Source organism: Ixodes scapularis, unplaced genomic scaffold (assembly GCF_016920785.2).
Source record: "Ixodes scapularis isolate PalLabHiFi unplaced genomic scaffold, ASM1692078v2 PGA_scaffold3__209_contigs__length_174095766, whole genome shotgun sequence".
NCBI classification, from domain to species: Eukaryota; Metazoa; Arthropoda; class Arachnida; order Ixodida; family Ixodidae; genus Ixodes; species Ixodes scapularis.
The window spans coordinates 13582892-13654980 of record NW_024609868.1 but is presented as its reverse complement, the minus strand read 5'-3'; the positions used below and the strand labels follow the sequence as shown (position 1 = coordinate 13654980).

Genomic DNA, 72089 nt, shown 5'->3' with positions numbered 1-72089 from the left:
GTGCCAGTAAAAGTTGTATTAGTTACGGGCATAATGAAGGCTAGGCACAAGAACGCTAGTTACGCGGGAAGCAAACTTGAAAAAGGACGGAATAAAAGTCAAAGTTAAAACACAAGACCTCACAAAATTATTTGTTAAATGAAAAATAAAATTAATAAAATTAAGAAAGGGGCCTTTCGAGTAGCGTTTGTAACGGGAAATTCAAAATCGATGGTTCAAGTAGCAATATTAGAAATATACTACATGTATCATTCATAAAAAAAAAAAAAACTGATCTTTATTTTGAACTTTAGGAGTGCTTTATTTCTCAATCAAAGTTAAAAGGTATTCCGGTACATTCTTTTGAGGATGAGGCAGAAATTTAGCATTAAAAGAAGCGTTCAAATCACCCCAGCCGTCAAACTGACACCACGTCCCAAACTGCTCATGCTCGCGGCACTGGTGTCTACAACTACGATGTGCATGTTCCCGAACCGGACACGCCTAACCTTGCAGGCTTGGAGAGCGGGTGAAGCGGTCACAACAACCCACGAATGCTGGTGAAGCTTTAGACCCGTTGAATTCTATTCCCACAAAACACAACAGCCTGTGGACCGGATGGGAACGTCACGACGCGCCGCCCTATACATTTGTTTTGCATTCGCATCCAGTGCCATTCTTGGTGCAACGAACTGTCAAAGTCACGTGTCCTTTTTTTTAAAAGAATATCACACGGCATAGAGTAAGCACAGGCTTTTAAAGCAAACTCTCCAGCTTTATTTGAAACCGATTCAATTTAGATCGTTACAAAATCTACGCTATGGTGATCTAGAACAGAGAGGCGCTGTGGGTCACGACCCGCCGGGAGGTGGCGCGACAACGTCTGGGGGTCGCTGGAACCTCAGAAATCATGGGTGCTGTTAGCGCCTTGATGCTACTATAAATGCTTAACTATCGACTTCGACATGCAACCCTTCTTAGTTCCACTTCATTTCGGACTAACACTAATATTCAGTTGCAATTTATAAGAACGCAGAGGCACAAACAATTAAGTGGGCGTGATGACGTCCATAGCATTACTAATTAGAGCAAACAAGGAGCCCCACCATTTGGTCAAAGATTAAATGAACTAACTTGCTACAAAATCAATAAAAACAAAAAAAACGCCACAGAATTTGCGTCATGTAACTCGCCACCCCCTCTTAGCTTTCACTGCAAATGCCTCCAGCCAAGGCCATTTGTCGATAGAAGATTTAGACCTGCTTTCCATCACTCGTTTTCTTTCCTCAGTCCCCTTTTTCTGCACCGGCGATGACGCGCCGGGAAACGATTTGTTGAGTGAACATTCAAAACAAAGTGTACTCTCTTGCTTGCTGTTTTGGAGCTTTTCGCGAATTCCGGACTTCTTTCGGTCAAACTTTCATTTTCACATAATGTGCGTGTGAAAATAACATTTCTGTTATTTATACATTTACCAAATGTTTTCTATAAAAACGGCAGATTCGGATAACGTTTATGATTGTAGCGTTGTTTGATAAAAATTACCAGCTGCTGGAAGTTTCAGTGAGCAGTAAGTTGCCATCACTGTAAAAAAAAGATTAAATAGACAGCTCCATTTCCTCGAAAAAATCAGCAAGAGAGCCCTTCCAACACAGTTTCAGTAACAGACAAGAAGCTATGACTCCTCGCAGATTCACCTATATTGGTTGTGCTGATTGTACACGATGTTTGATTTGCACAAATAGAAAAATGGAGCTCTAACTTAACAAAACAGTCACGACTCCATAATGGTTCTAGCTGACAAAACTAATAGCATCGCTTCCTTGTTGGAAGTCATCAAGAACTCTCAACTCTACCCTGTTGGAAATATTAAATTCGTAGGGTACGTTGTTGGGCTAGTTGGTTCATCTTAGTAAAACATATAAAATAGCGCAAAAAAGACAAGGACAAGAAGTATACAGGACAGGCACTAACTTTCAACTAGTTTTATTCAGGAAAAGTAAGCATAAATATACACACGACAGGCAAAGCAGCACCTCGTAAAAGTTGATTAATTTTTTACCCGATCACTCAAAAACTGCAATTCATTACAATGAAGTACAATAAACGTGTCGCTGACATATGCCGTCCCACTTTTTTTTGAAGCTTTTAGAAGCTTTCTTTATCAAAAAAGTAAGTGGGACGGCATGTGTCAGCGACAGGTCTATTGTAGTTCATTGTAATGAATTTCAGTTTTTGAGTGATCGGGTAAAAAATTAATCACCTTTTACGTGGTGCTGCTTTGTGCTGTCGTGTGTATAATAGAACTGGTTGAAAGTTAGCGCCTGTCCTGTATACTTCTTGTCCTTGTCTTTTTTGCTCTATTTTATATGTTTTACTAGGAATTATTTAACTTTTCGCATAATTTATCTAACAGCACTTGTACACCCATGACATTTTCGTATCACGATACGAGAAACCAATAGTACCGATTTTTTAAAGGTTACTATCGAACGCGCATCCCGACGTACGACTGAGCCGCGTACTTTCGCCGCAATTCCTGTACCAGGAAAATCGTTGCGCCCACTAAAAGTCCAGAGTTTGAACGCTTCCAACTCGGGCTAAGTTTCTTTTATATTGTGTGGAAAGGGGGCTTTTTGGCGAGGACCGCGCAAATGGATATCCCGCTCACGACCATCGATCGGATGCGGTTTCGTCGTTTCGCGTATCGATTCCTTTTACTCTGAACAGCATGGCCGGGGTCCAGGACGGCTCATTTCAAGACCTTTCAGGGAAGTTCGACCCAGAAGGTCAGCTGAAGCAGGGCACTTTCACTCTGTATTGTACCTTCTTGTCGTTTTCTCTTTCTATTTCTTTTGTGAATAGTAGGCGTCCACTCGGCTTCGAACAAAGCCGTCAGATAGAAAGATTAAAGATTATGATAAAATGCGAACGTAGCCGCGATCAATTCGAGCCAATCCCTGGGCGCATTCATTATAAGTCGATATAAAAGAAGAGGAAGAGCCATTCGCGAAACGAGGTTCCGAGTTATTTGTGGCCAAAATTTTAAATATCGCATACCAGGTACAAAAAGCAAGGAGCACCAATGGCGATGTTCATGCTCGTTTTCTTTTTTTTTTCTTCTTTACTATATAACAATTTATAAAACTATGGACATATATTACTGTCTAGCTACTCTGTGGCGATTCTTCAGCACATCATGAATCGTTAGCTCGCAAACCTTTGCTTTACTTTAAGAATAAAAATATTTTTTAGTTTCGTTTGCTTATATGTAAAAATACGAAGGCAAAGCAATAATCAATTTTAGTCGCAGCTTGACGAGGTTCATTCTCCCTCACAAACGCTATGGCAAAAAAAAAAAAATGGCGGAATCATTTTTAAAACACAAATATGAGCAATACAAATTTCCCCCAAAGAATTATAGAAAAACCAATAAAATGCAAATCAATAGCTTATTCATTCAGTAGAAGCATGTTCATATCACTTAGTTTCAAATATCCACGTTAATTCAGCTCATAGGTACGACCTGAATACTTAAACCCTTTCAATATTGTAGGTGCATCTATATCTTTATTTTATCATTGGTCCAAACCAACATATCAACGCGAACAGTTAGGTGACGTATTGTACGCCATTGAGAAGGAGCGGTGAAAACCTCCAAGTAGGAGCCAGTGTTTTTTTAGCAGCTTCTGCAAGGCGCTTAGGATCGTCTCCCGAAAAGTTGAATGCTGGTTCGTACCCTGGCGACTGCTTATGACCAAGTGCATTAAAATCTCTTGGGATCTCTAACGACGAAAGCGACCACAGTAGCGCCATCTATCAGGGAGCCGTGGAACACTTGGGAATTCTGGATATTTTCTGTAGTTTTTTCGCGGATCATAATATTTCTTTTCTGGCATCAGCTTTTTTTTTTTTTTTTTACAATGTTAAGAACGACATTTCTTATAGGCAGTACGTACATTTGGTCTAAAAATATTGCAAAACCTGCGTTTTATAGTCAAACGTAGTTCCAGGATACCCCTCATACTGGCGTCAGCGTGCCAATGTGTTCCCTCGCTGCAAGAGATCACATTAACTTGGTCAAAACGACGATGTGTGAACGGGCCTTGAAGCTCCCAATGGATTGATTTTAAAGTTCTTTCAAGCATTTTCGGCTACCCCTGAGAATCGTTCGGACTGTACGCTTATGTGCACCCAATCGTTGAAGGTGAGTAGTTACCATTCTCGGTAGTTTGCTTCCAAATTGTCCGGTAGAAACTTGGCCCTATCGCTTTTGATAACGTATAAAAAGGCGAACTGCCTATTACTACGTGTTCCTTCATCAGCCATATACGCGCCTTAACACAATATTTCATGCCATAAGCTTAATATTGCTTGACCGGAGCCTCAGGGTAATTATAATCAACGCTAGAGGTTCAGCTGGCGCTAGTGTGCAGTTGCAAATTGAAGCAGGCACCAACCAGCCGAAAATTCACTTCCGGTAACGCATTCTTATGGAGAAAAGTGGATGATTGTTTTCGTTGCGCTTGATCATAAGAGAAAATATTGCGAATAATTATAAAGTAGTGAATAGGTTGGAACATTTCTAAATCACTTATAGGAAAATATTGGTCAGTTACAGTGTTTTTCTTTCAATTCAATGTCATTAAACACAGTCCTAAAACAGCTTCATACACGCATCTATGTGCATTGTTGGACACTGTTAGCGCAAACACGGCGTCGCCTTTTTCAGGCAGGGGGATTTTTGTGCCAAACGAACAAAAAACCCCTAAAAAAACGAAGGGAGACCGCAAAAACTGCGCAGTAAGACTGGATTAGTAACTCTCTGTGCATAAAGACAATCAAAATCCAGTGAAAGCCAAGTAAATATGGTCAGATTTGTAATAAATAAGTACTGTTTTACTATTTCTGCTCATGCATAAGTGCCAAGATGTTGGTTCTGCATTCAAAACATAACCCGCACTCTCAAAATCTTTGAAAATAGGGAGAAACCAGAAAACAAGTGCCCGATAAAAGCTGCCCGGTATAGACAATACTAGGAGGAGACCTTTCATAGCCCGTGTAATTCATTCTTTACGTTTTGAATGTTTTTTTTACCACTGCAAAGATGCACGACGGGGTAATTCTCATATAGTGACAGGATTGGCATATTAGCAATATAAAAGCGTTACCGGAATGCTTGCGAGCCTTGAGTACACTCCACATATCTTTCGATTGTACTTTTGCGAATCGTCGATTCTTTTAACACACCTGATGTGCAACAGAGGTTCGAGCCTTAAACATAGCGAAGCTTAACATCGTTAAATGATAAAAAAAGACTAACTAATGCAATTAAAATTTAAAGTGATAATAAATGTGCATACTATTCGTTACGACCCAAATAACAAAGGTGGTCTATGTTGTGTTCCGGCGAAGAGAGAAAATGCACGCGCGTTTTCCCATAAGAATTTCCAAAAGCACCGCAAACGAAGACTGGTTGCTGTCTGATACACTACAGCCAGATGAACCTCTAGCGTACATTATAATATCTCAATGACCGGAGTCACGCTTTGGAGCTTTGGTCCCCTACATTGGAGCGCCTTGTGAGGGCGACGGTCCGCGGAATTCATAAAGTAAGACTATAAAGGTTTCAAAGTTTACGTCCTTCGTAAACTTAGGATGATAATCCACAGCATAGAAAAGGGAACCTTAATTACGCTCGTCAAACCAGCGTTTACTGCAGCACTCACTCACAATTATTTCTAGTAAGAAACTGTTTACAGTCATATGTCTCGTTAATATGAACCCAGTTAATAAAGACACCGCTCAATATACTACATAAAATTTTCCGGACCAATTGAGTAAACGCGTGGATTTTTGCGCCGTTAGTATGGACGGCTAACATTATGGACAATTTTGGGGGGCGGAGGGGTCCATATTGACGAACCATGATTGAATATCTCGATTAAATTTGAACTTTTTTTATTTACTCTTTTTTTTTTGTAACTCAAACCTAAGGATTCTAGTTTTTAAGATTAACTACAATTGACAACTTGTAAAAATTGACGAATACTATTTCTTTACAGAGTTTGTAAACACTGGTATGCCTATTCGCCAAGAGGAGATTCTTTATGCGACTTAAACATCGCCACCTATGTTGCAAGCTAGGGTACCTTATAAATATAACAATAAAGGTCTAGAGTTCATAAAACCGCCGATGTCATTGAGTACGCAGTTACATTTATATGCCACTCTACTATCTTCTCTCGGTTATTAGGTTAGTAAAGCACACCGAGTTCACAAAAACAAGCACGGAGAAAATTTGACGACTCACTGTTGTAATACGCTCAATCACCGAAAACAAAATTGTTGTGCTTTTTTCTCGCTATTCTTAAGCGCTTTAGTGTTCGGAACGGTTTGCCGATAGAGCTTCACCTTGTTATTTATTAAGTCATAATTGTTTTAGGTCGCCATTATTACCGTAAGGAATCATGAGAGTTTTTTTTTTCCTTTTACATTACACAATGATTCAGGCTGAAAGCCGTGCTTGCGGTCATTCTATTGACAACCACGGTTAGAACGCTTGGTGGTTTGGGCTCAAATGAGTCCAATTGCAAGAGTGCCTGTGAGGAAGGGCAATTCTCGATAAGAACGTGCTCGTGTGTCGGAGCTTCACGTCTACGTCGATAAAACTTCCTGGCTAATGTGCGTGTGCTAATTGTCGTGGAATGAACCCCGTTGGAAGATGTTGATATATAACTACATAATGCTTTCGCGATATACTGTCGAGTTTCAGAATTCCGCTTAAAAAAAGCGGGTGGGAAACAGGCGATCTAATGCTCTTGTTAAATATAATAAAGTTATACAAATTACAAAACACACACACACATCATTTTTTTAAAAGAAGGTTTGAGCTTGTTTACTGAAAAAGTAAGTTAAGTTCAGGGCCACTAAAAAACAAAAAAAGGCACGTTAGCGTAGCTCTGCTTAAGGCTCTGTTTTCACGAAAACGGGAGGGGAAAAAAGGCACTACCCGAGGCAAATCCCTCACGCCTATTCTCTCTGTAACGCTGCGCGAACATCTTGAGGTGAATTGTAATTAATCGGGTTTATACATAGAACAACATATACGTTGACATATGTATTGAGTGATTACTCTCATTCCTGTGCACAGGTTCCCGTCCCACTTCTCACATTTACTAATTTTTCACGATCTACCGCAGCCTTTAAGATGTAAGAAACGAGAGAACTAAGCTAAACTTTTTCTATCCCGTAAATACTATCGAAGACGCGACATCATTTTGTTCAAACCTTTCTTTTGTACGTCTTTTTTTTTTATGCTGAAGACAACTTGTGGAAAGACTGAGTTTTCGTGCGCTGAATACATGTACAACTTTGAAGTGTGGTTTGATACAAGAGAAAAATAGCCTGGGGGCTTACGCCCCAAACAAACGAAGAAGATCTGGGACGCTTCGACGAAATCTACATACGAGAAAGAGAGAGAGGGAGAAAGAGAGGGTGCGGAAGAGCGTGTTAAGATACGCGTATGTAAATCACCTTGGCACACTACAATTCATCGCGCTACTCACCAAAGTCTTGGCGAATCCGGAAGCTTGGTGCCACGCTCAGAGCGAAAGGAAGGCGACTCTAATCTCCGTGAAATTGACTTCTTCCCTCCAATTCCGCTTAGAAAACTTTTTCCATACTCTGACTTGAAAGACGGTGTTGCTAGAAACAGAGGCGTCGCGACGTTGTCGTTAAAAAAGGAAACAAAGCAAAAACAAGAAAACAACGGAAATAAGCTAGAAACTCTTTGTTCCTTTTGTTTTCGTTTTTATAAGATAACCCAGAGGCAATGAACCGATACGTTATTTCGATACAGTATGTGGCTCTCAGAATGTTTAAAGGGAATACATCTTCGACAAAATATACTCGTGTCGCGTGCTACATAAGGAAGTTTGAACATTGCTTGTTATGTTTAACGGTCTTATATATTTCACGCGTTCATCAGAAAAGAAAAACAAAAATCTAGTCTAGTCTCTGACAGCCTAAGAAACTCAGGGGCTCATTATGTTGCCATTTCTAGCTCCGTGATTGGCTCGTTAACGTTTTTATCGGATAATTCCTCAATATCATTGGCTGAGGACAAGTAATCAGACGCTCGCGAGACCCGTCATGCTCTGCGTTGCTTGAGTTGGCAATGAAAATAAAGTGATTCATACACTCTAAAGAAAACGTCTTTAAGTAGTCTTTCTTGCATAGTCAAGAGAGCGAATCACTGCGAACGATGGAATACTCCCAGCAAATAACTAAAATCAAAATAAAATTAGACTTAAAAAAAAATTACGAGCACGCTTAAGCTTCGCCTTTAAGAGTGAAACGCGATAGCGTTATCGGGGTCCCGTTCGCATCGCCTTCTCATATAAACCCGCGCTCGTTCCCAAGTCGCGCAAGCTTGTGTGCGTAGTCTAGTCGGGAGCGAAAATTGTCACGTGACGTCACATAACGTCACGTGAGACGTCATGTCACGTGACGTAACAAGCGGCCGTAACGCCATGACCCGATCGACGCGCTAAGTTTGGCGAGAAAAGTCTCCGCTAAATTTGGCGGGAAAATATTCCGCAAGATTTAGCGGAAAGTTTTGCCGCCAAAATTAGCGGGTCGATAAGGTCATGATGAAAGAGCCACGTGTGGCGTCACACGTAACGTCACACGTGACTGTGCGCGTTGCACTATGGGATTTCTTTCTTACCACCAACGCACACGTCGACTTCGAAGTTGACGCCGAATTCTCGGAGACCCGAGCTTCTAAACTCTATAGCGTTAGAAATTCCTCGTGCGCACAGGACATTGAGAGCGATGTTTCGTTTTCTCAGTGTCCCTGCGTCAACTGATCTTATTGCGAGCTTCGTATATTCGCTGCTAATAAACGAAACAAGACATATGCGCTTCTGCTACCGCGCGAATACCTGCTAACTCACGCTGCGTTAAAATATTGCAACGGAAACATTTTCTACGTAGTCTGTGCACTGCACCAGTTTATTTCGCATGTTATTCTTGTAGTATGTTATAAACAAATAAATTACTTTTAAACTATTTGGGTTTTCCGCGACATTGCGGAATCATGTTGAGATCAGAAACGACTTGCGACAGATTACGCGGCTCTACACCTTCGCAGTATTTCTGAGGACAGTAAATGGAAGAGACAACACATGCGGCAGAACTTGAAGCAGTAAATTTCGATTAAACGTTACATAGAAATATAACATTTCTTTTTTGTTCCGGGCATAATGCGCCGGAGATTATTCTGTTAATACAGTATTTGTGGTTAGAACATAAATAAGAGTGGATCAAATAGAATTCCTGGTTTGTGAACTCTGAAGTAATTGAACTTCTTCGGCTTATTTTGGATAGCTGATACCGCAGTAAACACGTTTAGTAGGTGCATCCAAAAGTTTGCATGGCGGTCGGACTTGCTAAACAGGGCTGTAAAGTACCCGCCGTCAGATCATACAACGTAAGAAAGAGAGTGCGAGGGGGAAATGGGTGCGCATGATTAAAGCCGCTGTGGAAACGAAGTTGGTCCTCTCCACTTTAGGGAAGGGAAGGCTGAGAATGAAGAAGCAGGCGGAATGATGGAGAGAGGGGGCTGTTTTCTCCTCTCCTCTCCAGCAATCAATCTGCTTCCCCGTCCTTAGCCATCCTTTCCCTCGCCCAAACCTCCTAACCTATCACCGACAACAGTTTTCGTGTTAAAACTTGGGTCTGGGATAGTCGTTCCCTTTCTAAATAAAAGGTTAAAAAGCGCGAACAAACGGGAACAATGATGAAACACGGACGACAGGACAAGCACTTCACACTCAGGTGTTTCTTTATTATCACCATCGTCACGTATATATACATACACATATTGCCCAAAACCACATTGCACTCAATCGCCACAATCAAAGGCAGCCATCCAAAAACACCATTCCACCCTGAAGCAGATCTACTTCAGAGTGAAACGGTGTCTCTGTGATTTACTCGAAAAGCTTCAGTCTGTCAACGGTAAAATGTTTTCTTGTGTTGTTTCTCCGGACGATTAAAATCAAATATGGCGCATCGCTTTGCTTTGTGCGCGCGCTGGTTTCTTTTATTGCGCTATTCTTGGTTTCTATCCAAGTCGTCTAGCGTGCACGCCGCGATAATTCTTGCACGTCCAATGAGCGTTTCACCGAGCTTGACCTCTCTTGTGGCTGTGGTGTACTTGAGGGTCGTGCACGAGCGCGGAGTGCGAGAAGGCATCTCCAAACGCTCCTCCACCAGCCCAGAACTTCGTCTCTTCTACGCCGAAGTCTTCCCCAGCAGGTCCATGCCTGTGTCACTGTCATGTTTTGAGTTAGTAAAGTTAGCGGAGCTTCGCGCGAAGCCTATTACGGTGTTGAGTCTCGCTCCGTACGTGACAATGGCGTGTACGATCTTTTATCGCGGTGGTAAACGTCGACTTCTCTCTTTGACCACGGCGCTATGCGATGTTGGAGTTTCGCGGCACTGTGCTGTGGCGAGCGGGTTCGGTCCGTCCTCGCTGGCGTCTGCTTGTCGTCTCCCTCGCGTGGATGCGCTTGGGAGACGGACGAACCGCGGACATGTTTATCACGTGATCGATCCGTCCGCGGATCAGTCCGTCGTGTGAATCTGCCATAAGCTGCAATCGAAAATCTCAGACAAACACTTCGAGGAGGTATTGGTTCGAAGGCGAATAGAGCAGCAAAATTAGAAAAGATAGTGTGCTGCCAAAGTTCAATGAGTGACGGCGGTTTCCTTTATTTCTGGCGCTGACGCAATAATAAAGCAGTTGTTTCAAACTTATGCTTGTGTATCCCATTAGTAAAAAAAGAGGCCTTATTCGGAATATTTTCTTATAATTTGGGACGATACATTTGAACATGAAAAAGGTATATTTTATGATTTTTAACAGTCTGTCTAAATGTGAGATGGCATACATCGACGTTGCTTGGCACGTCGATTGGTGATTTTTCCTCAAGACGCCATTCTTTCTGCTTTGCTCATTTTTGTTCAACCGTGGTACGTTCAGCGAATTTGGCTTTTAGATGTATATTCACCCGGCAGACATGTCCCTGGACAAGTTCCCACGAAATCGGTGACGTCACCTTTATTGCGGTTCAAAATACGCCATGTTTCAGGCAAAAAAAAAAAAAAAAAAAGCATGTAAAACTCAAGAACTGATCCGCGGACCGCAGGAACGCATCCGGGGACGAGTCCGCGGACCTGTTAAAGTTTGTGTATCACGTGGGCAAACTTCATAAAATAGGTTTGCGGACCTGTCGTACCTCCGTTATTGAGTTTTGAAACCTGTTGAATTGAAGCTTTCTCCTGGTCCGGCGAGGTACGTGCCCGGCCTGTGGACTCAACTAACTCGGAGGGAACCAATCTCGCTAAACTTCTCGAGCGACAACCGGATGCACAAGTCGTTTTCTTTTTACTTTTTTTTTTAACGAATTCCTTTTAGCGTCTGTCTATACGAAGCGAGCATGCCGGCCGCATCGAGGCGGTCGTCTTTTGTTCAACGCCACCCAGCGGTAACCGGCGCAGAATCACCGGGGAGCAATGGAGACGAAGAGCGCAGCGGACAGCGTCCCCGCCGTGATTACGACGGAATTTAAGGTAGTTATGAATTTGGAAAGTTTCATCGGTAGCCAGTGCCGCCGGCGCAGAATCACCGGAAAGTATGGCGACAAACATCACAGCGGACAGTGTCTCCGACACGAATCCGGAATACGTCTTCGGTAGCCGGTGCAGAATCATGGGGGGGGGAAGCAATGGTGACGAGCAGCACAACAGACAGTGTTCCCGTGGTGATTACGACGGGGTTTACGGCGATTACGAATCCAGAAAGCTTCTTCCGTGGTGCCAGTATTACGAAAGGAAAACTCCTTCGTGAATCTGGCCGGGTGTATGACGTGAAGGAGGTCCGTTTCGACGGACAAGTGGATGTCACGGCGCACCGTACTCCGCAGACGAAATCGAGCGCGCCCGCAAAAAAACTTCCGAGCCTCGCGCAATCAGGTGAGAGAGCTACCTTGGTTGGCGTTGAGTGAACTGCGCTAATTATGTATGTTTATTACTTTCTAAATCAGCTTGACAATAACTGGGCGATCTTTTTCTCGCCGTTCCACGATTCCAACTACTATCTTCCTGTAGGCTGATGGAAACATCTAAGGGTGCGCGACCGCATTCCGCTTCTCGATTCCGCTGAAGTATTTGCTGCATATTTTAGAGTTTGCCGTAGGTGTCCATGCTGTTCCATCGTCGCAAGAATAGAAAACAAGTTAATTGTATAATTCGTCAGCAGTTTAAAGCAAAACGCGTACTGCAAGGCAAGAAATGCCACTTCCCTGCATCGACGCACAAGTCGCACCCAGGTCGCGCGGCACTCCGCCTCGTACGGCTTCGAGAGGAAGCCGTAGACCTTCGTGCCGTGCGCGCCCTTGTACGTACTGTTGCAGCCGACCACGATTCAGTTGTTGTGGCTTTCTTGGTGCGGAATAGAGATCTCGTAAATTACATCGCTAACCCGCTTGAACGCACAACCAACGCAGCGACTGGCAGAAGATCCCCGGTGCAAAGGATCCGTTTGCACCGGGGATCTCGACTTCCCTCTTCTCGCGGGAAGAGGGGAGAGAAGAAAAGTTTTTCCAGTCTTCGTGCGGGCGATGACGACAAGCGACGAGGACGAAATCTCTGCAAAGCGTCGCCCATCAAGCTGTTGCTTAAAAAACGGGCAACATTAGAGAAAATCTCAAGAACAGCTGAGTTAATCCGACCGCACCAAAACCAGAAAAGATAAAAATAAAAACAGAACGTGACGTCGCAAAGATTTGACCAGACATGGCTTGACAGGCTAAATCCATACTATACTAGACACGCTTCTGACAACGAGCATTCACCGCCAAGCACCCGCAATGATAATTTCTGTCAAGACTGCGAGAACCGACCAACCTCCTAATCCCAGGGTGTTAGAATGTGATGTTCCCTAACAAGCTCGTTTGCGTGCATTCACTTCTCAGAAAGTCATACTGTCCCAACCCTCGTTTTATCTTTCTGTTTCCTTGTGTTGACTCCTAAGCCTTTATTTCCTAAGGTGTTTTTGTGGACGCCACTGTTGCCGGCAGTTGCTAACCGTATGAATGGTAGATTGCCTGAAAATCAAGCACACACACAAGAAAGGTCAGTCACCGCATAAAGAAAGCGAGGCAAGTAGTATCTGGTCGCTATCTTGGTGTTCGAAATTTCGAGGTGGAAAACAAGCAAGATCAGCTTACCATTTCAAAGTATCGACGTGTAATTTAACGTACAAGGAATACAGAAAAAAGCTGGTAACCTCATGGAAGTTTTCTTGCTGTTTTAATTTCATCACGTTAACCAAAAATTTGAAGTCTGGAGAGAGGCATTAAGAAACTCTCATATTAGCATTTGGAGAGTACATGTAAAAGAAGACTTCCCTAGCTTTGTTTACGCAGTGACTGACCCTCCTTGTTTGTGCGCTTTAGTTTCAAGGCAATCTTCCATTCATACTCTTTGCAACTACCGGCAGCAGTGGCGTCCGCCCACACTCCTTCGGAAGGAAGGGGAGGGTAGGGGGCTTAGAGGGCAACATAAAAAAAAAACAGAAAGATAATACAAAGCCTGAGACAGTATGACATTATAAGAAGTGAATGCGCGCAAACGAGGTTGTTAGGAAGCATCATAATCTAACAACCTGAGATTACGAAGTTGTTCGGTTCTCGTAGTCTTGACGGAGATTATCTTTGCGGATGCTCGTTGTCGGAAGCGTGCTTAGTGTTGTAGGGATTTGGCCTGTCAAACCACGTCTGGTCAAACCTTCGAGATGTCATGTTCTTTTTTCTTGATCTCGTGTTGTTGTTTTTTTTCTTTTTGGTGTGGTCGAATAAACTCAGCTGTTCTTGAACCTTTATGTTCTGTTGTCCGTTCTTTTTTCTTCTTCCTAGTACCATGGTTTTAAGTTATGGCGAATCTCTACGCTCTGCAATAGAGGAGCACCGGTGAACATACTTTGCTGATTCTAGAGAATACAGCTTTGAACCGACGTCGTGCGTCAAAACCCCTATAACGAAGACAAGCCAGCTGAATTTGTGTGAAAATTTGTTGTCACCTTTCTCAATCGTAGTTCATATGCTACTCAATATTTTTTGTCATCACAAGTTAGTTCAAGTTACTGCAATGAGTTAACGAGAGTTTTAAACTAAAGAAAGTTGGAGTTTTCTTTTTTAATATGTACTAACTGGCAATTTTGCTACTTCTAGAGAAATCACTTACATTCCTGCGTGCATTAATATCAAAACAACAATAATGGCTAAGCGAATATTTTATATATATTCCTAAGCTGCATTTCAAACGCACATTTTGATATACCTTCCGACATTTTACATAACGTTGTTTGTTGGTAAATAATTCGTGAATGTGTTTCTAAAACGTGCAAAAAAATATATAATTGTATTTTTTTTCATATTTGGTGTGCATACTGTAAATTGTCTTAAAATCAATGAAAAAATAACTACGTGCCTGATTTGTTGAGACATTGGTGGCTGTGCAAGTTACCATGGTGAGATTTTGGCAATGTACATGCCTAGAGCTTCTCAATTTTATACCTCTGAGACAATTCTAACTACGGCGTTCACGTATAGCTGGACGTTCCTCCGAGGTGCATGGCTTTCACATATATCTCTTACAGAAATATAAAAATATGACCCGGACAGTTATTGTAAGATGTGACCCTACTGCGACGCGTTTGCATTTTTAAGAAAGGTCTTTAAAAGAAGAAAAAAAATTGTCTTTAGCTACTACTTTTACTTTATTAAGGCACCCTGGAAAGAAGCCAAAACGCAAACTGTTCCCAACTCAACAGACATAGGAAGGCCGACATCCTAATCCTATTAAGGAGTTTCTAAATAAAGGTCTACGTAGAAGCTTTATTTATTTTTATTTTTTTTTACTGCATCTCGATTTTGTGCTTTGCGTTCAAGAGAGGCATCTTAAGCGCGTGCCGCGTTTTAAGCCCTAAATCCCGGATTTTCCATCAGTACCCGACTTAAGCTCCGGGGAAACTTTAGAAGGGACGAGGTCTTCGCTTTACAACGCGGACCGCCGACTACAAAATGGAGCCATTTTACCCTGGCGTACTCCAAGTTTCACCTTTCGTAGTACCATGTGTTAATGCATCCTTTAAGGCTTAAAAATTACCCTAGTTCAAACTTTCATAAAAATTATACTTCACTTTTCGAATAATGCGCAGGTTTTAGAGCGGGGAAATAAACGCGCGTTTGGTTACCCGTGAACTACGGACATATTTTAACGTCAACCTAAGTGTGACCACGCCCAGTTTACAGTTCTCTTGAACACCTGACCGTTGCAAGTTCACCAGCTACCCCACAATGACAAAAATAAAGAGAGAAAAAAAAAACCAGCGAATTTACGGACGAGCGAGCCCAGACAGCCGCCCATTCACACTCAGCGTGAATATTTGATGTCCGAGTAGTTCCGAGTCTGCCACGGGGCTTGGCAAGTCGGCTTCGCGCGGCTTAACGCGGACCTATGACCGCGCTAGAGAGCCTGGATTCAACAAAGGGAGCAACTCAAACCACAAGGAGCATTTGCAATTCAAAATGGCAGACGCCTCCGGGGAAGTCGTCGCAAGTTCGCCTGCATAGCGTTGCCTCCCGCCGTCATACTGTGGAAGCCATGAAACTCGAATTACTTCCATCTCGTCATGACACGTAGTGGTAGCACACATATCTAGCGGAGCTCGATGCCTTTATTGGTTCATTAGGTTTCCAAAGCGCTAAACTTTTCTAAGCTTTCCAGAAAAATATGAAAAGGGTTCAAGTTCGTGCAACCGGCAGTCTCGAAATTCGGCGAGTGTTGTTAGATTTTATCGGATTTATCCAAAAAACGCAGAATTCACATTTGCAATATTTATCTGGGGCCATTGTTTTCTAGTTTGTCCTTGAGACCATTGGTTTCGGGACCATTTATCTGGGGACCATTTATTCCGGGACCATTTGTTCCGGGACCATTCGTTCCGTTTCCCAGCGTTGTCGCGAAGCGAGGATGAAAGCTGGCAGGCAGTCATGGGCAGGTTACTGCTAAAATGTGAGTGTTACAGTTACGGTTACTCAGGTGGAAAAATGTAACCCTGCTACAGTTACAGCACAAAAATTTAAAGAATAACTTGTAACAGTTACAGTTACTTCACTAGAGTGACGCCGTTACTTCGTCGTTACTTCACAAAAAAAAAATATTAGAAAAAATTAAAAAGAAACCTACCTTAAAAGGCCTTTAAATTAACATAGATTTTTTACATCCTGTGGTTCACGGTAGCGAACCTGATTTTTTTTAGTTTTTAGAAACTAAGCTTTTCTCAATAATCAATATTAATATGTTTGATTCTTTGTATTCTAATTTTTACCATGAATAGCTCCCTGAACAAGATCACAATTTAAGACAGTATTGTGGTAAATCTACTTTATGATAAACCATTTATTATAGTTTTTTCTTTTCGAAATTACAGGCGACTTCTGTTTTTCAAACTTTTAAGCTAGCAGATACCTGCTGATGATTCATGAAGAGCTTTCAAATAAGCGCGACCATTATAAGATATACACGAACACAACAGCACGCGTCTAGATCGCGGGTATATCCAACTGTGGTGGCGAGTTTACAATTGGTCAATTTTAGTTTCGGATTTGTTTGGTGGGGCAAAATGGGACGGAAGCAATAAAAATTGTGCAAATGTGAAGTCAATCCTAATACAAGTCATACCTTGCAATCCACTTTGTAGATGTTTTCTTATGCCACTCATATTCAATCGTCAGTCGAATCGTTTTCTACTGCGTGCGCGCAATTTTTTTATATAAAAAAAGAAGGTTCCCCTGAAAATTTGGGGAGCAGTGTCACGGCAACAGTCCTTTGTCAAACCCGTTGAACACGGCATTGGTGCAAAAGAAGCACTGATCGAGCTACAAACGAGCAACCACTGAGTGTAGAATTCCAAACGGGTGAAAGAACGGTTGAAGTGCAGGCGAGCTGGTGTTATACATGATGATTGAAACCAGAGGCTGTGGTCTGAGACGTTTGTCACTTTTTCTTTCTCCTTCACGAGTTTCGTTTTTCAAACCACAGTCTCAGGTTTCAATTATGACCTATAGACCTTTTCTTTAACGGCGGCGCCGACGACGCCGTCTAGCGGATTAGAAAAAAAAAAATACCGGCTAGTTCTGGCAGCACAACTATCTGGGTAGGCAACGGTGTGGGTATGGGGGGAACTTGGCTAGACTTGGCTATGGTGGGCTGCAATAACTTGGTTGGAGCTTGTCCGGTTGAATCCAGCTGGCTACTTCCAGACCTTGCCTCCTCGAGAGAACGAGGACGAAGACGGTGGGGTGTTTTGATTGAGTTTCCACAGCGAAGTATAGACGCTTTGCACACGCGCCAAATTACAGCCGCCATTGGTGACCTTCTCTTGTCTTACCGAGATGCCGAGCAACTGAAACGGTGCTTGACGATCCTCTACAAAGGCCGATGCTTTAGAAAAGGACACAGTTGAATCTAATGTGGCAATAACCTGGCCTTCTATGGTAATGATGTGAAATAAACGGAATAGGAGGAAACAAAAACTGAAGGTCAGTTATGGCGGTGTCCATGCACAGCTGCTGCAAAGCGTCTATATATGAGCAGTTTAATGTAGTCTATGCAGGTAAGCTCTCGACATTTGATAAGTGCTGGCATGTAAACTTTTTCATACCTTTCACATACCATGGGGCTTGCAGCGATAACCTAATTGGACCAACTGCACCGGGAATTAAAATCGGTCCTCTTGTCGTAGACGAAGTGGTCGTGAGCATAAATGTGACGTTGATTCTGATACGAATCTCTCGCGATTCAAGCTCGCAATCGACTGACTTCATAAATAAGGATTCTTGGTGAAAATGCGGAGCTCGATAACATTGCAGCCACACTCGCGCTGCAGCTTCTTGTGCTCATGGCACACTTGCTGCTATTGTTGTTATGCTTTTTTAAATTACTTTTCCATCGACCACGCGGTGGTAGCCAGACAACCGTAGATTTTCGGAAATTGCAGCACGGTAAAGAGGAGCACTCGGACCTAACTCATGCACGACGTCCGTTTTTAAGCCATTTCGCCCATACCCTTGGCGGTTGCATACCCCGTGTCAGCGGGCAATCCAAAAGTGCACCAGGTCGAGGGTACGTCAGTTACTGGCTGGTTTGAAGTTATGCGAAAAAGGTCTATATTCAAACGGATGTTGCGATCTCTTCTCCGCCACTTCCCAACCAGATCGGACACGTTTGCGCTCCTCTATCTCACCACCCCAAGTATAAGAGACCACCCGGTAAGCACACGACGTGAATATTTCTAAATCAACCGATGCGAAGTGCCCCTGGTCCCGGCTAAGGGCGGTCTTTCAATTAAAAAAAAAAAAAGAAACACACAGACACAAACAATAAGCAGAACGACAAAGACGTTTCGAGCGAATACTCTTTCTCAAGTGATGGGACCCCAGAAGCAAAGCAATGGGAGACGAAAAACAAAGCCGGTAATTGGGTTGCAAAAAAAAGAAAAAAAAGGAAGGGAGAGGGAAGGGGTCTCAAGTCGAGACCCCACAAATGTGCATCTGGGAGTTGGACGATTCAGATTAGAGGGGAAGGAAACCTATGCTTGGCGGCAAAAAAGACGAGGTTCGGAAAATCAGTCGTGACGTACGCCTGCGCCCTGCGGGCGTTTTGGAGGACAATTACCAAAAAGCAGCAATCACTGCCTCCGAAAAACGAAGAGAAACGCTTTTGAGATGCCGCGCTTTGTTACATCTGCGTGCGCTGCGGGCGATGTACCCTACATGGCTCGTACGGACACAAATATCCCCATCCTCCCAGTTGGTGGGACCAGCTTGGCCAAGCAAGGTCGCCCTAACTTTAGTTTATTTTTATTTTCCTTTTTTTTTTTTCTCGTGCTCCGGACGGTTTCTCTCACGAGTTGCGAGACGATCTGGTAGTCGTGTTTGCAATATTTGGAACATAAATCTAATAAGTAACTGTAGACACGTTACTCTTTGCAGTTATTTTCGACAAATAGTAACCCTGTTGCAGTTACATGTTATTTTCACAAGCAGTAACGAGTTACAGTCAGAAGTTACTGAAAAAAGTAACTAGGCACCGCTAACGCGTTACTAGTAGATAGTTACTGCCCAAATCTGCTGGCGGGTAGGCACAGACGCTGGCAGGCTATCGAGTATCGACGCGCTTCTGTCCACCTCCTTGCAGCTCGTAATGCAAACGCGGACCGTATACCACGTGACCCCAATCAAGCAGCTGGGAACACTCTGAAATCCGGGCACACCGAAGCCCGCGCAAGCGGCAGCGGACGACCTCCTGGAGTCTTCGTGACCCCGTTTCGGAACACGAAACGTTTTCGCGACGATGTGTATAAAGGCTCGTTTGCGCACCGAATCTCGTTCTAAGGGGCACTGCGTATTATATAGCGTGTGGTGTACACGCGCGGGGGCGCTTGTATGAGGCGAAGCACATACACAAACAACGCTCTGCTTTCTGCGTAAACAGGCAGGCACACATTCCCGGGGCAGTTGGAAAAGTAGCAACGGGCGAGCGCCCGGGGCGACGGCGGCGCAGGGAACACTGCGGAACGGGCAGAAGGGGAGAAAAAAAAAAAAAAAAAAGCCGAAACGATAACATAAATGCTACATCAAAACCGAGTATCCGGGACAACCATTCTCGAGCGTAAGAAAAAAAGTAAAAACAAGAGTTGAGCCGACGTCGTCTGAAAATAGCCGCCGACTTCCGCGCCGTGCCTGGGTGTGTGGACGAAGTGAGCAAGCAGCCGCGCACTCCTCGTGAGGGCCACTCTGTATACACGGACCAAAGAATAAATAAAAAGGGACGGAGCAAAAGGAATCCACTGCCGCTGCAGCACTAAAGGATGAAGAATGGCAGACGCGGTTTCACTTGAACGGCTGTTCGCCACTAGTTCTTTCTTTACTTTTTTTTTTTTAAACGTTGTATTTCCTTTTGGTGTACCCGAGGGAGACCGCAGAGCGGACATGTCAAAAGTTGGGACGACTCAAAAGTTAAAAAGGGCGGCAGCAAACGCGCATACAGCTCACTTATGGGGATGGTTTTGTTTGTTAACTTGTTCTCGTATACACCATGTAGAACGTATTCAGAACAACTTTCTCTACGTCCTACGTCTCCCGAGGGAGATGGCGGGATGTTTACCGCGTCTAGTGCACGTTCGTTGGGCTGCGCTAGAAAAAAAAAAAAAAAAAAAATGACGCTTAGAACTTTTTGTAGTGCCGAATTAGAGCGCAGCTCTTGAGGAGGGGAAGGTACGGAGGGGAGAGTATGCCCCTCCGTACCCTCCTGCTAAATTTTCGCTACATTTTCAGCTAAAATCACCGGAAAAGAATACCTGCTAAATTTAGCGGGAAACTTTTCCCGCTAAACTTAGAGGGGAATTTTTCCCTCTAAATTTAGGGGTGAAATCTCTCCGCTATATTTAGCAGGGAATAATTTCCCTGCTAAACCTATAGAGGAGAAAAAGTTCCGCTAAATTTAGCGGAAAACTTTTTCCTCTAGGTTTTAGCGGGGAAATTATTCCCTGCTAAATTTAGCGGGGAGATTTATCTTCTTAAATTAGCCGGTAAATTTCTCTGCTAAATTAAGCGGGAAATAATTTCCGTTGAATTTAGCGGGGAATTTTTTTCGCTAAATTTAGTGGGGGAATGTTTCCGCTAAATTTAGCGGGGGAGTTCTTAGGCTAAATTTATCGGTGAAATTCTCGTGCTGAATTTATCGAGGATCTTCTTCCGCTAAATTTAGCGGGGAATTTTTCCTCCTCCCCTCCTCCTCCTTCTCACTCATGTCCCTTGTGACGCACACTCGTTACCCTCGTGGCGTCACACGTGACGTCACGTGTGATGTCATTGTGGGAGCCGTCCCATAATGCACCGCGCGGTTACGCCGACGCCGACGCCGACGGTTACGCCGCTCAAGCCGGAAACGGGCGCCTAAGAGCTGCGCTCTAAAAAGTTTGTAATCCGTCGTAGTTTGATTCATGGGGGTATTTTTTAATCGTGGCATTTTCGTGTTTTAGAGCCAGCTGACCATGACGTAGCGTATACCAACGCACATAAAGGATATAGCGCTCGTCAGAGTTGATATTGTTGAAACTAGTTATTAATGAGTTCTCCGTAGATCTATTATCAGCTCTTGGAATGTTTAAGGTAAAGAACGGTGCAACGTTTACGTGTGATAATTCTGGCGTTTAATTGGTGCGCGTTGAAAACTGTACAAGTGAATTCGTATGTGTAATGCAGTGGTAAAAAGTAACGCTTTTAAACGTCTTAATAGTACCCTTGCAATTAGACAAGCATCTTTCAACCAAAGGTAGCATTTTACATTACTTATAGCATCTGCATATGCTCGATATACAGGCTGTTTTAGCTTTTCAAGAGTGTAAAAAAAAAAAAAAAATACCGGGCCGAGAGTAAGACCGAGTGCCGTCTTCAATACCTATATATATGGATCGGCAGAAATTAGATGAGGGTGTGGCGATAGCCACTGAGAAAAGAAGAAGAAGGTCACGTACGGGTCACCAGCTTAGAGAGACAGACGAAAAGCGACTACGTTGATGAATTCCGAGATCGAACTGATCTGGCTGAACGGATCTGCCGCACCACATTTAGTTTACGGCACATCGGTGCGCCTCCCATCTGAATCGGTCAGCCCTACCACCCCCACTCATGGCGGCCCCACGATGACTGCAAGATGGCCTTATGTGGAGAACTTAGCTCGTCTGGTTCGGTGACGTTCGCGCTACGCCGACGCGGACACGCCAGAGCAAGCCTCCTTTCTTCCCTCGCGAGCTGCACAACAATGGCTACGTGTTTTTGCGCGTCTACAGCGTCCGCAGTTCGCTCCAGCCGCCCAACACTGGTCCCGACCTCGTCGTGGCACGCGGCGATAAAACATTCACGCTGTTGCGGGTTAATGGCCGCGACACGGTCGTGTCCGTTGACCGCCTCAAGCCGGCATTTGTTGAGAGCGATACGACCGCTCAGCCGGCTGCTCTTCCTAGCGTGCAAGCTACCTCGAGCTCCACAGTAGCACCCGCGAACCGCATCAAACACTTCAGGACAGTTCACAAAGACAATGGCGTCTACAAAAAAAAAAAAAAAAAGGGGGGGGGGGGGGCTATGTGGCGGTAGTTACTGGGAAAAGAAGATCACGTGGAATTAGAGAGCCAGATCAGTTCGATCCTCGAATTCATCAATGTAGTCGCTTTTCGTCTATCTCTCTACAAGGGGATAATTGCCAATGGAAGTTGGCTAATTAACCATGTACGTTAATTAATTTTGAAAACAATGGTTTTAGGGGTCATGTTGAAATTCTGTATTAACGACAATTACGATTAGAGGTCGGAACAATTAAAACATGTTGCGAGAAGCCAATTCATTTTGGACATCGATCGATTAATTTTTTTTTTATCATGCCCGGTTAAAAAAAAAAAAGAAGCGCTCCAAAAGAGCGTCAGAAACCCATCCCACAATGCCGCTTGGGAGAGTGACGAAGTCATTTCAACCATGTCGTCACTAGCGAGTTTAAGTATTGCGTACACGAGCGAACGCAAACACTATGCGTTGGCGTTAGCGTTAACTGGGTTCCACACTGCGCGTGCGCGGAGTCAAAACTGCGGTCTTGGACTGGCGCATGGCGACGACGCGCATCCGTATACCATGGAGCACGCAACGCTGACGGAAACGCACAGCATTTGCGTTTGCTACTATACGCAATACTCTCTACTAAAACTCTCTACTCTCTCGGCAGCTTGTCACGGCATGATTGAAACAACTCCGTTACTTTTCGATTTTCAATTTTCGATTTTAAAATCGGCCAAAAAAAAAAGGCGAAAGTGGATCGATGAATGTCTAAAAAACTATTATATTTTCGCATTTAAATTATTTTTTTTACATTCGTTTGACTTGTAGTAGTAATTTCCGCTAAAACCAGTAATGAATAAGTTCATGCAAAAAATTCAGTTAACTAGACGCCTTACTATGACAATTGACATCTCATCTAATGTCTGCCGAGCCTCAAAAATACAGGGTGAGGACGGCACTTGTCCAACTACCACCCCCTTTAAATTAAATATCCGTTCGAATGAAAAACGAACGTCTCGTATATTAAACGAGGCTAGGTTTTGAGAGCCGATCGTTTCACACGTGCTACGTCTTGTCCCACACTACAGAAAACAGTGATCAAAGCGTTGTGCGAAACTGGTTAAAAAGAGACCATCTTCTCCAAGGGCCAGCTATTGGTACCGCGATAAAGCTTCGCCTGAGTTGTTTTACCATTTTCGGAAGGTTGATTAGGTGCGGGCAAAGCCCGCACGCAAATCAAAACGAAGGCGTAAAAAGACACGACAAGGACATCTTTCGAAGAGAAATGGTTGCACACAGCGTTGACTCCTTATGTTGTGAAAGTAACTCCGTATCATTCAAGCGTGGTTGCATGTGGACTTAACTTGAAAGGAGTGACGTTTTTACACCTCAACCTCCTTCAAACTGCGTAACAGTTTGCGCGCTCGACTGTTCCTTGATGATCATGGAAGCAGCACCGAAAACCACAATGACAATCACCTCCCTAAAGAGTGTTAGATACGCGTGTGAACTTTAGCGTTCGTTCTCCACTGGTTAGCGCGAACGATTTACGACCATACACTGAGAGATGTGGAGGAATAAATGCCATTTTTTTCGGGATGCACATACGATGCTGAGGTCTCGATAAAGCGTTCGTCAGTTCATCCGGTCTTGGATGAATTGACGACGTGAAAAAGCCGTTGCGTGACTTCGTAGGCGTATAGTTGAAAGCACCGACCCGTACAAATTACGATTACCCAACATTTGCTTATTCACCGGTGGCAGGTAAGGTCATCAAAGTTATAAGTTGTTTTAAAGTAACTTTCAGGAAGCTTTTTATTGAGCGAGGAAGCACTCAGAAGCTCTTCAATTATTCGGGCGCTGTGACCCAATTCCTTCGGAAACAATATGTCTGTCCTGTAGATTGCGTCCTGCGTTAACAAATACACGCGCTGTAAAAGCGACCGCGCTTCGCTTCTTCGGAATAATCGTACTATATGGATCCCACAGGTCCCTACATAACGCCTTAACGATACGGACGCCCGCCTAAGTTAAGCACATTTCAACACTCCGCCGAATCACCCTCACTGAACAAGCTATTTGAAAAGCTGTGCATCGGAGCTCCCTACACCCGGTTTCTCCTCACTATGGAGCGCAGCGCACAGTACGAGCCATCCCAGCCTATTCAATGCTGTGAACGGGTCACGTGTATTACGTGTCCCGCGTGTTGTATAGAGTTAATCCCAAAGAACGTGTGACAAACTACGCAGCTTTGGGCCGGCTCCGATCGATGGCTCGCGCCGTTCTATATTACCCCACGCTAAGTTGAAACAGACTGTAGCGGTTGAAGTTCGGTGGCGAGCGTGTTAGCGCACAATTATTGAAATAAGTTTTCCGGTTTGCACGGGCCGTACTCGGTGGCCGCAGAGTTTCGAGTTTAATGAGGTGCGGTGATCGATTCCATCTCCAACTTAGGTGGGAGCTTATAGGCAGGACGGTATAATGTTCACCCGAGGTTCGGAGAAGATCTCTCGACGCATCGCCATTGCGCCAAAGGATGTCAGGTCCAAATGCTGGTTGATGATAGGTGCGCAACGCAACGACACCTGGCGTTGATCAGTCTGCAACTCGGGTCGTTTTCTGTCGCCGAGACCACGAAGTCTGATGGTAATAACGTCAGAGTCCTGATGAATATAATGATCTGAAAACTGATTCGATGTTTCTTGTCAGAATATACTATAGCCCCCTTCCAAAAAAAAAAAAAAAATTGCAAGGAAAAGTAAAGAGTGTTTTTCGTGCGACGCAGGAAAAGTCGCAGGCCATTCTGCATACAGTGCGGAGCTCTGACCTTGCCCCGCAAAAAAGGCGAGTTTTAGAGTGGCAAGTAGTAGAAGCACGCTAGAAACTAGGCTTCCAAAAACAGAAACATATCAGGATCAGCTTAAAACGCAGCGCATCTAATTAACTGACTATAATCCCTAGCTAAAATTATTTGACTAATAACAAAAAACCAGGTTACCCATATATGTTTTGTTAAGACAATGCGGTGGCGGCGCCTATCAGTAGGGAATTGTAGTAGACCGTTCCCGGATAGCGCAACGTAATCCACCACAAGACCTTGAACTATGCAGAGAAGGCTGGCGGCGCGCATGCGCAGCTGCGGCGTTTTCTTCGGTGATACTCCAGCGGAGGAGAAAAACGATCTACTACAACTCCCCAGTGTCCCTTTGGCGGTCTTCGTAAAATTCCGGAATTCCCAATGGGAAGTTTATTGTCCGAAGAAGGTGATTACAAGGACAAAATGCAAAAAGAAAACTGTTTGCGGCAAATCTTACTTTTATAAGCGCACCATCAAAAAATATTTTCTAGTGTTGACTGTAGCGGCATATATCAGTATATCAGGTGCTTTTACATATATATATATATATATATATTGTGACGGTTGTAAGAAGAGGAAGAAGACGTCACGTCGGGGACAAGCAGGGAACAGATTGCGGCAAAGGACACGCTTAAATAAAAGCGTTACACTGGTGTCAGGAGTGAGATCATCAGTCAAGACGGATTCTGCCGGCACGCATGGACCTTCCTCGACAGCCTGAGGATGAGATCCCGCGAACCGGCGAAGCCATCGCGCCCCGGCCGGTAGCCGACTCCATTGACCCTAACATTCGAACTGACACTTCATCGGCCATGAGGCCCTGCTGGATGCCCACCACCAACGGACTGCCGAGGAGCTCAGCCGCAGAGACGCGGCCCTTTTGGAGGTTCTGTCGAATTTATTCGAACGAATATCGGTCACACTTCTTGATGGCCTGCAAGCGCTGGTCCAGCCAGGACTTTCACAGGCAAGTCCAAGTTACCTTCCGCCAACATCAGTGACGACAAATGTCGCGTCGACTATACCTCTATCTGCTCCACGTCTTAAGCTGTTGCCATCGCAGTTTGACGCCACAGGCACATGGTCTGCCTACGGTAACACAGTTCGAGATTCTTGCTAAAGCCAATCGCTGGACCAAAGAGCAGCAGACACAAGTACTTGCAGTTAACCTCAGCGGTCCAGCGTTGCAAGTGCTCCACCACATGCCGCCAGAATCCCGTGGTTCGTACACCATGCTGGTTCAGGCGTTAGAAGAACGTTTCAGCGATGGGCCTCAACGTCACCTTCACCATGCTGAGCTACGTCATCGACGACAAGCATCGGGTGAGATGGTGTCCCAGCTCGCTGACGACATCGAGCGTCTTGCGCGCTTGTCGTTTCTCGGGTCTTCCGAAGACACCGTGGATGCTGTCAGCACTGGGGCGTTCAATTATGCTATTTCATCTGAAGATATCCAAGAGGCTGTGCGTCTTTTCCACCCCCGCACATTTCGGGCCGCTCACACGTATGCATTGGGAGTGGAGGCCGCTCGCAAGGCCTCACGGTGGACAACCATGCATCAGTCGGCAACCACCCTTCCGACAATGACTTGCTCGAGTTACCAAAACGAAGGCCACGGCAGAAGAGACTCTCTTGTTGCAAGTGAAGATGCTCAACCAACAGTGGCTTTTTGCAAGGAAACTACACCTGCTACCTCGCTAGGCTCGTGTTCAGTTGACCTCGGCGCTCATCTTATTCAGCTATATGAGACTACTGCTTCTCGACTTCAACAAGATGTCGCTGTCCTTCTAAGAAGCTTTCTATCTCCTTTTTCGACGGCATTCAGCACTAGCAACACCGATTTGGGAATAACAGATCTGACCGCACACCGCATAATGACCGGTGATGCTGCGCCCATTCGTCAGCCACCTCGCAGAGTGCCGCTGGCTAAGCGCTCGCACGTAAATGACCTTGTTCAAGAAAGGCTCACACAAGGTGTAATTGAGGCAGCCTACGGACCTTGGTCCTCGCCGATCACCCCGGTAAAAAAAAAAAAAAGAATGGATCGACTCGATTTTACGTGGATTATAGAAACCTGAATGACGTCACAAAGAAGGATGCCTTTCCACTACCACGGACAGATGACATCTTAGACGCACTCGCGGGTTCCACTTGGTTCTCGACTCTCGACCTGAAGAGCGGCTACTGGCAGGTTCCAGTACAATCACCTGACCGCGAAAAACAGCCTTCAGCACAGGCTGTGCACTCTACCAATTTACAGTCATGCCATTCGGGTTGTGTAATGCGCCCGCAACGTTCCAACGTCTGATGGAGAACGTTCTTCAGGGACTGACCTAGTCTGCGTGCCTTGTTTATTTAGACAATATCGTGGTCCTTGGGAAAACGTTCGCCGAACACTTGACAAATCTTGAGCTGGTTATTTAGCGACTTCAGGACGCAAAACTGAAACTAACTCCTAAAAAATGCACCCTATTTGCTAGGGAAACTCTGTACCTAGGCCACGTTATTTCAGCCAATGGAGTTTCTCCTGACCCAACGAAGTTGTGTGCCATAACCGATTGGCCGACCCCGACATCAGGTGCGGACGTTCTAAGTTTCCTTGGCTTGGTGACTTACTACCGGCGATTTGTTCCTGGTTTCTCACGAGTCGCTAAACCGCTATATGCTCTCACTGAGAAGTTCAAGGTGTTTAACTGGTCCACCGAATGTCAAGACTCCTTCGAGGCACTTAAGCAGGCATTGACATCGCCCCCTGCACTGGCTTACCCAGGAGATGACGCCTTATTTATTCTTGATACAGATACAAGCAACACTGCAACCGGTGGCATTCTATCCCAACAACAAGAGGGCCACGAGCGAATCATCGGGTATTATAGCAAGGCATTCACAAAACCAGAGCGTAACTATTGCACCACAAGACGCGAACTTCTTGCTATAGTCAAGGCGCTCTCTCACTTGAATCACTACTTGTGCGGCAGGAAATTCATTATTCGTACAGACCACGCGGCTTTGACATGGTTGCTTGGTTTCAAGGCGCCAGAAGGACAAGTGACTCGCTGGCTAGAACAACTCCAGCAGTACAACTTTGAGATCAAACATCGGGCCGGATCACATCACAGCAACGCTGACGCCCTCTCCAGATGACCATGCAGTGAGGGCTCCTGTCGGACAGTGTTTGAGCATGATCCGCCGTAATTCGACCCGGACAGACATGTTCTGCCAGGTAGCCATCTCTAACAACATGTGGTCACGTGAAGAGATCCAAGAGGCCCAGTTGCGCGACCCTGCTGTCGGCCTATGTGTCCAATGGAAGCGAAGCGGTGGTCGACCGCCACGTACCGAGATATGTCATCTTTCTCCAGACGTCTTAAGCTATTGGGCCCAGTGGGACACGCTGGAATTGCGCAACGAACTTCTTTATCGTCGCTGGGAATCACCTACTGGTGACCGAGTCATGTGGCAGCTAGTGGCACCACCCGAGTTCCGCGCCCAGATTTTCAGACAGCTTCACAACAGTCCTGAAGGAGGCCATTTTGGCGTCAATCGCATTCTGAAGATACGCGAGCGCTTCTACTGGTTGCAGTGCCATAATGACGTTAGATTATGGTGCCGGAAATGCGACATGTGCGCCTCGCTAAGGGTTCACACAAGAAAGCGCACGCGCCATTGCAAGAATGCATCAGTAGAGCATCATTTGAACGTATCGCCATCGCCGTTCTAGGTTCATTACCACGATAAACTGGAAACAAGTATCTTCTCGTCATTGTGGACTACTTTTCGAAATGGCCAGAAGCCATCGCCATTCCTGATCAGACTGCCCCTGTTGTGGCGGATGCTCTGGTGACTCACTGGATATCCCGATACGGCGCACCCTCGTCACTGCATTCCGACCAAGGGCGGAACTTTGAGTCCCAAGTATTTCAAGAGGTTTGTCAACAATTTAACATAACCAAGACAAGAACGACGCCACTGCATCCTCAGTCCAATGGACTCGTGGAGCGCTGTAATCGCACCATACTGCAGCATTTGGCTATGTTTGTTAATAGCCACAAAGACGATTGGGACGACTGTGTTCCTTTATTTCTGTACTCCTAGTGAACAGCGGTCCATGAAGTCACCGGGTATACACCTGATATGATTCTCTTTAGGCGGAAAATTCGTATGCCCTGCGATCTCGCCTTCTCAAGACCGCCAGACCACCCCTCTCAACCAGAGTCGTACATTAATGACCTGATGACACGTCTTGAACAAACCCACGATTTCGTCAAAAGCCGCTTGTCTATCGGCTTCCAGCGCATGAAGGCACGCTATGACGAGCACAGCACGCAAGAGGTTTTTGAACCGGGTGACAGAGTTTGGCTGTATAACCCGCTACGAAAACGAGGACTTTCACCGAAACTCCAAAGAAACTGGCAAGGGCCATACACTGTTGTCGCGCGTCTTAGCGACGTGGTGTACCGTGTGAAACACAAGACCCGTTCTCGCATGCTTGTGGTAAGCAGGAACCGCCTTGCTCGCTACGAGGGCAGCTCTACCTAAAATGAGAATGAGAAGTAGTTATTTTCTTTTTGGAGGGGGAATACTGTGACGGTTGTAAGAAGAGGAAGAAGTTACGTCGGGGACAAGCAGGGAACGTATTGGGGCAAAGGACACGCTTAAATAAAAGCGTTACGATATATATATATATATATATATATATATATATAATCTTCCGCATAATGCAGAGCTCGACGCTCACACCTGCCGCAGTTTCGACGCACCCGTTTCGCGGTTGCGAGAAAAAAAGCAGACAAAAAATCATAACTCAAGAGATTATGACAGGTATTCTCGGCCCGTCTGTAACCGCCTTTTCATTTAAGCGCGGAACGCGGCTCGCGAAAACAACCCGAATCCACCAATTAACAATGTTCTAGAGCTGGGTCCTCGACGAAGGGGGAGGAGGGAGAGGGGGGGGGGAGGGGGCGTACCGTATAGAGGCTCCGCTTTTGCAAAACACCCAAACGCCCGAGAGAAGCGGGCTTACGTCGCGACTCACCGGGGGTTTGCATAAACATGCCATCCCGACGATCGATATATTTTTTCCCTCGCATCAGCGGAGGCGCAGCGGCGTTCCTGGGCGGTGCGGGCACCTGCTTGGGGTCGTGGAATTTGATGTCGGTAGTGGTCCGCCTCGTCTGTTTACGCCACAATCCCTTGACCGTTGTTTTCTTAAAGAAAAAAAAAAAAAAAAAAAAAAGCCTTTCCGATCTTTAGAACTAACGCGGGCGTTAGTTCCGTTTCCGTTTCTCGTTCAGTTTTTTTGTGTGTTTCTTTTGGACTGTATCGAAATCTGTTGTAAGACCCTTATTTGATCATACTATAAAAGGTTATGTAATCAAAAACAAAAGGACGCGGGTTTATATTAAAACCCCCGCGTCGCAGACTATACAGCGACTGTGCGTGCTCCGGTGATGGTGCCGAGCAGCAAAAACACCATATATTTATTTATTTATTTTAACCCACAAGGTCCTTTCGGGCATTACATAAGGGGAGCGCGATACAAAGATTGGTGCGACTGAACCAAGTGGCGACAAAGATAAAATATAGAGGTACAAAGCATAAATTAAGGGGGGGGGGGGGAAGACCACAATTGAGCATTTGGCTCAATTGTGGTCTTCAAACATAACATATAAAAAAGATGGCACACAATAAAAAACATGTACATCAGGAACCAGACACTGGCAACAACAAATGTTGTAGGGGTACAAGGCTATTCAAGGTTTAATATGTTTAGTGCCGAGACAAAGGACTGACGGTCACTGATGAAGGCAATTTCTCTGGGGAGGCTGTTCCAGTTTGATATAATAAGCAGTAGTGGAGAGTTTTTAAAAATGCTGGTTCGTGCAAATATGGGGTTAATCCTGAAAGGATGATCTAAGCGGGGCAATATATGGTGAGGCGGTAGTAGTAAAGAGTTCCTAAAAGACGAGGGATTATAATAAAGTTTATTAATAAATGACAAGCGTGCGAGGTGCCTTCTTGTATAAAGATGTGACCAGTCAAGTCGAAGTTTTAAACTGCTTACACTTGTGAATCGGGAGTAGTCGCAAGCTATAAATCCCGCAGCTTTGTTTTGAATAGGTTCAATCTTATCCGCCAGATATGTTTGATGAGGGTGCCAAATGATTGATGCATACTCAAGTTGAGATCTGACAAGGGCAGTGTAGGCAAGAAGTTTTGTATCTGAGTTTGCTTGGAATAGTGTTCGTTTGAAAAAGGCAAGAGTTCGCGACGCCTTGTTAACAATGTGTTAAATGTGAAGGTTCCACTTTAAGTCCGATGAGAGATGATAGCTAAGATATTTAAAGAATGAGAAATTTTCAACGGAGTCACTATTAATAAAATATGTGTGAGGGGGTGAGAGGTCGTTTCGAGGTGAAGGTTTTTGTTGCGTTTGTTTTGTGATGCTTTTGTTTTGTGTGTAGTTATTTTCATCAGCCATGTGCCACAGCAGTTTGAAACTGTGTCGAAGTTTTCTTGTAAAATTGTACTGTCGTGAGGGTCCATAACGACACGGTAGATGACGCAATCATCCGCGAATAGACGAGTGCAAGATTTGATGTTAGAGTGTAGATCATTGATGTAGATAAAGAAAAAGCACAGGACCCAGTACAGACCCTTGCGGGACACCTGACTCCACGGGAAGAGGGGAGGAGAGTTTTAATCCATTTAACAACACCTGTGCATAAGTTTCGTTTAGTCAGCTTATACAACAACCGGGTATGTGATACGCGATCAAGCGCTTTCGCGAAGTCAAGAAAAATGGCATAGACGTGTCTGGACAGGTGAACAGAATGATGAAGGTTATTTAACAACTCAAACAGCTGCATCTCACGTGAACGTCCACGCAGAACGCCGTGCTGCTTAATAAAAAGAAGTTGATTGATAGTTAGGTGGGTCATGATTGGCGACGATATGATGTGTTCTAGAAGTTTACTTGAAATACAGGTGAGTGAGATGGGTCTGTAGCTGCCAAATACATTTTATCTTACGTCTTAAATATAGAAACAACATGGGCATATTTCCAATCGCCTCGTAATTCACCCATGGAGAGAGATTGTCGGAACAGCCTTCCCAGAAGATGGCCAGAAAGTGACTTGGTTAGCTTTAATAACTTTGTGGAGAGGCCATCCGGGCCAGGACTAGAGTTAGTGGAAAATCGGTCGAGGGCACATATAACCCCATAGGTATAAATTACAATATCTTCCATCTTGCTTTCAACTGACATTTCTGATATAGTCGAATCTAAAAGAACATCCTCATCAGTGAAAACACTGCTGAAAAACTCGTGGAACTGGTCGGCCATCTGAGATTCACCAAGTAAAGTGTCACCAGAACCCAAGCACAGAAGCACACTTGCAGGGTGTGGGTTTACAACATTCCAAACGTTCTTTGCATAGCATATTCGTAGCATATTCGAGACATCAACGTCAAAGATGCCCTGCTTGGCCTCTTTCATCAATTCCTTGCAGCATAAGACATACGCATGATAGGAGGTCCTATCGTGGTCCAAGTCACAGATCTTCGCTCGCTTAAAGAAATGTTTTTTTTTCGGATACTTCGTTTAATTTTAGATGTAAACCATGGAGGACTTAGGCAAGATGCAATGTTTAAAACGGGAATGCAGTCAGCCTGAGACTCTTTCAGTGTGTTGCGAAACAACATCCAGTTTTCATTTGCGAAACGCTCATGAAACCTAATCAAGAGAGAGCTAGAAAACATAGACAATTTTGACATAAAATATTCCTCATATGCTTTCCTGTAAATGGCTATGTAAATGGTTTTGCAAAGGAGATGTCTCAGTGAATTAAGATAAATGGTTGAAAACCAACTTCGGAATCTGTAGACATCCGGTTTTTTCCACCTCAGCCTCAAAAGGGTTTTAGCCTCCGCCAGTGTAGTGGAGCAATTGAATTATTGTCTACGTTATAAAACCATCGTCGACCGGCTCATGATGGGTTAACGTGCGAGGGATAGAGCTGAGAGAACGAGTTTCTACGCGTCAACTGTAATCAGTGAAGGCATAAGAAATGCAGGACGTGAATGTTTGAGCTTATACTTCCGGTTACGTGATTCTGGAGTACAGCAAAAACTGTGCTGGGCCCGCTACTATTTCTACTACACATAAACGACTTCCAAGATCTTCGTAACTTAACCATTTGGTGATGTGCGTATGATTGTTTTATTTATAAAAAAAAATAGCAAATGTATCCGATTGTGCCCTTTTTGCCAACTAATTTGTTTCATTTAAAATCGTGGTGTCGAGATGGCCGGATGGAAATCAACGTTAACGACACAAAATGTCTTAACTTCACCGCAAAGGAAAGCTTTAGATAGTTTGATACTTTCTAGCATACCACTCGAAGCTCTAACAACATGCAAGTATTTCGATATCAACTTTAATAATAACTTATCAGGGAAACCTCATATCAGTTACATCTCTGCAAAAGCTAACTAACGTTTTGGAGTTTTTAATGTCTCATTTTCATCGGGCAATGCCGCAAGTTAAATTTGTTGCATATAATATTCATGAGTTATGAGCTCGAGTACGCCTTACCTGTCTGGATCCCCCATCAGTTATACCGAAAAGAATTACTTGAACCTGTTCAAAACCAGGCCAATCGCGCCATCTTTCTCAATGTTGTGCCTACTACCAGTATTACCTCATTCAAAGCTAAACTCCCTTTTGAAACGCCGAAGAAATATACCGCTTCTCACACACCTATCCAAAATGCAATACTACTTTCCTTAAGAACGGATGCATACTAACCGTCGACTTTCCATGCCTCCCCTCTCAAAGATTACCTACTCAAAATTCAACTGGTTACACATGGGACTCGTCGATTCAAGTTTTCTTCATTACAATTGACTACCTTGTCTGGACTGATCCACCTGGGCACATTGCTCGCCACTCCCCACGTCTTTTAACATCATGTTTGCATATGTTATATATAAGTCTTATATATTATAGTGAAACTTTGCCCGCACTTTCTATGTAATAGCCCACGGGAAGCATGGGAATTTAAGGGTCAAGTAAATTAATGTAATTGAAAGAAATTAAAATAAATTTCTGGCCTACTTATTAGCCAACGCCGCAATTGCATTGGATGCAGAGCGATGAGAATATGTTTTGGGATTCGCCACGCACTGCACTTCCTAAGCTTTCAGTCTATGAAATATTATGAAAAAAACAAATATTGAATGTATAACGCTGACAAAAATCCATCCTATGTGACAGCCTGAACTCACGCTGCGTCGCGGATATTCTTTCTCGGAGAAAAAAGGTATGACAATAAATCATGACACACATTCTGGTATCACAACAAATCATGACACACATTCAGAGCAGCTCTATGAAGGACTTATGGTCCACTCCGAACCACATACCATGCTCTAACGTGCGATCAAAATCAACTAATAATGCGAAAACTATGCAATAACCATATGTACGCGCCCTTTTCGGAGGCGAGCGAACTCGGGGCAGTGGTTTCGTGGTTGCTGCAGCACGATTGTCGAAGGAGCCACTCCGACCGAGGCACCAGTATTCAATCTGCTCGCCGGGCACCTATAACTTTAAGAAAACCTTTATTTTTTTAAGGTTTAATTGGAACACGCATGTCAAAAAAAATATTTTAGACGAAAATATTTTTTAGAGCAATATTGACGGCGCAAGACGCGGCAGTGACCTCCTTTTTTTTGTTGTTTTCTCTTTCGGCATTTCGGGCGCGTGGAGAGGAGGTGACTCGGCTTCGCCCTCGCGACCGAAATGGTCATTCCTGAATGACCCGTGACGTCAGGCACTTTGCGCTCAGAATTTCAAATAAGCCTCTCGCCGTCAATATTGCTCAAAACGTTTTTTTTTTTTTTTTTTTTTTTTTTTTTATCAAGTAAAGCTTATCTTTTGACACGCGTGTTGCGTGTGCCCGCGTGCCTTCAGTCACCCCTGAAGAAGAAACCGTGTTGGTTTTGAAACGTCGGGTTGCCTTTCAAATTTTGGTTGGAGATACATTTTCGGACTTTAACTCTCACCCAACCAGGCAGATATCTGTCGAATATGTTTACTTTCAAGTCTTTACGCCTTGACTTCGGACCGTAGACAGCGCTGCTAGCGAAGCGGTTTGTCAACGTTAGCCGCAGCATTTCAGTTTACAAGTCTCATCTCGACTTCACGAGGTCGTGCCGGGATATGAACCTTGTTCCCCGAAGCCTCCGTCTCAAGCGCCTTGTCCACACAGAGGAAGGGCCCAAGATCGTGGCGCAGGCAGAGAAACGATTGGTAAGCGCCAGAATTCACGATTGCCAAGCCACGCTAAGAAGAAAAGAACTAGACCTCTCCTTCGCACGCCGGCAACTCGAGTACCGCATCCGGGACGTGTTCCCGACTTTGCAGGCTTTTGCCACAAGTGTAGCACCTACTGCTTTGGATAAACGACGGACTTCTCAGAAAGAGAAGATTTCAAGGCTAACAAGATCGGACGGTTCAAGTCAAGGCACCAATAACAAACTTTGTCAAGAACCTCTCCTCTCGACAGCTCTCGCCATGCGAGATTGCGGTCTTGGCAAAACCCCGGATTCAATATGACCACGCAACGGCCGCCTCTTCCAGAAATGGTCGCGGCTGTGGAGGACGGAATGATGCGCCTAGACCCTAGCATCCGGGATGGAGTATGGCGTAAAGCGGTGGGCATCCTTCTGAAGCTCCCACAACGGCAACGATACAACCTGCCGGCGGAAGAAGTTACAGCGCTTCGCAAATTTCGCGAAGATACGGAGATTGTGCTTCTGCCGGCTGACAAAGGGAAGTCGACCGTCGCCCTGGACCGGGAGGTATACGAGGAAAAAGTACGGGATCTTCTTGGCAGCCGAGCTTATGTAAAGCTCAAGAAAGATCCGACGCCACACGTTCAGAGGAACTTGAACAAAATCCTGGCAGAGATTTTCAAGAAATACCCTGAGTCAAAGAGCCTTTACTTGCGACTTATTTGCAGGAATGGCTCCGCTCCAGGTTTTTATGGCCTTCCAAAGATCCACAAACCAAACGTGCCTCTACGACCCATTGTGGACTTTACAACCCCACCGCTTCGGGTGCTATCCAATTATCTTCTCCGGACTTTGGCTCCCCTCGTCGGAAACACGTCGACCCATGTAGAAAATGCTGGCCCCTTCGTGGAACGCGCCTCGCAAATGCATCTCAGCGACGGTGACACCATCGTGTCTTTCGACGTGGTGTCCCTCTTCACAAGTGTCCCAGTTTCCCTTGCAGTTGCTGCAGCCTGCAAAGCCCTGGAAAAAGACAGCTCCTTGACCACAAGAACCAACCTCACTGTGGAAGAGCTGTGCCGTCTGCTCGAGTTTTGTCTCGGAAGCACATACTTCACCTTCAAATGGGAGCTTTTCCAACAGGTCAGTGGCACTGCAATGGGTGCGGCCATCTCGGTCACAACGGCAAACCTCACGATGGAGACAATCAAGCAAAAAGCGCTGAGGTCTTTCCCCAACAGCCCCAAGGTATTCATGCGCTATGTGGATGATTGTTTCTGCATTCTCAAGGAACGGGACGTGACTAATTTTTTGCACACCTCAACTCTATCGAGCCGGCCATTAAATTTACCGTGGAATGTGAGACGGATGGCACCTTGCCGTTCCTTGATGTGCTGGTGAACCGACGAGGACAAGATCTGACGTTTGCGGTGTACCGAAAACCAACACACACCGGACGCTATCTCGATTTTCACTCCAACCATCCAACGAGTCGTAAGGCCTCAGGATTTCGACCCTGCTGCGTAGGGCAACGACTATCTGCTCGTTGGAAACCGATAGAAGGAAGGAGAAGAAGACCATAATTGAAGACCTAAAGAAAAATGGCTGCTATAGTAACTTTATTGAGCGCATCGCCCGACGCCAAGGTCTCGCCAGACAAAAGCAGATGCCAGTAGAAGAACGACAGCCCCATCGAGTCGGGCGCATCAGCGTTCCCTACGTAGAGGGAACCGGCGAAGCGCTCGCACGAGTACTCGGAAAGGAAGGTATTCTGGTTGCCCACAAGCCCACGTCCACACTGGGAAGGTTTATGCCAAGACCGAAGGACCGTCTACCAAAAGAAAAAGCACAGGGCGTGGTCTACACCATTCCTTGCGCAGAGTGCCCTGCAACCTACATCGGCGAGACGAAGAACTTTCCCGAGCGCATCCGCCAACACAAGAACGACGTGCACAAGTTTGACAGTGAGCGCAGCGCCATCGCCGAACATTGCGATACCCTAGACGATCGCATTGACTTCGCGAAAGCGCACGTGGTGGACACAGGGCCTAATTTTCGAAGAAGACTTTTCTTGGAATCGTGGCAAATCCCGCACACGCCAGGAAACCTAAACAGGTCGCTGGGCGCTCTGCCCTCTGTGTACGCGCATGGCCTCCGTGACCTGACGGAAAAGCTGAAGAGACGACCATCCCCATAACTAAAAAGTTATTTTACAACTTTTTTAAATTTCCTAATATCTCCTTTTTTATTTTTTTTATTTTCTCTTTCTTTCTTTTCCTTTTTGAAGACGAAGAGGTTAGGAGCTGCTGCTGTGTCCGCATGTTTTCAGTCACCCCTGAAGAAGAAACCATCTTGATTATGAAACGTCGGGTTGCCTTTAATATTTTGGTTGGAGATACATTTTCGGGCTTTATCCATCCATCCCCTGTGCAAGAAGCAAACGAACTTTCGCTCCGCATTGTTCCTGAGCCAATAAGATTTTGGCCTTCCTTGAGACGGACGCCGAAAAGCCAATCGCAAATCAAGAAGGTATTTGGCCACGCCCTGTTTTTATGAAGCTGTCGGTGACATATATTCTATATAGCGACGTGTCCGACGAAAAGCGTCGCTGCGGTCGCAATTCTCGAATGGCCGAACGCTCCCTCTGGCGTCTTTATTCGTATTAATTTTTTTTTTTATCATCAACGGAAATCAGCCCAATATGTCGGAGTGACGATGGCGACGACATTGGTTTAGGAATGCGATTACTCCGTGTTTACGTTGTCATGTTTACGCACGCACCATCGAACTTCTAGTTCGCAACTGACGATGCGTAGTCGAGAATAGACAACTCGTGACGTCAAGACGAGACAAATGTCGTTCATGACGTCACGAACGAAAACCATGACAGGGCGGCACCGAAACATCTCGGCGCTAATATGAGGTGGTAAATTGTACACGTATAGCAGCAAAGTACCAGACTAAGACGGATATATTACAGAAAATGGAAAGAGTAATGGAAACATAGAATGCTATAAGGACTCTAAGATCGCTAATCGCTGGTATCAATATTTCGTTACATTGACGTCTTCTAATATTTCCAACGAGCATCCAGTTGCTCCTGTATACATTTTCCATATTTAACCTATATGGAATGCTGTAGTTTCGTCTTGAGTACAGAAATAAAATATCTCTGAAGTATTTTCTTTCATAATGTGCGCTAAGAATAAAATATTTTCGAAATTTAGTTTGACAATTTCGAGCACTATCATTATCTCAGTGTATGGCTCATGTGCCAAAACTAATGGCGGCATTCTTGAGGTTAATGAAGGAAGAAGTAGAACGGGGGGGGGGGGGGGGGGGATACTATCAAGCGGCAGATATTTAAGGCTGGACGTTTGAGACTCCAGTATAGAACACGACGCATGAATTAGATACAACAGTTCCGTAAGTGTGTGGTCCAATCAATCACTTGGCAGAAGTTCAGCTCTGAAGCTTTTTGATGGCGAAAATTTCATCGAGGCGTTTATGAGTCGCCGCTTTGAACTTCTGAGATAATATGTTCGCACCATCGAAACTAAAAAAAAAAATTAAGATAGAAATGTGAGGTAATGGAGGAATCAATTTTCGTCCGCCATTAACGTGCGATATTGACAATGCCCGATGAAGAACAGTTTCATGACCTCACCATTACTTCGTAGAATGTGAAACTGCTTTCTGGGCCACAAGATGACACCGAATTTTGAAAACGGTCTATTGATCTCTGCGGAGAGCAAGTCGTCTGCTTCTTGCGCAGGAGTTCCCGTGACGTCAAAACGAGGCCAAACTCTTCTTGGCTGATTGAAAAAAAAAAAAATTGTGGATAGACCTTAAGGCATCTAGCATTGAGGTCTACCCACTATCCTTTCAATCAAAGCCAATCAGAGCTCTGCATTGTTTTGACGTCACCGTAACTCCTGTGCTAGAAGCAGATGACTTGCTCTCCACATAATCACTCAACGTCTAAGAAACGTGGAGTGTTACTTATTCTATTCACGCTTCTTGCTTCGCAATTTGTTCTTCTGGGCTCTAACAACGGCTCAGTCTGATTAACGGGGAAGCGATAATAAGGTGCTCGGGGCACGCCACACCCTGTCACGGGTGTGGAGCTGGGAAGAAAAGAAAAAGAAGAGAAGAGAGGAAGAAGAGGATTGCGAGAAACGACGGGCAGGTGCGGGAGTTCTGACCCGTCGCTTGTTGAAGCCGGCAACGCTCCGGCTACTGAAGCTTCACAGAAACCGGCCCCGCTCCGGTTCCTGAGACCCCGGCCACGCTCCGGCTTCTGAAGTCTCACCGAAACCGGCCCCGCTCCGGTTCCCGAGAACCCGGCCACGCTCCGGCTCCTGAAGCCTCACCGTAACCGGCCCCGCTCCGGTTCCTGAGAGCCCAGCAACGCTCCGGTTCCTGAGAGCCCAGAAACGCTACAGTTCCTCAAGCCACGAAGAATCCGGCAACGCTCCGATTCCTGAGGCCACGACGAGCCCCGCCACGCTCCTGAAGCCCCGCCACGTCAGGCGTGAGTCGAGCTCTTGTGGGGACTTGACCACGGGGACTGCGGTCTGCTTTGAACTTTTCTTTCTTTATTGTTGATAACTACCTCCTGATTTCCTTTCATTATATTGTTACGTATGTACATGCCTTTGCCTCACCTGGTCTTGTCTCAATCATTTCGCGTGTCGGACCGGGCGAACGTGACAATTGTGGCGAGCCTGCCAGGATCCCATTTACCATCAGTTTAATTGGATCACTCCGTCCGGGACACACACGAATTGCTAGAGTCAAAAAGACTAGCATGGAGAACGAGAAATTAATGGCGGTGGGAAAGGAGTTGGGTTATCAGGGAGATGAGTTGAAGAAATGGATGGAGGATGAAAAAGCTAGACTGCGAGAAGAAAGACCGTGGGCGCGACAGGAACGCGAGAAGGAATGTGTCCGGTTGGACAAAGAACGCGAAGTTCTGGAACTTCGGTTGGCAGTACAAAGCGCAGGGGCGCCACGTCAGGTTGCAATCCAAGGTATAGGTGAAGGAGAGGCTACTAACTTGGCCGCGACAACCGGCGAGGCGCGACAATTTAGCCCTCATAAGTTAATTCCTCAGTTCGAAGAAGGAAGGGATGACTTAGATGCATATTTGCTACGCTTTGAACGTACTGCAACGGGAATGGGTTGGCCTCAGCAGAAATGGGCGACGACTCTGAGTGTGTGCCTCACTGGTGAAGCGTTGACGGTAGTGGGTCGGTTGTCGCCAGAAGACGCACTGGATTATGCGAAAGTGAAGCTGGCACTGCTTCAAAGGTTTCGCTACACCAAAGAAGGGTATAGAGAACGGTTTAGGGATGCAAAGCCCGAAGAGGGAGAGACGAGGAGACAGTTTGCCGCCCGTCTCGCTGGGTATTTTGACAGGTGGGTTGAGATGGCCAATATTCAACACACGTTTGAAGCCCTCCGTGACAAGGTCTTGGTCGAGCAGTTTCTGCTCACTTGCTCCACCAAGTTGACTATTTTTCTCCGAGAGAGAGAATGCCAAAGCTTGCAAGAAGTTGCGTCAAAGGCGGACCTGTTCCTAGAGGCTCAGGCCCAGCCTACTACGAGTAAGTCGAAAATCGACGAGACGAATAAGCAGTCTAGTGTGGCGGCAGCAGATAAGTCTAAAACAGGAGGGGGCAGGAAAGCTTTGCGTTGCTTTTTATGCAACAAAATTGGGCACAAAGCGGAAAACTGTCATGGACGTCCGCCGGTCTCCAAAGGAATTACTTGCTGGCAATGCGGGAAAACTGGACACCGTGCAGATAGCTGCAGGTCAAAGCCTAACGACAATCACCAGGCGTCATATCTTTGGACGAAGACAAGAAACGGAGAGGTGACCGAGCCCGAAGATGGCTTTGTTACCCTCAAGAATGGTGACAAGATTCCGGTTGTCAACTCGGCAGTAGGACATCCTCCCAAGTTTCTAGTGGAGAATCTGCCAGTTGTAGAGGGAGATATGGGTGGCCACAAAATAACTGTCCTCAGGGACACGGGCAGCAACACCGTCGTTGTTCGCCAAAGCTTGGTTCCGAAGGAAGCGTACACGGGAATATTGAGCCCGGTGTTTCTACTGGACAAAACAGTAAGGCACCTTCCCGAGGCCGAGATTATGGTTAGGACACCATACTACACGGGAAAGTTAACAGCGAAGTGTGTAAACGACCCTCTGTACGATCTGGTGTTCGGAAATGTGCCGCTTGTACGAGATACCAATGACCCCGATCCAAACTGGAGTTTGAATGTGAAAATGAGGGAAGCTCCTATGTCGGCGACAGAGCCAGCCGATGAACAGAAGACCGGGACGGAAGGCGTCCTGGCGAAAGGGACACGTGTGGAGTCTCTAGAACGCTCTGCTGACGAATCTTTACTCGAACGGGGCTATAAAGAGTTCATGGGCACCGGGGGGGGGGGGGGGGGGGGGGCTGTGCAGGCCAAGAAACCTACATGTCGACCCCCGCCATCGCCTCCCGAACTGCGAGTACCTGAGGTACCACTGCTTCAAACAACTAAAGAGGAGCTCATCCAGGAGCAAAAGAATGACGAAACCCTGAAGAAATGCTTCCACGACGTTGGGAAAGTAACCAAGAAGCACAGGGGCAGAACGAAGTACGAGTTTTTCATTAGGAATCAGCTGTTGTACAGGAGCTGTACATACAGTTCCGGAAGAAAAACCGACCAGTTGGTTCTCCCGAAAAAGTTTCGGCGAACTGTCACCGGGATGGCACATGACGGAATAATGTCAGGCCACCAGGGCGTGAGCAACACAATAGCACTAGTGTCTGAAGAGTTCTTTTGGCCGGGTGTCCAAAGCGACATTAAGAGGTACGTGCGGTCGTGTGACATTTGCCAACGGACGGTCCCCAAGGGGAGAGTAGGCAAGGCCCCCTTAGGTACCATGCCGACGATTGTAACTCCCTTTCCGAGGATGGCCATTGACATCATTGGTCCGATTGCTCCAAAATCAGACTCGGGGAACCGATACATCTTAATCATGGTTGATGTGGCTACTCGATACCCCGACGCGGTAGCCTTGAAAACCATCGGGACTCCGGTAGTAGCGGAAGCTTTAGTTGACATGTTTACGCGATACGGCGTACCGAGAGAGGTCCTTAGTGACCGTGGTAGCGCGTTTACTTCAGACCTGATGAAGGAGGTGGGTCGCCTGCTGTCAGTGAGACGCCTTTTGACTACTCCCTATCATCCCATGAGCAACGGGTTGGTAGAGAAATTCAATGGAACTTTAAAGTTGATGCTACGTAGAATGTGTCAGGAGAGGCCCAAGGATTGGGACCGGTATCTGCCAGCGCTGTTGTTCGCTTACCGGGAGGTGCCCCAGTCCAGTTTGAGATTCTCTCCATTTGAGTTGTTATATGGGAGAACGGTACGGGGGCCATTAACTATACTGAGAGAAGTCTGGTCCAACGAGGCGTTGAACGAGGAAACAAAAACGTCGCACATCTACGTCATGGAACTGAGAGACAAACTGGAGGAGGCCTGCAAACTGGCACGTCAATGCTTGGATGAAGCCAAGGTAAAATACAAGGCGTATTATGATCGGAAGAAAGTCAACCGAGAAATGAAGGTAGGGGATAAAGCACTAATCCTCCTTCCAAGCGACAATAACAAGTTGCTCATGCAATGGAAGGGTCCCTTCATCGTCACGGCGCGAAGAAATGAAGTTGACTATGAGCTGGCGATTGCCGGAACGAGAAAAGCCTTTCATGTAAATATGCTCAAAAAATATGAAGAGAGGACCGAAATGGACCCGGCGGCACCGAGGTGCAGCGCGGCAACAGCAACTGACGATGACAACAAAAACGATGAGGAAGGCGCCATAGACGATGTCCCGACTCTGTCCCTGACAAGACAACAAAACGGGCAAGACGTACTGGTGAATACGGCCCTGAGTATAGAGGAGACGAAACAAGTTGCTACTTTGATTGGAGAATTCGGAGAAATCTTCTCTGATCTACCCGGAAAAACAAACTTGATTGAGTGCGATCTGAAGCTGACAACTCAGGCACCAGTGCATGTTAAACAGTACCCTCTGCCGATAAAGGTACACGAAACAGTGGAAAAGGAAATAACAGAGATGTTGCGGCTGGGAGTGATCGAGAGATCAACATCACCTTTCAACGCGCCTATAGTATTAGTGAAGAAGTCGGATGGGTCCAGCAGGTTCTGCATTGACTTTAGGCGGCTAAATGACATGTTGGTAGCCGATGCCTAGCCCATTCCCAGGGTAGATGTCACGTTTGCTAAAGTGGGATGTAAACGTTTCTTCACAAAGTTAGACTCAGCCAAGGGATATTGGCAGATCCCCATGACAGAATCATCGAGGCATAGAACAGCGTTCTCAGCTTTGAGCGGTCTGTATCATTTCAGATTCATATCGTTCGGCTTAAAGACAGCTTCCGCGACTTTCACGAAGCTGATGCGGATCCTACTAAGAGGCATACCGAATGCACACCACTATATCGATGATGTTCTGGTGGCAACGGACTCGTGGGAGGAGCACATAGATGCACTAAAGGCTATATTCGGAAGGCTGCGCGATGCGGGGATCGCAGTCAAGCCAAAAAAGTGTGAAATTGGATTTCACGAAATCAGCTTTCTCGGCCACAGATTAGGATCAGGCAAAGTAGCCCCAAGACAGGAGATCCTGACGAAGATCCAAGTGGCGCAAAGGCCGACAACAAAACGACAGGTCAGGTCCTTCCTGGGTTTGACTGGATTCTACAGGGAATTCATTCCAGCTACGCAGAGGTGGCGGCTCCTCTGACAGTGTTGACCCAAAAGGGAACTCGCAACGAGGTGCAGTGGGACGACGAGCGGGAAAGGGCATTCAAGCGCCTGAAGGAGGAATTGTGTAAACCTCCAATCCTCATGGCTCTCGACCTAGACAAGGAATTTGTGCTACGTACAGACGCCTCAAGCGTCAGTTTGGGAGCAGTCCTTCTACAGGAAAAAGATAGCGTACTGCACCCTGTCGCGTACGCAAGCAGACGGTTAAGCAAGGCGGAAAAGAACTATGCCACGATTGAAAGGGAATGCCTGGCACTAGTTTGGGCCGTTGAAAAGTTTGCACTATATTTATATGGCAAGCATTTCCGAGTGCAAACTGACCACCAGCCGTCGGAATTCTTAAATAAGGCTAAACACACCAATAGTCGAGTCATGCGATGGAGCATGAAGATACAAGACTATAGTTTTCACGTCAAATACATTAAGGGGAAGGATAATGTAGGTGCAGACTACTTAAGTAGGATGTAAATAAGGAATTTAGACATAGAATGCCCTCGTGCCTATTTTTTTTTCTTGCTCGATAGCGCATGGTGTAATACGGGGATCGAGTTACTGGTTTCGAAGTGCAAACATGGTTCTTTTTTTTGAGGGGGGAAAAGGTACGCAATTTAATGTGAATTGAGTTTTATTTCGAAGTTCTTCACGCTTGATTTTTTTTTTTGGTACTTTGCGCGCGAGCGTGAAATGAAGGAGCTGTGTTACATCGGGGGCGGTCAAGAGTGTAGACTGGTGCTGCGCGTGCGAGTGCTACGAGAACGGATGCTTTCTTTGCCAAGGCTCGAGATCGCCCAGGTCAAGAGTGAGTGCTGCGCAAGTGCCGGCAGGAATTACCGTCAGTCCGAGACTTTACCAATGGACTTCAAGATTGACGGTGTAGAAGAAGTTCAACGATGAACTTCTCAAAGTTGGGGGGCATTGTCACGAGTGTGGAGCTGGGAAGAAAAGAAAAAGAAGAGAAGAGAGGAAGAAGAGGATCGCGAGAAACGACGGGCAGGTGCGGGAGTTCTGACCCGTAGCTTGTTGAAGCCGGCAACGCTCCGGCTACTGAAGCTTCACAGAAACCGGCCCCGCTCCGGTCCCTGAGACCCAGGCCACGCTCCGGCTTCTGAAGTCTCACCGAAACCGGCCCCGCTCCGGTTCCCGAGAACCCGGCCACGCTGCGGCTCCTGAAGCCTCACCGTAACCGGCCCCGCTCCGGTTCCTGAGAGCCCAGCAACGCTCCGGTTCCTGAGAGCCCAGAAACGCTACAGTTTCTCAAGCCACGAAGAACCCGGCAACGCTCCAATCCCTGAGGCCACGACGAGCCCCGCCACGCTCCTGAAGCCCCGCCACGTCAGGCGTGAGTCGAGCTTTTGTGGGGACTTGACCACGGGGACTCCGGTCTGCTTTGAACTTTTCCTTTTCTTTCTTTATTGTTGATAACTACCTCCTGATTTCCTTTCATTATATTATTACGTATGTACATGCCTCTCACCTGGTCTTGTCTCAATCATTTCGCGTGCCGGACCGGGCAAACGTGACACGCCCTTCGTTTCTTAAATTGTCAGTGATTATAGCCTATGTTATCCATTTAATGGCTGCCCGATCGCTCCGGAGGATTGGGCCGGGAGGTCGATTGCTCAATTCCCTCTCTTAGCACTCCTCTTAGTGCAAGGGGTGCGAGCGCCTCTCGCGGAGAGTCGAGGCAAAATGATGGGGAAGCAGAGGGAAAGGGGGGCATCCAGCACGGGGACAGCCCCGCCCAACCCCGTCGGAGAGATTGGACATGTAGCCGCATACAGCGCCTGATCAGTGATTAACGGTGATCACTAGAATTAAGAGTGTCTCTGTGCATGTCTGCATCGAGTGTCGCCGGACCCGAGAAAAGAAAAGATATAAGGAAACATTTGGACGGTGAAATGGCATCGGGGCATTAGCCAACGCCTCGCGTCGGCGCAGAGTCACGCCAGATCGTGGGCACATTAGAAAGCACAAGAAGAGTTTAGGCTTCTTTTTTTTTCCGCCACTGATGCTTCTTCATCGTTTCGCCCCGCAGCGATCGGTATATGAAAGTTCTCCAACTAAACATTAGTTGACACAATATTTTACAAGTAACGACAGCCAACACCGATCGCTGCGTATATTTAGTGGACATAAAACGTTGTCGATCACAAAGTCCGCCCTGCGTTTCTTCATCAGCCTGTTCTTGCGGCAAGTGCCAGAACTAGATGGGACGTTTGGTTACCTTTCTTCTCTCCGGCAACGGGCAGGCATTATGAGAATACAGGAGGCTACAGAGATGGGTGAAACGCGATTCATTTATTTTACGCACCCCAACGTTTTTTTTTAGAGACCTAAGATATAGGTGTTTCCCAGAAGATTGCAAATTTATGCTTGTGGTATCGTATAAGCAAGGATATTCATGGATCAACACATATATACATATATTTGTTTGAGTAGATATATCCCGTATAGGTAAGGGTGACGAAAATATTAAATAAACCTTCCCAAAATTACGAGACTCTTTCATAAACTCATGTAGTCGTACCGTATCACTTTTGGCACGTGAGGAATTTTCGAATATTGATTTAATTGCAATTTGCAACAAGCCATGAAGTTGGGCAAGTTGGTGCATTATGAAAAATGTGGTTTATTTTGTGCTGTTTCCAATTTTTCATTGATTTAATCTCCAGAAGAAACGCGTGTCTCTATAGGTTCCCGGTTTCCGCATTATGGGTAAATGTTTTGTTTTTTTTTACGTTTTTTTTATATTGTTTTATAACTTCTTGCAGAAATGTAAGAGAGATGATCAGTCGTCGAGCTATTTGGGCAGTCTTCTTCCCACCTTTTATTCGGTTAATGCTTGCTTCGAGGAAATCACGATGCTAGACCACAGTTTCACCACTGCCGTCAGGGACATATGAAGCGGCGGTAGAACAATCACGTTGCCTGGACCGCTGCCCCCGAGCTCTCGCCCTACTCCCATAGCGAATAAACCTATTATTAATATTAAATCTGAGCAAACTATGCCCGTAAAGCCACCGTGAACAAAACATGGCGAAGACCAAACAAATCTGGCACCCCTCTAGAGGGAAGCCAAGCGGAAGAACACGAAGAGCGGTGGAACATGGTTAGGCGCAACGAAAACAGCCAGAAAATGAAAACGCGTCTGGCAACGACAGGCCACAATCAGACGTAGCGAAGCACATAATCCTGACGTGGTCCTTCGTCGCGGACTAACGCTTCTTCCTTTTTTTTTTTTCTTCCTTTTTGTCCTTTTTCTACCCACGCAAGCAGATGTCATTTCCCGGGGAAGTGCGCCTTATCCTCGTTCTGGTCGCCGGAGAATATAGGAAGAGCACGAGAAGACGACAGCGCGGGAAGCTATTTATGCCAGGCGCGTTATAAGGATGACGACTGCTGTCCTTGTTCGCGGCGTTCCGGAGCTGTGCCTGCCTCGCCCTCAGGAACGAGCCGCCGCCATTGTCGGCGATCGACCACGCGTGGTCCCCAATGCAAATAACGACCTTGCCGAAGGATGCCCCGTAATACGTTGGGTTGGAAGGGTTTGTGAAGAAGGGGTGCGAGATCTGACGTGCATCCTTCACGCGTGAACGTTTAGATTTTTTTTTTGGCCTGCAGATTTTTTTAATGTCTTCTAAAGGGCCAGACTCCGTGGAGTGAACCATAGGCGAACAACCAACGAACTTGTGGATGACGACATGTCCACTGTGTGCGCGGCGCTATCGTCATTGTTTGGACGTCACGCGCACAACGAACGCTCTTAAATAAAATTTGTTTAGGTTGTTTCTTTTATTCGTTTTTGTTTTCTGCATGTTTGTGTTGTGAAGTCCAGCCACTGGATACTTGCAATCATGATTGACGATGTTCTGCGATTCAGCTAACGCAGCATAAAGCGCCGTCTGTTTATTTTAGAGTTTCGGTTTAATCAATGCCAATTCTTGGAACTTGTTTTTTTGGCCAGCTGCGTACGACACTCCTCGTCGCTAAGGTCATGTTTAGAGCGATACTATGCGTCGAATATAAGCCCCAAACGACACTGCAAATGGCGCTTGAATGGGGAGAGTCTACGGGTAGATAATATTGATATCCAGATTCTGATGGTGATGATAAAATCGTTGCTATTTACATGCAAAAAGGAATACACTCCGGTTCTGTTCCCTAAAGTAATCTGAGACAATATATGATGATGGTGATAGAGTGACAGTGGCGTCACCTCATGGTCGATCTCGGGGTGAATGGTCAAAGCTAGAGGCCAACCGTTTCAATCATAATCTAGCTAGGATACACGCCTCATATTGCTCTGCTCGGAGCAATGTCTTCCGTGGGTTTTGATCGGTTCGTGATTGGATTTTGCGACACGAAGCTCTGACGACAGTAGACATCGTAGAATTAGACCAAGTTTAAAATCCTGTGTGTCCTCGGCATTTAATTTCGAAGAAGTCAAGGTTTGAAATAAAGAAAACAAAAGTTATAAAAAAAACAGATGTGATTATAGTCGGTTACAAGTCAAGAAGGTAGGAGAAGCTCCTCCCACAAGTGTGATGCGCCCTTTTCAAATCTCTCCGCAGTCGAAAGAAGAGTTCACTGGAAACGCTCCTTGTTCCGCTTCAATGGATTCCCACTTGTCTCCGATCCCACTTTTTAAGAAAGCGACCTTTGTATTCATCGGAGAGGGAACCGAGCCCCTGAAAGCAGCCTTTGTATCCATCGGGGGGGAAGCTAATCCCCGAAAGTCGTGTTTGTTTCCGTCGGTGGGGGAGAACTCTAATCTCCCTCTCGTGGCTTCCACAATGCTGAGTCAAAGTCGAAAGATAAAGCAAATATGTACAGAAAGGCAAGACCCTCCTCGCGCGTTGGCCGCGACGTCACGGAAACGGTGGGACGCTATTGGATGCGGAGGTGGCGGAGGGATATCTGATTCCCTTTGAGGGGCATTTGCCGCTACCTTCTTAACCTGCAACTGACTATAGTTTGTTTTAGCAACCAATGAAACCCTCAAAATGTTAACAAAGCACCCTAGAGGCCAATGTGACAAGCGAACACACAATCTAAAAAAAAATTATTAATAAGTCACTTTCTATGGAAAAAACATTGTTGAGTGTATTTAAAAAAAAGAGGCAACGACGCAACAAAAGAAACAAAAAGAAAAGGGATATATAAAAAAATATTTCTCTACTGAAATGGCGTTTCAGTCAACACCGCTGACACGGCTTCTGATTTACATATTCGCCTCGCAAATTACTGAGGAATCGATGGAAGATAAACAGACCATACGGAAGAATTGTCGACAAAATGTTTGACTAAAGGGTGAATGAAAAAAAAAAATCAGACGCCATACTTGATGAATCAGCGGTTGAAGAAACTTATCGCAGGAGCAAACTAAAAGCAGGATGTAGGCTTTTAGTTTTCCCGAGGTGTTTACACTTCAAAATGTTGGAAGGAAAAACCAGAACCTTTCGAACGATTCCAAGGCTTTCTAAGAATAAAATGGAAACATTTTCTCGTAAGATAAAAAGGAAACTTCCTCTGCAGCGACTGCACTTTTTTAAAAGAAAGATTTTTAAAGGCATTACATGAGGCAATGCAGTGTTTTGGATTGATAAATTAATACTATTTGAGTTTTTTTTGTCCCTCGCAGACTCAAGAAAAGTGGGAAAAGGGCTTACCAGTGTTTATTCATAGGAAGTTTGGTCGAATATCGACCCTGCGCCACAAAAACTACATTAGTCCCGTCATCCAGTATTGATGGAGTAATGAAAAGCAGCGCATTGTTACAATTAAGCTGCAAAAAGAAGTAGGGATCTTGCTCTTCAAACCTTATTTATGTTTTTCTCTTGTGGCATCTTGTGTGGCAGTTTTATTGACTCTTATGTTGAAACGCCAACTCTTATTTCGTCTTCAATTTGCTCTTCCCTATAATCTGATGAGTAACTAAGACTTTGGTTTGTGTTTGTGTGTGACGTTGATTGTTCTTGTGCTGCTTTTTTAGAGCGCACCTCTTAGGCACCCGTTTCCGGCTTGAGCGGCGTCGCCGTCAGCGTAACCACGTGATGCATTATGGGACGCGCGACGTCACTAGGAACTCACTGATGACGTCATCAGTGAAAACAAGGATGCCAATGCCGATGACATCATCAGTGACGATGACAATGCGGATGCCAATGACGTCATCCGTGACGTCACTGATGACGTCATCAGTGACGATGACGATGACGTAATCGTCGTCGTCACGTGAACTCACAGGGTCACGTTACCCCCGTGAGGTCACGTGACCCCGGCGACGTCACGTGACCCCCGTGAGGTCACGTGACCCTTGTGAGGCGACGGCGACGCCTCTCGGAGGAAGGAGTAGCAGACAGGGGCTGTGCTCCAAATCTTACTCAAATGGATCCGAGTTACTCCGTCGGGTTGTGTCACGTGACAACACAGATAGAAAAGCGCTGGACACGGGTAGGTTTTGGGACGCCAAGGTACAAAACCCTTACCCTGGAGTCAGATCGAGTAAATTTTGGAACACTGCCAGAATGAGGAGGTGAGGAGGAGGGGGGAGGGGTATACCTTCACCTCAGTACCCTTCCCTCCTCCTCCTCCTCAAGAGCTGCGCTCTAATTCGGTGTTACAGGGAGCTGTAAACAGCTTTAATTTTTTTTTCTTCAAAAGATAATCGCATTTGTTATCTGTAGTACAGAGATTAAAATGTTATTTGCTTTAATTTAATTTCTGAAGCCGAATGAAAATATGTTTACGCCTAGATATCTGAAAAAGAAAAAAAAGAGTTGCAAGCTCCGAGATGCATATATTCTTTGTAATAGTAAAACATTGCACATAAAGTGTGTTTCGTTTGTAATGATGTTCGTCAACACCAAAGCCTCGAAACCGCTCCTGGGCACAAACAGCGCGCATTAGAATGTTTCCTTCTCAATTTCTGCCTGATAGCCTCCTCTTCTTGTTTCTAATGCACTTTTTTTTAATTTTGTCTTCCCCTCGTTTTTGTTTTCGTTCTTTGTCTTGTCTTGGACCGGTAATGTTCCGTCTTGATTACCACTGCGGAGCCCAAGCAGCTTGAACAATTTATGCTCCTCTACATTTCCACCTCGCTTCACACGGCAAGCGAATGAACCCCTTGGAAAAACCGAGTTTGTCGCGGTTACCACCACCGTCCAGTACGTCAACAGATACGAGAAGAGACTTAGATAAACTCACGAAACGCTAAAAAAAAAATCAACTGGACTCGTAGCCACACACATTTTCCGAACCAGGCTTCTTCTGCTTACCAATTTCAGCCTCGCAGCACTCATTTCTATAAGTGGGGCCCCGTCGGTTGCTGCATTTTATCTTCAGTTTGGTTCGCTGCCTCGCACTTTTATTGCGCCAGAAAAAAAAAAAAATCTTTAAAATGAGGCGGGAGCAAGAGAACACGATAGAGACCCAGCGCTGCATGAGAAAGGATGGTTTCTCACGCAGACCAATTCCAAACAGCCGTTGGGTCTCGGGAAAACCGCTTTCTTTTCGTTCTTTCAGCCCGCCTCTTCTTGACCGCTCTGGAGCACTTCTGGTCTGCTTTGGTCTCCTTTTCTGTGCACTGCGCGCCGAAATTGGAAAGTTTCCTCGCTCTTAGAAGCGTTCGCGCCGCCCGCGGCGTGAACGTGCGAAGGTCGAATGGAATCGAAAATTCAGAGTGGTTCCTAGCTGCGATATGTTAAAAAGAAGCTAAGGTGAAATGGTTCTAGCCTTGAACTCAGTAAGTTGTGTATGACGCCGGACTATTCGATTGTAGCTGCTTTTGTACGACATATCGGCGCCCTGTGAGGCGACCAATATGGAGTGTAGAAGGGTGGTGAGCTGGGCTAGTTGGTACGGCCTCAACAGGATTAAAATCATCGAACAATGTTAGGGAACTGTTGAAAACAGAAGACAGCGTCTTTCCTGTGTTCTGTTTTCTTTAATAGTTTCCTAACGTTGTTCACTGATTTTAATCATGTTCTACCAATATGAAGCTGGAATGTTTATCTTGAAACCGATTTGCTGCAAGCGCTGCGTTAATTATAACAGTTCCTTTCTAATTAATATTAGAAAATTCAACTTTCAAAACAGATATCAAGGAAAAAATGTTTTTGTGTTGGATTACCTTGATTATTGTCTAACTTTGCTACAAAATGTAAACCAGTACCATTATTACGGACGACTCGCCAACCTGCCTTCATGATAAAGGGTGTTAAGGTTAAAATACTGCGGGGAATTTCGGTAAAGTTTGAAATAGTTGAAATTTAGACAATACAATAACTGAGCGCTAGTTCTGTAAATTTGAGATAGACACTTTTCAATGCTATAGGATGCCGCGAACAAAAACTATTTTGGCAGGATCTACAGCTTTTCTCTGACCCTCGTTTAAAGCTGGGCGTCGAAATATATACAAATATATGCGAGTGAATTCCTTTATTGGGCTCTCGTCATATACCGCGACTTTATTTTCTACCACGCAGTGGGTATTGAATTGCTGACTTGATTTTTAGCGTGCCTTCTTTTAGTATGTCGGGAAATTTCTCTCGTTAGAAAAATAAAAGCGTTCCTAAGCAAGCTTGTAGTGCGGCTTTGACATTAACAGTGTTCGGATAGCTACGAAAAATGCGAATGTGTTGCCTAAGATAGTTTAGCAAACATAACGCGCTTCTCAAACTGTTGGACTATTCAACTCTCCTGCGCCAGACTTATGAGACTCAGCCGTAGCCTTACCTCACGATCTGCTGCCTGTCGTGTCCGGTGACGATGATATTCTTTACACGTTCATGCTTGTTTGTGTGTTATAAAGTTGATTTGATGTAAAAACGAAAAACATATAATAATAAAGGAGAGTAAGATACTTTCGCTTAAGAACAATACATGGAGACGGAACGTCGGCACTCTAGATCTCATCCAGTTCAAGGCGGTGGAAACGATAACTAAGCAAAAGCTGATCGCTTCCACCTCTTTTTTATGAAACGTCGTAGACGTAGATAGCGCCGACGCAGCGATTGGAACCGAGCCTCCAGCCGAACGTCTCTCCACGGCCTGATTGGTCCAATGTTCTAGCCGAAGACTCAGGCTACACTCCCACCCAATTCGTGCTCACATTCGGCCTTAATGTTGGGACGCCGAAATTTCAAGGTCCAGGTCTTCTCTCGTGTCGGTGTTGTTGGTTCGATACCCCGGGAAGACAACAATAGGCGCCAATGTAGGCGTGGGCTAAACCACATCTATGGATGAACCGGTGGAGCCATTAAAACGTCTATGCGTCGAGAAACTGAAGGAGAGAAGGAGACGAGAGCGTGCGGGGGCGTCAGACCGCCGAGTCCTGGTTCGAATGATTGGCGGAGAAAGGCCTCTGTCTCTACTCACACTTCGAACACATTCAATCGCCGAACGCCGGCGTCTAAGCTAAAAATTCTGACTTAAAAAAAAAAAAAAGTTGCTCGAAACCGAAACCGAAACTGGACTGGAGAGGAAGAAGACATGTAGAGGAGAGAGTTTACCATTTTCTTAAAACACCTGAGACCCTGGGTGAGGAAATCTTCACATAACCAGAAGAAGAAGAGACAGGGAAATAAGTCGGTCAGACGACGTCTCAAACTCAGAGCTGCCGGAAGTCACGTAACTGCACCCGACCGCGTTTACTCTTTTTTTTTTTTTTTTTGGGAGGGGGGGGGGGGGTTCTCGCTAGGCGAAGCAGATGAAAAACGTGCAGTTCGCACGTCGCACGACAAGAGCGAAAATCGAGCACTTCATGCTTAAACATTTTTAAAACCAAAGACGGAGGCTACAAAGAGGGACAAACTCCTTCTTGGGTTTTAAAAATGTTGAACTTTAACCAGTTCGTCTGCCTTATTACGTTAACTTCGTGCGTGTCATTTGCGCGTTTTTCAAGCTATTACCAGTTCGTGTTCGTAAGCGGCGATGTATTCAGCCAGGTGAAGGGGCGACGGCTCGGCGACGTCTTTGTTATCGGGCGTGTTGTACGAAAAAAATCCTAATTGTTTTTATCGGTACAATATTTCTCATTCGAAGCTATAGATTCGCCGGCAACGCGAACAAGAGTTCTGAGGGAGAGGTCTCACACCCGTCGTCCGACGCCATTCAGTCCGCTTCGTTCAGCCGTCCAGCCCGCTACTCCCGCGATACGACGACGTGTTGAGAATTGCGGCGAGAATGCACAGGGTGGCTTCCGGAGGGAGGAGGACGAGGAGGAGAAAGGAAGATGCCAGCTACTCGTTATGCAGGCATGTGATATCACCCCTCATAAATCACAGAAAGGCACGTATGAAAACATGGTGTACTCGTTATCCAAGTGGCCTTCTGCATGGGTAAGTGTCTGTGCCGTACCTATCGATCTCTGTGGCAGGTCAGACGAAGTTGGTGAATTCTGAACCGCCAAGGTCGACAACGGCTTGCTCGTGGTAGCTCTGTATCTCTCGCCTGCGGCACTTCCCGAATATTTCGTACAAGGCCTAGAAGAACTTCATACCAATCATGCAGGAAAACATCCCATTGACCTCGAGAGAGAAAGAGAGAGAGAGAAAAACTTTTATTTTCGCTCCGAGTCCGGAGCTTTGGACCCCGAGGGACGCGCACTCGCTCTTCTGTTGTGCCTTATGTTGTTTCCTAATGTTGAGGAAATCAAAAACGCCGAGCAGTCTTCGACAGAGCCCACAGCAAGTAGGATTGCCTCGAGAGTATATCACGTGCACCGTCAAAGTGTAGCCTTTAACGCTGTCTCGTTTTCCCGCCTTGATCCTGCTGTCCTGTTCCCTGGCACCGGCAGAACTTAGATAGAGTGGAGCTTCCAGATTTGAGGAACTACGTTTCCTTTCTAAGGACAAGCGGTGAGCGAGAATACCAGAATATGCATATGTGTATATAGGAGGAGGGGCATACCCTCCGCTCACTAACCCTCCCATCCTTCTCCTCAGGAGCTGCGCTCTATTTTGGCTGTTTAATTGTAAAGCTCTATTTCGGCTGTAAAGTTGTAAACGTCTCATTTTTCTTCTTCTTCTTAAATCAGCGTATTTACAGCTTTTTAGAAGCCGAAAAAAATGCGTATTATATTTTGTTTCTATTTTTAATATTGAGAGCCTGCCTTCGATGACTCACGACTTTTATAAAATTTGGGGGTTGTGTCTAAACCATAGAGAACGGCACATGACCGCGGAGAACTGAGTGAGCGCGACTCAAACCGGCCACTTCTTGATCAGCGGTTTTCGGGCGGGAAAAAAAAAAAGAATATCGAGCCGCATATTGTGATCTGGGTAGTTGAGCTCTCATATGCCATGTACAAATAAAATTTTTGGAGAGCATCAATACCCTCCCAGTATCCCTTGAAGATACGCAAGCCGTCATCATGTTTTCATTTCTTGTTTCATGATTCCTTCTTCGCAATTTTTATTGGTTAATGTCGCATTCTTATGGGCTTTCGAACGACTGTAACATGCTCTGAACGCACCATGTCCTGCGTCTCTTAGCTGCTCAGTGGCTAGTGGCAACCGAATTGTGCCTAGCGAAGGCGCGCTTGCGTAAATGTCGCCGCTCTATCTTCCGGCTAAATGTAGTATAGAGGGTTTTAACATCACTATGCGCATAGCTGAAGTTGCTGAGCAATTAACTAGCTGTGGTAGTCTCTTAGCATATAAGCTACATCAAAACAAAAAAAAGCGGAGTCCTATATTTTTAATGGTTTTGCAGAATGGCTTAAATTCCGCCAAACAAACTCATTTCATCACGCAAGCATTCATCATGATGCTACACACATATGCTGGTTATAGCTCGCCTGCTTAGCAAAACTGGACGGGATAGCAGACATGTACGAAGAACCCAATCCTAGCCATCCTAATATAGACAATGACAGAATACATCAGTGAGATCCAAATGTTTTCAATGGCTCGATCATCCGACTTTTTTGTTTGAAAGTGACTCGAAAGGTACCGAGTCGTTCTTCAACAAATCGTTAGTTTTGCAGAAAGAACGTGAAAAATAAACACAAATACCGCGGGCCATATTTGCAATGTCAGAACTTTTTATAAACGCAAACGCCCCAGGAATAAAGAGAAACGAACAAGCAATTCCAGGAAGGGGAAAACGTCGTTTAGTACCAGTGTAAACAAAGAAGAAGTAGCAGAGAAGGAACTCAATGGGTCTGCTTAAATTCGGCAGTGGCTCCGTTTAAAAATCGATGACTGCGCCGCAGGCATTCAAAGCAAGGATTCAGGTTTAAAGGGAATGAAGTATTCGCGTGCGTTTCTTATTAACGATGTTTTTCCAACTCGCTTCTGCTGTTGGGACCAATGGCGTGCTCGCAAAGTTTTGATGGAAAGGCAGATGATTAGTTGGGAGCGCCGGAGAACAAACCGACCCGCACTGAGCGCGTCTGCTTAATGGCACTTCATAATTTTTTTTTTTTTTTTTGTGCACTTTTTTTTATGTTTATTCGTTTTGACGCTTTTTATGCGAATGGCGAGGGAGATTCATTTTGAATGTGAACTGGAAAGTAAAAAAAGGCTCAATAAAATCGCCGGTCGCTGTGAATCAAATATATATATAAACAGGGTCGTCGAGATAAATCCGGAAACTTCATCATATTTAGGAAAACACACCGAGGCAAAGATAACATGAATATCGACCGTTTCCTCTGCTTTGCTCGGTCTGCCGTAACGTCTTCTGGATGACAGATTATCTTAGCGTCTTAGCAATGCTGTAAACTTGTGTCTTCTTGCAGGCGTGACCACGCAATGAATTGCCTAGGCGACTCTCCGGCGCGAAGCGATTCAAGTATTGCTGCCCTCCTGTCGTATTCCCCGCTTATGTTTTAGCAAGTCGCGAATTGTTTAACATGCGATGGTCTGCTGTCAAATCGCGTGACCATAGAAGCGCAGTACGGCCGTTTAGCTTCCTGTATTGTTGAGAGACGAAATCTGGAAAAAGTTCGGATTTATATGCACGACACTGTATATATATACCGGGTGTTCATTTTTAATTCAAACAGATTTATTTAAAAAAAAAAAACAAAAAAAAAACGTGAAAGTTACATTTATGCTGTTTGTGGAGGTGAGTTATACGGCCAGGGGGACATATTATAGGGGGCTAATCGTAACGATCATTTGGCTAATTAACTAAAATTCGATAAATAACCTTTTAATTAATGAAAATAGACATATGGTCCAAATTAGAAACTTGCTCAGCGTCATCGAAAAGCACTAACTCAGTCATTTTCAGAAAGACTTCGGGCGCGTGAGAAGCGTAGTAGTGCACTCGTGGAGCAGGTACAAAGCTAGCGGTTGTGATAAGGCGCCCGCGCGATTTTTCCGTCTCTTATCTGGCCCCAGCCTTGTACCTGCTCCACGAGTCGTAACTTTAGTGCACTACTACGCTTCTCACGCGCTCAAACTCTTTCTGAAAATGACTGAGTTAGTGGTTTTCGGTGACGCTGTGCAAGTTTCTAATTGGAACCATATGTCTATTTTCATTAATTAAAAAGTTAATTAACGAAGTTTAATTAATTAGCCAACTGATCGTTACGATTAGCCCCCTATAATATGTCCCCTGGCCGTATAACTTACCTGCACAAACCGTATCAGTGCATCTTTTACGGATTTTTTAAAATAAATCTGTTCGAATTAAAAATGAACACCCGGTATTTATCTATATACAGACAGGGCCATTCGGAACGCCGTAACGCATGAGTAAACCTCAGGCAGTTCTTTCCGAGACATATATAAAGTACTGAAGTTGCACTTCGAATCGTTGTTAGTTTTTTAGATTATTTAGTGAGTCGATGTTTCGGCCTAAGTATATACTTTTTTTTCTTTCGCGTGCGTTTAGTTAGTAAGATTTTGAGGTATGTAGAAGTACCGCTCATTCTAGAGGTTGTCTTAAAGACAAGCAACCGTTTTGAAAGTAGGTTTGATTATTATTGCTGGATATATACTTGGTGTTCGTTTTTCATCACTATTGCACAAATAAAGAAATCCAGGACAAAAGAAATGTTATTCTTGCAGTTGGACACCATCCCATTTTGTATGAATTACCGGAAGCGTGGGTTTTGCACTAGACAGTGGCGCTGCCGTGCAGCTCCCTGCAGAGCTATTTGGCGTGCACATCGCAAGTGGCAGCCGACGGACAGCAAACATAGCGTTCCCATTTCTAATCAGTGTCAAACTACCTAAACATCGCTTCACAAAAAAAAAAAAAAAAAAAAAAAATCTCGGGTAACAGTTGACTTTCACGCCTTTTACTTTAGAGATGGTGATTGAAGACGCAGATCCCCTTCATACGCTTGCCAAAACCGCCTCAGTCATCTAAATCACAGTAGACGAAGCTCAGTTCGTCAGTGAGCGAAGAAGCACGCCGGAAAAATTAGGAACGAAAAATACCTCTCACGTAGTTTTTATCGATCACAACCACTGGTGAATATCATCCTATATTACCGGATCGACATCAATCACACAAGCGCTTCGTAGACCCAGATACACAAAACGATGGCGCTGAGTTAGCGTAAATGCCCCTTCCACCGGGAGGACGCCATTGAACCTGAGCTTCGAGACATACCTGCGGGTCGAATCAACCGAGAACAGAAGCGCAGCAATCCTAGATGCCGGTAGGTTTCCAAATATTGAGGTACGAAACTTTTGCTCCCGCGCGACATCGAGAAACACGGGCGAGGCAAGATACGGTCGTGGCGGTCGCATAGTTAAGTGGCAATGTTACTAAAAACCACAATTGGGAAACTCACACTGGAAACCTGGGCCGCCGGCGTCCACCGAGACCGAGCTAAATACGATAACAGCGCCACCCTTTAGCGACGAGTTGAAACATGAAAGTTGCTTGAGGAAGCTACTGCGAGATCGCCCTGCGAGATGGCGCCACCGGCCCTTGCCCGACTCGACGTGCATCTGCAGTTCCCGGAGTAGACGCTGCGGAAGAAATGGGGGCGTTGCAATCGCCATTAGCTCGGTTCTCGAGTACGGATCGGAGCCACTTTTTTTAAAGCAGGCTCTATGGCAGTTTCCCAACTGAGGGGTTCTAGTAACGTTGGTAAGTGGAGACGCAGACGGCGCGTACACACGCACCGCAATGCTCAAGCTGCCGTTTGTGGCGCTGCCAACATGCTGCCAAGGCGGAGCGTCGCGCCCCCTTTGGGCGCCGCACGCTCCCATTTACTCACATCAATGTGGGATACCTGGTTTATCGCGAAATCATCCAATCCTGGGAAAGTACCTCCATTGCCTGTTCTGTCGGCAGTCAAGACAAACACCGAGACCAACATTCGGACAACCAATGATAGAGAAAGTTTTCTGCACAGAAGTTTCGGTGACGTCAGAAGGACGCCGGGCTCTGATTGGCTTTGATTAAAATGATAGTGGGTAGACCTCAATAATAGACGCCGCGAGGTCCACCCACTATTCTTTTAATCAGTCAATAAGAGCTTGGGGTTGTGACATTATCGCAACCCCGGGAAAGAAACAGACGAAATAGCGCTCTGCATATTTCGTGATGTGATTGCTCCGGTGGCGAGTGTTGCGATGGCATTCATCGGGCTGGTGAGAATTTGGAAGTTTCGAGGAGACTATTCTGAACAAGTTTTGCGTATGTTTCATTTCCAAATCCGCAGCCGACGCCTCGGTCCTACGGAGGCAATCATGCAGCACCGAAAATGCGTCGTCACGGCGTTCATGGCCATCGTGCGTACGCTATCACTAACTAGACCAATTGCGCCCAAGGAATGTGCCGCAATACTGGGCTGTTTTCTGCACGTGACTAGTTTATCCGGTAATAGAGGCAGCGATCTTTACCTTCAAAGTTGTATGATGCATGAAATGCAGTATTTAAGAAGGTATTGTTTTAATTTGTTTAGAAGACTACATAGTCCTCTACTGTATAATTGACGTGGCATCCGTATATAGGGTGTCCCAAGTCACCAGGCTCGATTAGCCGTTGACCCTGGCAAGAAACTTGCCAGGGTCAACGGCGGGCGGCGACGCAGACGACCAAGTCGAGCTGCGGGGCGGGTTTGGCGCGTGTATTGATAGATCGCGCTACCTCCTCACCGAGACCGCTCACGACCACCATGGTTTATTAAACTGAACATTACCTTTTTTGTAATGTACCCATGGTTAAAAAATAAATGCCGACAGTAAACGCAGAGCTTAAAGAGGAAAAAAAAAAAAACGCGTTTGCGTAACGACGGCGTTTTTGCTGCTAACGGATTTCGCCTCCGAGTCGTCTGGTTTCTTTCGCTGATCGGCTACAGCTTCGGACGCTGCTCCCGACGCCATCTATGAATACGCGCGCCACACGCACCCCGCAAATCGACTGGGTCGTCTGCGTCGCCATCCGCCGTTGACTCTGGCAACTTTTTTGGCCTTATATTTTACAGAAAAAGAGCTACGCTTTTTAATTCTGCAGGACAAAACCGACCTGTGAAATACTCTTTTGACGAAACGTTTATACTGCTACGGGCAGGCGTCGATTTTTATGGTCAATTTTTGATCGAGCCTGGTGACTTGGGAAACCCTATATATATATCGCGAAAATTTGTCATTATCGTACGTGGTCTCCAAAGACGACATGATTGAAAGTATGCAGATGTATAAACCGTACTTGATCGAATGAATCACTGTTTTACGAAACCGCCGAAAGCCAAAATAAACGGCATAGCCAGACTTTGAACTCAGAGCCTTCCAATGTCCGGTTGGGTGTGCTAACAACTACACCACTCTTTTTTTTATTGCCTGTTTATCACTGGTGGCATACATAGTTATCAAGGTAGACTAAAAAGGTAAAACCATCAGTCTTCCTGGTTAACGTCAGAGCTAAAGGTTTTTGATGAAGGTCAAGTCCTCCAAAGGTGTTACTCACTCAGGTTGAGGCTGCTGCGCTCTGTACAGCTCTTTAAGGAAACGTATGTGTTCTACAAAATACTTATACCCCGGCCGCACATCGATATCATCATGACGTACCGCCACACGGCATCGCCATATACTGTGCAGTCCCATGAGCATGAACATATCCCAAGGTACATTATCTTCCTCTACAGACAAGAACCGAATGCCGTGGTATGTTAAAGGGAGTTCTTTTTTATAGTGCTCTCAAAAACGTCCCAAAAGAACACTGCGTCCCAGCAGTGCAAAAACACATGTTCATTAGTTCCTGGCTTTTTGCACAATGAGCGGTTTTCTGACCACGCTGCTGGTATGCCCTTTTCAACTAAACAAGCTTTTACAAGAAATGATCCGCTTTGTAACTTGAAGAAAAATGTTTTAGTGCAAGCGGGAATTTCCATTTTCTGGACTCGTTTAATAACATCCTGCCCTTTGCCTGCGCTGTACATCGATCGATACAAGGGTTGGAGAGAAAGCATCTCGATCAGGTTTTTCGACAACCGCTTGCGTAAAACGCCAGACAAATGCTCTAATAAAAAACGGGTTGCCAAAAACTGATAGGCCCCGATAACTTCCTTCAAATAACCCTGGACACCAAAGCTGATTTCATCGCTCGTCGCTACTATAAACTCGGGCAGCAGATCGCGAAGCCTTACCTGAACTACAGTACGTAAAATAGGGTCTCTCTGGTCTCGAAGAAAAAGACACCTGTTGACTAGCTGTCCGATAAGCAAGTGCAAAAAACCAAGACCGCCGGACTTGACCCTACAGAAGAGATTTTATTGGTTTGATCTTTTTCACACCGAACACCAAATAATAACAGAAAATACCGGATGTATGCGCTGAATATTGATTCGTAAACAATACAAAACTCTCAAGACATACCACAGCCTTGCAGCGAAAAAAGTGTGGCCCACAGTTACACGCGAAAAAAAGGGACAAGAACTTCCTTCCCCATTTCAGAGTCTTCGCACGGAGTGATTAAGTTTCATCGTGCCAGTACTGGTCGCTAGTGCGATAATGCTCCAAAGGCATTCCGAGATAACGCACCGGCGTGGAGGACCATACAATGCCTTCGCACACAGTTGGCACGAAGGGCCAATTACCGTGCCAAAAACCGTTACTCTTGTGCCAGTTCACTGCGCTACACGTGTGCTCACAAAAGCTCTTGGTTACCTCAACTGCTCTTCGAACACTTTTTCCGTCAACACAAAAAGTAGTTACGTCATCTGCGTAAAACAGAATACGAACTTCGGTAGCTTGTAGCTTAAACCCACGTACATGACTGTTATTGATAATGCTTAATCAAGAGGGTTCAAGAAAAATACAAAACAGTAACGGCGAAATTGGACAAACCCTGTCGCACAGACGAAAGAGGCCTAATAGGCTCACTGACACGCTTGTTGATAACGAGGCTGGTGGCACAGTTCTGGTACGCCTTCGGCACACCATCACATAAAACGAGACCCAGATTCACATGCTTTAAGATAGAAAGATGAATTTCGTGAGATACGCGGTCAAAAGCTTTCACTAGATCGACCTGCAACAGTGCCACCTTACAGTCCAAACTATCACAGCATTCTAAAATACTACGTGCAACATGAATGTTCGTAACAATACATCTTCCCTTGATACCACACGTCTGGTGTGGGCAGACAATAATGTCTAGTACACTTTGTGATCTGTCAGCGAAAATTTTTATCAAAATCTTATATACAACGTTCGTCAAAGTTATTGGACGATAAGAACCAACAAGACTGAGTTTTTCAAGATCGTCCCTTTTCGGAACAAAACTCTTGTGCGTATACATAAAAGATGGAGGCAAAACATTCAAATTGTGCGGCTCCCTGAACACTCCATGCAAAAGAGGTGCAATTTGGTCTTGAAAAACTTTGTAGAACTCTCCTCCTAAACCCCCTAACCAAGCGATTTTTCGATCTTTTTTTTAAATTTTCAGTTGCTTTTCTTAAATTCCCCAACATTACTGGCTGTTCTCAACTTTTCCTCACGCCGTCCTCTCGCTTTGGCGTCTGGAATCCGTCTTTACTGGGGGAACGGAAACTAAAAAGCTCTTTTAAGTAGTCTACGAACACGCATTCAATTATTTCGCTATCGCTGGCTACAGTTCCTCGGCGTAGAATTTCGCTTATCTCATTCTTAACCGGCTTACGTCTTTTCTATTCCGAGGGCTCGTCTTGTTGGAATCTCCCCAAGTGATGACCGTTATAATCGCGCTCGCACCATGGCCCTTTTGTACTGTTCAGTATCGAGAGGTTCAAATTTTTATCTCAAATGGCTATGTCATCAGCGAAAATGCCTGGCGTACCACATTCTTCCTGCAGCCACCATTTGTAGCCGTTAGGCGCCCGATTCGGGCTTGAACGGCGTTGCCGTCGGCGTCGACGTAGCCGCGCGCGCTGCATTATGAAACGTTTGTCCGCTAAATTTAGCGCGGAAATCTTTCCGCAAAAATATACAGGGGAAATTTTCATTGCATACCCGGTAGGTCAGCCGTGATCACTCCCGAAGGGCGAGCCCCGCACTCTCACGGTTGTGAGAGGCCTGGAGGGTCCCTCGTGGTTAACCCCTGTGGGCTTTACCAAGTCTCCCTCGGTCGTAATATACGCGGTGGGTCCGCTTCAGCGGCCACGCCCGAAGGCCGTGCCCGCTCTTTCACGGTTATGAGAGCCTCGAAGCGTCCCCGTTCGCGGTGGATCTCCATTGCATACGCAGGTAACATGGTTGTGTTTTTCGCGAACATTCCAGCAGCATCTCAGGCACCTTCGCATCAAACTCGAACAAATGTCTGTCAGGCCGGCCTTATACGTTTGATCCAGGCCAGTGTTGGACAAAAATAAACGTTCTGAAGGTAAGTTACTAAATACCTGTTTCATAAAGTATTTAAAATACTACTCAAGTTACTTTCCCTGTAAAGTATCTTGAGTAGAGTACAAATACTTAGAAATGTAATTCAACTACTTTTGAAGATACTTCCGCATTGCTTACTTTGTATGGACGTCAGTGACAAACACAATTATACAGTTGCGCAAATCTGGTTTACCACAATGGTTTATTAGCACGCGCCCGCATAAAATTAAAAAAAAAAGCATTGTAAGGTTGTTTTTTGCCTGCTAACTATGACGAGCAGGAAATCACTGATACGTATTGCAAAACATTTCTGGGACAAGAAAAAAAAGAAGTCACTTCAGTTATATAGTTAAAAGGCTGAACACGCATCGCTTAACTACAACTCATATTTCCTATATGGGGAGTTCACTATTACACGGAAATGAGTGAAAGGGTAACGTAGAGAGGCATTGGTCGCACCTTTTTCAAGTAGACTGCGTTCAGAAAGGCACACAACGTGGGGACGCTTTGTTGGCATTTTGAGAGGTTATCCTTCTCGTATTCGGTTGTCTGGCCTGTTCTCTGGTTATCAATGTTCGCTTACAGACAGGGTTCGCGAGAGCAGTAAGTGCCAAACTGACGACAAAAAAAAATGAAACTCGAAAACTCAATGTTTTGCCGTAGCGGGGTTAAATATGTATACAAGCAAAAAAAAGTGTCTTCTTTTCGTGTCGACTTTTGATTTTCATCTGTTTGTTATCTTTTGACATTGAAGTCTGTATTGTTGTCGTGGGTCGTTTCCCGTTCTGCGTTGCGCCTCAGTGTGGCAATTTTTACTTCCGCAAAACCACCCTTTTGTTTGAGAATTTTTGGGGGAAACTCTAGGAAACAAAAGGCGCCTTTGGGAAGGCGACGGGAAAAGCTCTATTGTACGAACTTTGGAGTAAAATATAAGTCCCAATCAGCACAAAAGCGTGTTTTCACGAGCTCGATCTAAGTCACCGTAGCTTATCGAAGCTAACAACCGGATTTGGTTGCTCGAAACAATGTTCAGGTTTGCTAGTGCCACGCCCACGCCACTTTTTCACATAAAAAAACTAAAAAAATGGCGGAATGTCAAAAATGTATTTGAGATAATGAGTACAAAATACTCAGAAATGGGATTAAAATACAGTATCAAATACTCTCGATCAAAAAAGTATTTGAAAGATACCGAGATACTTCACAAAAGTATTTGAAATACCGTATCTTGAGTAGAGTATTTGACATAGGCGCAAGTCTGATCCAGGTACAGTTCAGTTGAGCTCGCCTGTAATCAACCTTCTTGTCTTTGCTGTCAATATAGCGGTATGCTGCGCGCGAATGAGGTTAGGTTGTGCGCAATAAACCCAGTACCCTCCTTCTCACGACGTCAAAAGTCTATAAATTGCCCCGCTTAGAACACAAGGACGTAATGCTAACATTCCCGCGTAACAAGTGAAGGCCAACGCTGGAGACAGATTGGAAACGAGTGTTGCTTCACCGCTCGGCTTCCAGTCGAGTTTGAGCAGGACGTTGACGCAATCGTCGTGTCCAATCGGTGACCAGCGTTGGCCTTCACTAGTGACGACATCTTTATCAGCACTATGGCTTTGTTTTCTAGAAGGGGTTGCTACGAAGGTATCTTGGGAGGATTGCTTTCAATAGAGGTATTATTCAGCGATGTGCCGAGATAACGGAAGATCGGAACCAACTGCTTCGCAGAAAGATGGAGTGGTGTTGGTGGCAACAGCAACAATCTGCATGTGTGTGTCCTTCAAGAGCTGTGACTGAAAACGCGTGTCTAAATCTTCTCGACTTCAAGCATCCGTTAATTTTGCTGACCGATGCAAGCAATTACAAACTAGGACCTTTTTTTAAAATTTTATATTGCAAAAACATAAAAACGTTTTTTTTAGTTTTTTTTTAGCAGTTTTAGCCAGTCATGCGCTTACCGGAGTGGAGCGAAACTAAGCAACAACCGAAAAAGAGAGTATGACGATTATTTTCGCGCTTAGAAAGTTCGACATGTACCTCGACGGCGCTTCACTTTGCCTTCAAACGGACCATATGGCTTTCTCGTGGATCAGAACGCTTCAAAATTCTGCAGGACGACTCGCTCAGGGGGTTCTTTCGCTGCAGCGCTACAAGCACACTATCGAGTACACGTTTGGAGTGACTAACCACGTTGTAGGTGCGCTGTTCCGTGCTCCACTTCTCGGATTGGAAATGCAGGCAGATTCCGACTTCGTGTCATTCGCAAATGTGGCACCCATCACACCGGATTCCCGGTGGGGAACCCTGGTGAGCAGAAACGAGATCCGGGTAGCCCAGCTACAGGATGGACTTTGTCGGGAGGTGACACACCGGCTGGTAAAGGAAAGCGCTGCCGACACCGACAGTTCCAGAGACTTGGACTCATACCTGCTGAGCACCGACGGCATCTTGCTGCGGTGCATCCCCCAGGCGGGCGACGAGTTCTGCGATTCGCCATTCCCGACTGCAGTACCTCGTAAACTATGTAAGTCATTCGTATACGATATATTCATAATTCCGCAATGGCAGGCCAGAGCAGTGGGAGCAAAACTTACGAAAAGTTGACCAAGCTTGTAACCTGGTGAGGCTTGAGACAGGATGTAGTGAGGTACGCACGTAGACGTACGATATGTAAGAAGGTAAAAGACCTATGTCGCTAACTACCTTAATGCAGTCGGTTTAAACCAAGCAACCCTGGGAGTTAGTTGCCTGCGACGTTGTCAGTCATCTTCCCCGTAGTCTAGGTGACAATCAATATTTGCTTGTGGGGACCGATCATTTCACGAAGTGGGTTGCAATGGTTCTCTTGTGTAAAATGTAATCTAAAAAATAAATATTCAACTGTCTTCTTGCGATATTTGTGCGCTTTGGCTAATGGTCATTACAGACGACGCTTTTTTTTTTGTTGGATGATGCTTGTGAATGCGTGTAAGGCACTAGGAATACGGCGCGCACGGGACTTCGCCGCAGGATCCACAGCCGAATGTTACGAAGAGTCAACCGTAACCTGAAGCTGATGCTTGTAGCTCATTAAGAGCTACACAAAGACTGGGACGTTAAACTTGCAGAAATGACACTCGCTACACGCACGACAGTCAACAGGTCCACGGGTTTTACTCCCGCTCAGCTTTGGGAAAGAGCTCGCGTTTACTTTGGGAAATCGCCTTCTTTGCACAGCTCCAGCAAGCACACAGCGAACCACTACGTAGTTTTCTGAAAATCTCCGGAAGTGTTTCACAGAGAACTTGCAGGAAGCTCGAGAGAGCCTTGATGCCTCAAGGCTGCAGCAGGTCAACCGGTACATCAAAGGGAGGCAAAATCTGCAGTACATCGCTGAAGACCAGTGCTGGACAAAACTAATCCGCTGAACGATGCTGCTAGAAGCTTCACGGCCTATTTAACCATACCACTTATGGCAAGAAGCTTTCTAACCTGTGTTATGAGCTGGTGTATCGCGAAGCTGGTGAAGTGAGCCCATCTATTCACGTCGCCGATCTGAAAGCTTTACGTGAAGCCGAGGTCGTAGATCTGTCGCAGGTTACAGATGGCAACAATCCGGACCTCCTCTCGGAAAATACTACACCGTCTCGGCCACGATACAACCTGCGATGGCTGTGAAGATGGCAAAAGAGGAGCCCGAGACCTAAGTGCGTTATATTCATGAATTCTTCGGTTGTTTAATCGTAATCGTAATCGTAATCTTTATTGGCTCAGGAGAGCCGTGCTCCCGTATTCCAGCTGGGCAGGCGTCGTTCTTGGGCGCGGCCGCTTGTTTCTGCCGCGTCACGGGCTCATTTCGTTTTAGTTTCTAGTGCCTCGAGAGACACGTAGCAACGTCTCTCTCGCAGCGTCGGTCCCACCCGGAAGTGCTGACGTCAGTCTGAGATTCGAGTTTGACCCATGCTTGCCCATCTGCAAAGCCTCGTCCCTTTGCGACTCAGAGGGAAGGCGTCCTTCTGGGTCACCAAGGGCCAATAGTACATCCTGAGCCGCCTCCTATTTGTTTTCTTTTTTTTTTGTTGTTGTCGTTTTGGAATGGGGGGATGTGGCGGAAACCTGGTGATTCACAGCTTTCGACCAGGTTGCCGCATGTTAAGTAGTCTATCGTAATTTCTACAGCAAGATAGCGAATCGTAATTGGCCACGGTGGTGGCGCTCTTCCGCTGATCAAAGGCCGGAGCAGAATTATGTGAGGCAATTTTAGGGTCAAGGCGCGTGGCGATAAGAATCAATAATTGACTACGTAATAGAGTTTGAGGTTGGCCTAATCGGTGCATTATGATAACAGGAGAAAACAGCGCAAAAAAAAAAAAAAGACACAGTACGAGAACACAAAAGACAAACACAGCGCTGACTCTCAACTTCGTCTTCTTTTTCTTCTTCAGAAGATGAACTGGAAAAGAGAAAAAGACTCGTTCAGAGCAGTACACTTCTTCGGTTAGCCATTCGAATAATAATGAAAATACAACATAAAAACAAGGTTTCACAAAACATTTCTTGTGACAGTCAGCCATTCGAACAAATATGTCCGAGTGGCTGACCAAATAAGTGTACTGCTGTGAATGATTCTTTATCTCTTTTCGACTTCATTGCCTTTATGTTTTGAAGAATAAAAAAAGAAAACAAAAAAAAACGAAATCGTTAGTCAAAGTTGTGTTTGTCTTTTGTGTTCTCGTCCTGTGTCTTTTCTTTTTTTTTTATTTGCGCTGTTTTCTCCTATTGACAACGTGATGACAAACCGGTACGTTGTGTCCTTCTCCGAGGCAGGTAGCAGAAAGAGAAATTCTACAACCTGGTGCGGCCAAGTGACGGCAGGAGATCACCATCAGATTATATGCCACAAGGTGATATAAAATTAGCGCACGACGGTGCACATAGAGCAGGTAGGTAATATCCCTATTCTAAATGAATCCTAAAAAAAGCTCACCGGAGAAAAACTCACCAGAAACAAACTCACCGGAGAAAAACTCACCGGAAAAAGGCTCACCGCAAAACTGGCGGATGCGGAGAAAAGCTCACCCGCCATTGAGTGGATGCCTCACCGGCCATTTAGCGGATGCGGAGAAAAGCTCACCGATTTTTTTTTTTTTTTCATATGGAGGCTGTCGAATTATGCGTAACATACATAGATTTATTATCATTAAAATTTGTCAATTTTTCTTAAGAAAGAAAATGTCCTTTTGTGATATTTGTTGAGCTCATTGGGTATATTGCTCCCAGATTAATATTTCCGGGAGAGTGTTTTCTGTGGTTTACTCTCTAGGCAACGAAAGCCTAATTGAAAATTTTATGAACTTGAAAAACAGTAAAACGTTCGAAAACTCATTATTGTCTGCCTAAAACCTGAAAGGCAAAACTGCAAATAGAAAAAAATCCGAAAGTGGATACGTAACAACGGAGTGCCTCGAATTTTCTTTGAAGCTTTTGTTAACCTTTGAATACAAAATAGGGCTTTGTAGGATATCACGGCTTTTTTGTTCCACGGACATGCACGATTTCTAGCCGTTCTTGCTGGGTTTTTCCAAACGTTACCTTTATGTTACAGTGCACTTCTACGGCGAGCCACCCATGACCTTCAGAGTTGCTCACTGTCACCATTGTTGTTACTTGTGAGCTATATAAGAACTAGTCTTTTGTAAGGTAGCGAATTGGGCGAGTCGGTAAACGTTAGGCATGATGAAGACAGCACAGATGACGAAGACTGAGTGAAGACACCAAACACGACAGGACGAAGCTGTTATCGCAACTAAAGTTTAATTTGTGGGGAAAAAAAAAAGACAGAAAGAAAACAGCGCAGCCGACACTGATTGCATCAACAAACATCTACTCATCTATCAGGCACCATACAGTATTTGAACCTGAAACGGTTCATCACGCCGCTGTTCATATTAGGTCGCAAAACAACAAACCTCTTTATCTGACAGAGCTAACGACGGCGCACTGTCATGCTGTCAATAAATTGTTGTCTTTTTTGCGGGTGTCCCATGTTCTGAATCTATACTTGCGGAGTCATTAATATACCAATTCTGTGATTACTAATTTCTGATGAATTCGTAAATATGCTTAATAAAAATTCAAGAATATTTCAAAACAGAGGACAATTATTTTTAATGAAGTGACGAATTCGAAATGTGTTAAATTCCCACGTGTGACGCACAATCCGCTAAGCTAGGTAAAAACACAAAATCCGGTGAGATTTTCTCAGTATCCACTCAAGGGCCGGTGAGCTTTTCTCCGCATCTGCCGGTTTTGCGGTGAGCTTTTCTCCGGTGAGCTTTTCTCCGCCGCCCATTTTAAATAGGTCATGGCTGGGAAAGGATTTTTTTTTCTTACACCGGTCGATATTTGGTATACATTTCATTCTACTTACGAATACGACCTATCTTTAAACACATAACAGCAGCACACACTGCACTTTACTGCAAAGCCCTACACTTTTCTGTCCCGGCGTAGGCTGGATCAGACAAATAGAACGAGCAAATTTTCTTGTGAAGCTGCATATTGCAAAAAGCTGTTGTTTTATAAAAACAAAACGCATCTGAAGTTACATGAAAGTGCAAAGATGCAGGGAGCACTGAATTGTGAAACATTCGCAAGGTACCTGAATGAAAAATTTTAAGAAATTCAAGAGTGGTTATCGAAGGCGGAATTTTGTTCTTATGTCGCGAATGTAGAGCGTATAATATCGCCGGTACTTCGTGCTAGACGCCACGACCCGGCACTATCCAGTCCCTCACAAACTCGGGCGATATTTTTCTCCCGACCAAAAGGCCGCTCGTTCCAAGTGCCTCGTTTTTCAACTTCCACTCAGCAAACACTTGCGTTTGCTGTTTACGTTTGTAGATTATATTCCCGCTTCCGGATATCAATCTAAAAGATAGTATTTTGCATTTTTGCTTTCTGGAGGGCATCAATATTTGCAGCGTGTAATAGGAATTCCTCTGTTCCCCGGGAAACGCACTCCACACGATCGAAATTTTGTTTTCTTTTTTCACTTGCCAATTTTTTTTTTTTTTTTCGCTGCATAAATTGCGAAAGTGCGCTTAAAATGGCCGACGAAAAAGCAAAGTTTTAAGAATATATTATCCATGGAATAAAAAAAAAAAAAAAACACCCACGCAAGGCTTTATCACCTCTTTGCAGGAACCCGACAGATGCAAACTAGCGATAAGTCTAGTCTGAGAGGACGGTTGAAGAAGGCGTGCAATATACGAGTATTCGGCTACCAGACGGGGGAAAAAAAAACTTGCGAGAAAAGAAAGTGTCTGGTCTATATCAGACTTTTCGAATAAATAAAATGCATTTGATATAAATCAAATTTGCTTTAAATCACTGTAGTCATAACATGTTGACTCTTCACGAGTAGATGCATTTTAAACATGGCAGAGTGATTAATCAATCCGTTTGACTGCGGCAAACAAAGCGGGAGAATGACTGTAAACCTAAAGCCGGGGCCACGCTGCTTATCATCATACAAAAGGCAGTCTGCAAACAGATTCGAACGCGAGTCTTCGCGAGATCCGTGCTTCGAATGCCGCATGTCATTGAGTTCAAGGGGAGAACTTGGCACGCGGCACTCGAACCACGGATATTGCGATGACTCGTGTGTGCAGACTGTCTTTTTTTGTATGACGTGTGAGCAGTATAACAGTTGAGTAAACAAACCCTTAATGATGCAAACTCTGTCATACAAAAGCTGATTTTGTTTTTCTTGTTAATGATAAAAAATGATTGGCTTACAATATCACATTACTTCCCTTGTTTTCCTTCTCTTTAATTTCGGGATTTGATTTGCTAGCAATAGGGCGTAACTGACAAACGATATGAAAGTTAGAAGGAAACTTTAAACGCTTTGATTTGTTCGGAAGAGCACCGCTTTTTGCTTGTATTCAACTTGATTAAGCCTTTTTTGGTTAATTACCATTGTTATCTATGCAAACAAAATGCGCATAGAAATCGTGATGATACCTACAAAAGATATAAAGACTTTTTTTTTAGAGCGCAACTCTTAGGCGCCCGTTTCCGGCTTGAGTGGCGTCGGCGTCGGCG

The 72089-nt window shown here is 45.3% G+C and overlaps 1 protein-coding gene across 1 annotated transcript; it reads left to right on the top strand.

The window, feature by feature from the left end:
* Positions 1-40813: 40813 nt before the first annotated feature.
* Positions 40814-43580, top strand: LOC121046903. Its single transcript, XM_040501624.1, has 2 exons — positions 40814-43486; positions 43575-43580. The coding sequence occupies exons 1-2, from the start codon at positions 40814-40816 to the stop codon at positions 43578-43580; spliced, it is 2679 nt and encodes an 892-aa protein (XP_040357558.1).
* The last annotated feature ends 28509 nt before the right edge of the window (positions 43581-72089 follow it).

What these genes read in the sequence shown, in the direction of transcription:
- LOC121046903 (XM_040501624.1), top strand. Translation starts at nt 40,814, where the DNA reads ATGGCCAATATTCAACACACGTTTGAAGCCCTCCGTGACAAGGTCTTG.